The 71,347-nt window shown below is 38.9% G+C and overlaps 5 protein-coding genes and 2 long non-coding RNA genes across 21 annotated transcripts; 3 read left to right on the top strand and 4 right to left on the bottom strand.

The window, feature by feature from the left end:
• Positions 1-9,198: 9,198 nt before the first annotated feature.
• Positions 9,199-21,925, bottom strand: LOC143864065 (uncharacterized). The gene is made up of 2 exons (XR_013241067.1): positions 14,468-21,925; positions 9,199-10,010 (listed from the first exon to the last, which is right to left on the bottom strand). It is a non-coding gene; the product is annotated as an uncharacterized LOC143864065 (long non-coding RNA).
• On the top strand, positions 12,120-13,878 carry LOC143864007 (protein LURP-one-related 11-like). The gene is made up of 3 exons (XM_077374822.1): positions 12,120-12,368; positions 12,483-12,710; positions 13,726-13,878. Exons 1-3 carry the CDS (start codon positions 12,120-12,122, stop codon positions 13,876-13,878), a joined length of 630 nt encoding a protein of 209 aa, XP_077230937.1.
• On the top strand, positions 15,278-16,178 carry LOC143864064 (uncharacterized). Its single transcript, XM_077374884.1, has 2 exons — positions 15,278-15,888; positions 15,974-16,178. Exons 1-2 carry the CDS (start codon positions 15,315-15,317, stop codon positions 16,051-16,053), a joined length of 654 nt encoding a protein of 217 aa, XP_077230999.1. The 5' UTR covers positions 15,278-15,314; the 3' UTR covers positions 16,054-16,178.
• Positions 20,032-22,120, top strand: LOC143864063 (uncharacterized). Its single transcript, XM_077374883.1, has 2 exons — positions 20,032-21,535; positions 21,621-22,120. The coding sequence occupies exons 1-2, from the start codon at positions 20,962-20,964 to the stop codon at positions 21,698-21,700; spliced, it is 654 nt and encodes a 217-aa protein (XP_077230998.1). The 5' UTR covers positions 20,032-20,961; the 3' UTR covers positions 21,701-22,120.
• Positions 22,121-23,402: 1,282 nt separating this feature from the next.
• LOC143864009 (uncharacterized protein At1g01500-like) lies at positions 23,403-26,487 on the bottom strand. The gene is made up of 2 exons (XM_077374825.1): positions 25,697-26,487; positions 23,403-23,876 (listed from the first exon to the last, which is right to left on the bottom strand). Exons 1-2 carry the CDS (start codon positions 26,294-26,296, stop codon positions 23,688-23,690), a joined length of 789 nt encoding a protein of 262 aa, XP_077230940.1. The 5' UTR covers positions 26,297-26,487; the 3' UTR covers positions 23,403-23,687.
• A 3,326-nt stretch (positions 26,488-29,813) lies between these two features.
• LOC143863854 (protein LURP-one-related 11-like) lies at positions 29,814-30,677 on the bottom strand. Its single transcript, XM_077374635.1, has 3 exons — positions 30,429-30,677; positions 30,084-30,314; positions 29,814-29,948 (listed from the first exon to the last, which is right to left on the bottom strand). The coding sequence occupies exons 1-3, from the start codon at positions 30,675-30,677 to the stop codon at positions 29,814-29,816; spliced, it is 615 nt and encodes a 204-aa protein (XP_077230750.1).
• Positions 30,678-53,628: 22,951 nt separating this feature from the next.
• Positions 53,629-70,318, bottom strand: LOC143863843 (uncharacterized). Of its 15 annotated transcripts, XR_013241008.1 has the most exons (8): positions 70,096-70,276; positions 68,835-68,903; positions 67,307-67,433; positions 67,129-67,195; positions 66,913-67,020; positions 58,880-59,055; positions 56,814-56,858; positions 53,629-54,232 (listed from the first exon to the last, which is right to left on the bottom strand). It is a non-coding gene; the product is annotated as an uncharacterized LOC143863843 (long non-coding RNA). The 15 variants fall into 15 exon arrangements; XR_013241009.1 differs by lacking the exon at positions 56,814-56,858 and having other exon boundaries at positions 53,632-54,232; positions 70,096-70,275; XR_013241012.1 differs by lacking the exons at positions 53,629-54,232; positions 56,814-56,858; positions 58,880-59,055 and adding exons at positions 66,635-66,723; positions 67,588-67,740 and having other exon boundaries at positions 67,307-67,501; positions 70,096-70,286.
• Positions 70,319-71,347: the final 1,029 nt, after the last annotated feature.

Here is a 71,347-nt window from a genome sequence, read left to right as displayed (position 1 = left end):
GCTTCGCTACCTCAAACAAACACCCGTAAAGGACATCTTACTATCTTCCTCTAGCTCTCTCCAATTTTCTGCCTTATGCGACTCAGATTGGGCTAGGTGCATTGAGTCTCGTAGTTCAATTACAGGCTATTGTGTCATGATGGGTGCTTCTCCTATTTCCTAGAAGTCCAAAAAGCAGTCTACTATTTCACGCTCATCTGCTGAAGTCGAATATAGAGCAATGGATAGTACTTGTTGCGAGATCACATGGTTGCTCTATTTATTACGAGATCTTCAAATCTCCCACTCACAACCAGTTGTGTTAATTTGTGATGAGAAAGCAGTCATACACATTATTTTGTGATAATAAAGCAGCCATACACATAGCCTCCAATCCCCTTTTTCATGAATGGACGAAACACATCGAAATCGACTGCCACATTATTCGTGAGAAAATCCAACAAGGATTAATCCCTATGGCCTACATTTCCACTGATCAACAACCTGCGGATGTATTTACAAAGCCCCTTGGTGCATCACAATTTCATTACCTCAGTGTGCTCATTGTATTCCCAACTTAGAATGCAGATCTTGCATAATAGGAAAGTTTGCTCATTAAAAAAAGGGCGGCCCAGTGGACGAGGCTTCCGCCATTGCGGGGTCTAGGGAGGGCTAGATGTACACAGCCTTACCCTTGCTTTGCAAAGAGGCTATTTCCGTGACTCGAACCCGTGGCCACCAGGTCACAATGGAGCAACCTTACGGTTGCGCCAAGGCTCGCCCTCTGAAAGTGTGCTCATTGTATTGTAAAAATGTGGTCAATGTGTTGTCATTTTTTATATTCTATTTATTTGTAAACATGTTGTACCTATATAAGTAACTTATGATGTCAATAGAAAATACACATTAAAGGAATTCCGATTCATTTTTTTTGTCAGATTCTACCCAAATCTTTTCTATCCCCATATTTCGAGCTAATTGGATCCCTGTATGAATAGCTTTTAATTCTAGTTTGAAGATCACTTCCTTGTCAACATCGATTGAGAAGAGTCAATGAACAGCCTCCTGGCCGTCCCTCATAATGTCACGCCCCGACCCAAAATCCACGGCCGGGCCCAAGCGACAACCGCCGCATACTCATGGGTGACCCCACAAGCAGGCAAGACATTCATTCTTAGTCCAATTGCATTCACATAAAATAACGTGTACAGAGCATTCTAATAAATACCGAATTAAATAACCTAATTAGATCAACCTAAATCAAACCAATGGTTCATGACCAATAAATCCAAGTTCACAAATAATCACCTCAATAAACTAAACAAGTCCTAAAATAACTGAAGTAATGGAGTAACGAATGCAATGTCTAAGAAGAGGTCCGCAGCCACTGATCGCCGCGCTCCAAAAACTCCGATCAACCAATCTACTGTCCTTGAACATCTGAAAAAAAAATGTCAAGGAACCACGTGTGACCAAAGCTCCCTGCAGGTAATCCCATTATCCATGCAAGCTAATACAAAATAATATATAATGTTAACCAAAGTAATTTGTGCAACAAATAGAAATCAAATCCACCATGGGAGTAAACATGCCTTTGAGTTCACTTTGATCATAGCGAAACATGTAATAGAAATAGTGGGAATCAAATCTAAATCTGATAAAAATAGTTTACAAGTAATGTCAAATTCATAGAGAATATTTTGGTCTCAATATATGGTTTTGTAACGGTATCATCAGTAACAATCCCTCAACACTCAGTCTTCACTGTGGCCAATTACTCTCCCAATTGGCAGGCCTGTACCCCCAAGCGAACCATACGTCTGCCGAACTCGTAAATGCAAAAATAAGTGTGCCAAGTATATACACACTCGCCAGAACTCACTTCTCTGGCGGCCAGAACTAACATCTCTGGCAATCAATCCATATCCCCTTTAGAGCACACCTTACTAGGGGACCCGAACTCACCTCTCGGACAGATCCTCCAAAGTTCCATGCTAGATCTCACCTTTCTAGAGGACAGTTGGGTACAAAAGTTTGACGCTAGATCTCACCTTTCTAGCGGGCATCCTTTTATGCCGAGATTGGGAGTTCAAGGTTCTTGAAACACGAGTGAAAATACATAGTGTTTATCAATCACAGATACGCATAAATGGTATTGCAGGGACATGCCAAAACCAGTCTAAAAATCAATTTAAAATCCCAACCTTGGGAAAACATCATCACGTAGGTCCATAGACATGATTCTAATATAATAAGCGACTGGTTTTTAAGTTATCAATTTTAGTAATCAAATCGACTCATGCCAGAAAGACAATTGAAATCAACTAACCATGTGCAAATTCCCAATTGTATAGAGTATAGGTTACTCAGATAATCGTGCATGTGTCTATGATAATAGATAAATACGTATGTGTGTATAGGTGGTCAAAACCCAAATGAATCTACATGGGAAGCATGAGATGTCTTTCTTTCCCAACTTTTCTTCGTAATATCTCATTAAGATTCATGTCTCATTTCCATTCACAAGTCTTTGACAAAAGTAATGCAAATATGTAGTTTCTATCAATACTAACATAAAGCATGGTTGTAGGGGTGTCAATGGACCCAACGGTCCGATGCGATCCAAATAATTAGAACATTAATAGTTAGAATTTGAGTATAACAGTTGGATCTTAACATGTCCATTGGATCCGTATCCCTAGGTTTGAGATTATCTCACATCAAAATGTAATGGGGATTCCTAGATTAGAATTTATAAATTAAAAATTGTACTCAAATAACAACAATGGGTCGTGTATTTTCCATTTTGATGACTATGCTCTTCTTACTTTAGGAAAACTCTTACACTTCGATGGGTAGTCTGGTCCGAAATAAATCGTAACCCGGACTCGAATATCAAGATTTGAAGAAAAACCCAAAAAGGATTTATAGCAAGAGTAGGATCGATCGCTTTCTTATATGCCCTAGGTGGTTGAGCTTGGTTCCTGAGGTTTAGATGAGCTTGGTTCCTGAGGTTTACCAGAGGTCCCTCATACACTCGTTTTCTGATCACTGTCCTATTCTATTGGATCCGAAATTGGAATCTTGGGCCCCCCACCATTTCAATTTGAGATTGCTTGGCTTCAGATCCCTCATATGGAAGAGAGATTGGGTGAATGGTTGGTATCTCATAAATCTGTGGGTCCCGCAAATGTGGTGATTGGGCTGAAACTTAGATATGTAAAGAAGAAGCTTAAGGAATGGGTGAAGGAAAGGAGTTTGGTAGTATTGAGTCGAATGAATTGGTTGGAAAAAAGGTTGAAGAGTTAAATGTTATGGAAGATTCAGGGGTGGGAAATGTTAACTCTAGGGAGGAGTTAGGGAGATTAAAGGAAGAACATAAAGGTATGCTGCTCCATGAGGAAATATCTTGGAGGCAGAAGTTGAGGGTGAAATGGATGAAAGAAGGAGATAAAAATATGGCCTATTTCCATGCTATTGCTAGTGCGAGGAGAAGGAGAAATAGGATTGAATCTTTGGTGGAAAAAGGGGTTAGTGTGCATGGAAAAGATAAGATCACAAGTATTATTGTAAATTTCTATGTGTCATTATTCTCGTCTAAAGGTGTTACTAGACCATTTCCAGAGGATCTGGAGTTTAGTGAATTGAGTTTGAACCAAAGTATGGAATTGGAAAAGTCGTTTGAGGAGGGGGAGATCGAGAGAGGTGTTTTCTCCATTTGCAGAGATAAAGCCCCTGGGCCTGATGGTTTTTGTATCACATTTTTCAATCCTGTTGGTCGTATGTAAAAGGGGAATGGGATTTTTTAAAGAATTTTACAAGGGAATGGAGTTGGATAAAGGTATTGGGGCTACTTTCATTGCACTTATTCCGAAAGTTGAAGGAGCATCTAAGATAACTGAGTATCGTCCCATAAGTCTTGTGGGATGTCTATATAAAATTCTGGCCAAAGTTTTAGCCGAACGTCTGAAGAGGGTATTTCCAGTTGTTATTTCGGATTGCCAATGCGCTTTTGTAGCACAGAGGCAGATATTAGACTATTCCTTAATTGCGAATGAGGCCATTGATTCATATCGTAAAATGGGGTTTGGGAGTTTATGGAGCAAATGGATTAGGGCTTGTGTCTCTTCTGCTTGGTTTTCTATCCTGATTAATGGGTCCCCTAAAGGTTTCTTTAACACTTCTCGTGATCTTAGGCAAGGGGATCCTTTATCCCCGTTTTTGTTTGTCATTGTAGCTGAAACTCTTAGTAGATTGATGGCGACAGGGAGGGGGTTGGGGTTGTTCAAGGGGTTTTGTATTGGATGTGACAATGTTGAGGTCTCTCACCTCCAATTTGCTGATGATATTCTCCTTTTCTGCGAAGCGGAAAGAAATCAAGTGTGAAACCTGAGAGCTGTTCTGAGATGTTATGAACTTATTACTGGGCAGAGGTCCAACTTTCACAAGTCTAGGTTGTTCGGTTTAAATATTCCGTTAGAAGAGGCGTTGGAGGTGGCTAAGATTTTCGAGTGCAAGCTAGATCAATTACATTCTTCGTATTTGGGTCTTCCCTTGGGGGTTGGAAGCCCCAAGAAATCCTTATGGGATCCTCTTGTTGATAGAATTGAAAGGAGGTTGGAGACATGGAAAAGAAATCTGGTTTCTAGAGGAGGAAGACTTGTGTTGGTTGAGGCGGTGTTGGCCAATATTCCAATATATTTTCTGTCATTGTTCAAATGCCTTGTTAGTGTTGCATTGCGTATAGAACAAATCCAACATAGATTTGTGTGTGTGTGTGTGTGTGTGTGTGGGGGGGGGGGGGGGGGGGGGTTAATGTAGAGAAGAAAGGTATTCCCCTGGTGAGCTGGAAGAATGTATGTCTACCTATGAAGAATGGTGGTTTGGGTATTGGGAGAGTGAGGGAGTTCAATCGTGCTCTATTGGGTAAATGGTTGTGGAGATTTGGAGAAGAGAATTCTCATTTGTGGGTGAGGGTTATTGGTAGCAAATATGGTCGTCTACTTGGGTGGTGGTCGTCTACTTGGGTGTGGGTATCTAATGATCATTTAAAGAAAAAAGGATTGACTTTGTGGAGAGACATCTTGAAAATGTCGTTCTTTTTTAACTTAAATATTAAGTTTAGGGTCTATGTGGGAGACAAGATCAAATTTTGGAGTGATGTGTCGTGTGCGGAGGAGTTGCTTTAAGTATTTGTTCCTGAATCTTTATAGGGTTGCTTCTAATAATGAGGCTTTTGTTTTTTGAGTGCTTTGATCGTAGAAGGGGAGTTAGAGTTTGGAGCCCGGCTTTCAGGAGGAACTTCTTTGATTGGGAGTTAGAATCGACATCTCGCCTTTGTCTTCTTCTCTAGTGGTGCTATATCAAGAGTAGTAGTGTGGATAAAAGAATACGGATTGCGGAACCTTCTGGTATCTTCTCTGTCAAATCATTCTATGAAAGCCTGATACCTTGTACTGTAGCTTCATATGCTGCCAAGGTTTGAAAATTTCATTGCCCGCCTCGGGTTTGTATCTTTGGATGGGCAGTTTGTCGTGATCGAATTCAAACGATTAACTTTTTGAGAAAGCATGGCATGTTGCTTATTAACCATTGTCCCTATGCTTAGAGGATGGGGAATCTGTGGATCATCTCTTTATGCATTGCTCATTCACCGGGATTATATGGAGCTTAATATTCATGAGGTTTGGTATTACTTGGATTTTTCCTTTATCTATTCCGATGTTGCTACACCAATTGAGTTTTGTGCTTTGCAGAAAGAAAGGAAAAGTCTTGTGGAATATGTGTTTGCTTGCCACTTGGTGGGTTGTTTGGAAAGAGAGGAATTCGAGTGTCTTTGAGGGGTCGGCCAAATCACCGCATTGGCTTTATATGACAGTTATTGCATGAGTTATTTCTTGGGCGAGATGACATCCATTGTTCCGCTTTGTTTCGGCTTTTGACCTTCTAGATGGTTGGAGGGTTGTGTGCTCTAGTAGCGTGAGGAGGTCTCAGGTCTTGCAGAGGTGGGTGCCTCCTCCCTATGGGATGGTAAAAATGAACTTTGATGGTGCATGCTTTGGCAACCCGGGCCCGGCCGGGGTGTGGGCGGCTTATGTCGTAATGAGAGTGGCGAAGTTCAGTGGGTTGGTCCATTGGGGTTTGTGATGCCTCGGAGGCGGAAGTTAAGGCTGTTTTTTTTTTTTTTTTTGTATTAAAAGATTTAGTAGAGAGATTTTGAAACATACAATTGTGGAGGGTGATTCTCTAATTCAATGGCTAAAGGGTGGGGTGCCTCCTCCATGGAGATTTTTAGCTATGTTTTATGAAATTGATGAGCTAATTTCGGGTTCGTCTATTGTGATTGAGCATGTAAGGAGATTGGCAAATGGGGAGGCAAATTTGTTGGCTAAGCAGGGTGTGAGTGGCGGGGTGCTGGAATGGTTTGAGTTCCTCCCGTTTTGAGTTGTGTTTTGTTTTTGTTTTTTCTTTCCTTTTCTTTTATTTTTCCGCTTCTTGTATTCTTGGGGTGGTCCATCTCAGGCTCCCTTTCTTTCTTTCTTATAATATCTATTTACCATTTCAAAAAAAAAAAAAAAAAGGATTTGACCCAATGGATCAAGACCAGGCCATGAGTGGATCCTATCCGAAATGGATCCGTTGACGCCCATACGTGGTTGTCTTAAAAACAATCAACATGGAAGGGCTGAATTTATATATAATTACTCATCGGAAAAAAAAACCTAATATACCGATATTGGGAAAATGGGTACGTACCACTTGTGTGTACAAAATACCCAAATCTTTCTTTGCAAGGTCAAGACCCAAGAAAGGAAGAAGATTGTTTAGAGGCTGAATAGTTATGGTGCAGTGCGATGGTTTGTGGTTGTCTAAATTCTCGAAAACAGGAGGAAAGCAACCTCTGACTTAAGCTTTTCCAACAACAAGATGGTCAGCTTCCTAGCCCGGAAACCCGAACAGTGATGGAGCAACTTCTGCCTTCTCGAGATGTTCCAAACCAAAAGCTCAAAAGTTTTTAGCAACGTTCAACTACAAGAATCAGCAAGTAGAACACCCAGACCATATTAATTAAAGCTCCAAAATACTGTTACTGCCCTAGAGAATGAACAGACACTCCAAGGCTAGCTTCTCAACCTCCACTTGTATTCCACGCTTCTAATGCCTAGAAAAGGAGAGACCGAGTGATGTTTTGCTTGATATCATTGTCTTTTTGTAGGCTCCAATACTATATTGATCGAAGGGTATATTTAGAAGAGAGCCCCATCATAAAACTAGAATATGGGCAGGACAAAATAACAAAAAGGAAACCCATTGGACATCATCAACCCTTCACAAAATTTGGGAAAATTTTGGTTCTGCTATAGAAGGTCTCGGTTGTAATTCAAAGGTGAAGACTAGTGTCCAATTTGTTTGATTGCCATCTTACCATTGAAGGATAATTAATTCCACGGCAACTTGGCTTCTTCAAATTAGCATCTACCACTTATATTAGGACACTTGTAATTGACAATAATAATAAAAGGGAAGGAAAGAATGCTGTCCCACTCACCCATCCAAATTCCTTCATATTTCTAAATTACTCAAGACTAACCAAATCTATTCCTTGGCAAAACATCCTTCTATGGCTGAACCGCCCACCTTATTTAATAAGCATACAAAACTTAACAACCCAAGAATCGTCATGATCTTTAGAATTAAAACACTTTCTATTGATAAAAATAAAATCTTGTTTGTCAAGCACTCTTGTAGTAGAATTTCCATTCTAATGATAGTATATAAAATGGTAGTCTAGTACTATGGGACAGTGTTCAAGGAAAGGATTTCTTTAGATTGAATCTTAGAAGATTAATTGGTGGATCTCGTTTCTTACCCAAAATCAGTGTTATATGGGGTGTGGCTCTTCGGCATAAGTCTCGGGTTTGCTCCCTGGAAACGTGTGATCGAATCCCACCCGGGCTTACCCGATGCGCGTGGTTTACGGGCTATTGCGCGCATCCGTAGGGAATTGTCCTACTTCCAAAGGGGGTGGGGACACCCTACGTCACCCAAAAAAAAAAAAAAAAAAACCATCAATCTTTGGTTTTGATAACTACACCCATTTCAAGGAAGATCAACATTAGTTCCATTTTGATAACTACACCCATTTCAAGGAATGATCCTAGTTAAATTTTGGTAATGACACCCATTAGAAGAAAAAAAAGTAGCCATAAGCTCCATTTGATAATGACAGCCATATTTAAAAAAAAAAAAAATCACATGGGGCCTTGTATTACAGATAATACCTCCGATGCCGGCACCTTCGTCAACTACTGAAGCGTCTGTGTTTAATTTGTATTCGCCAGCAATTGGTTTTGTCCATAGAGCATTCCTTAGTGATGCTCTGTTTTTTGGTGTTGCTTGTAGTCAATGATTCAATCAATGGATATTAATTGCTGAATTAAGAACAAAGAATGCAAACACTATCAAGAATTTCAGTTAATAATACAGGAAATACAATTTGTAAAAATTAAATATTTTCCATTCAAGCTACGAAACAATCTTTTCCCAACTCGTCCCCCACTGTCATGCTCTTCAAGAAACTTCCCAATATGAAACATTTCACAATTCCCCATCTTCTTTGACGAAAAATGATCTATAGAAGAGCCAACCTGTAAGCGAGTGCATGAGGCTATGAGCACCATAAGTGGCATTTTAATATTCAGAACAAGTGAAATGTCTCTAGTAATAAGAAATTCTTGGACAAAACGAAAAACTGAACCCCAGTGCATGAGGCTATGACCACCATAAGTAACATTTTAATATTCAGAACAAGTGAAATGTCTTTAGCAATAAGAAATTCTTGGACAAAACGAAAAACTGATTTTTATTCCAATACACATTGGGGGTAGTGAGCATCTATCTTTGCAACCTCCATCTTTAGATGATCCATTTCCTAAAGAAGATACAAGGTAAGAAAATGAAGCCTGTGAGCAACAGTCAGCTCACATAAAAAAAAACAGTAAGCATGGACATAACCTTTGCAATAGAGCGTCAGAACTAGAAAGGAGATTCATGATGTTGCTATTCAAGAGCTCAACCGAGGATTAGAAAATGGAGATTACATATTTTTTATGCCATATGCCTGTGTGCCACATTTTTCTTACAAACAGCTCCTTTAACCACCACACGGAGCAAAAACGATGCCAAAGCCTTCATCAGTGGAAGTTACATGCAAAAGCATCAAGAATGAATTCTGTTATATTCAGGTAAGATATCTGCACATATGTTTGTATATAATGCGAAGTAAAATGCATAAGCCTTGTTTGAAGTTACGTTTTTCAAACAATCAAGAATTTTCAGCTCAAAACATCTCTCTCATTAACAAGTAAGCAGAATTGTACAACACCATGAGCAAAGCCCAAGTGCAGAATTTGGAACATGAACATTCAATCAGTAAATCTTAACTCTCACTCCAATGCCCATGAGGTATCTGCAAATACCCGCCAGGATCCATCCCTCCTCCCTTGCTTGTGTCCGGCTTAAGGAGGATTGCTGCCTCCCATGACAGATTTTATTATATCCAACCAACCCTCCCTGTCATCCTCTTCACCCAGCGGAAGATTCTCAACTTGCAAAAGTTTAGCTACCAAAGCCCTGCAGTGTCCAACAACCACATTTTTCATGGCCCTTCTATGCTCTTCACTTGATCTGTCCCTACTCCGGTACTCACAGCGGCCAAATCTACTTGAAGATTATAATCAAGTAGAACAGCTTCTCTCTCGACCTCATCTTCTAGATTGGGAGGGAGGCAAAGCGGTCCATTATTCTCAAAATCCACAATAAAGTAGCATCACAGTCATCAAGATTATAATTACCTTCTAACTCTCCCCCAAGATTCTGAACCCCTAACAAAACTTTTGAGTGTACACTTTGGTCTCTTGGAGAGCCACATATTTAGCATCAGTGTTTTATTCAGAAGGATGCACCTTATGCAATCTATAGCCATGAAATCTAAATGATGTACGCCATATTCATGACCGTCATCACCACTCCTGTGACCAAAGAACAAAACATTCACCAGGTGATTGATGTCAATCTTTAAGCATAACAACTAACCATGACAGGTTGTTATTGAACATGGACAGTATGCCAGGTAAGGCACCCGCAAGAAGCACAACACGATTAAATTTTCTTGCATACACATTATTAAATTTTGAGATAATAAGATAATAAGAAAACATTACCTTACACATGCTCGAATGTATCCAAATATAAGAACTAGGTAAACACGAGGAAGAAAGTAACAGCGAGGCTAGAATGCCAGAGGTATCAGGGACCCAAATCCTGGGATCCTGACATGCCGGAGAGCAATACTGAGACTCAAGGCGAGACAAGAGCAGGGTTAGAGTGAGTATCTTTTTGTTTTGGTGGTTAAGTTGGGGTTAGGCAAGACCCCTACCAGTCCATTAATAAAGAAAGATATTACATTCTCGTATATGGGACTCCCTTAAGAGTCGTTACAAACACTATCAGAAAGGTGGAGAGGATGATATAAGGGTACAATGTCTCTCCTTTGATGGGGCAGTTAGTCTTAGAGAAAAAATCGGAAGCCATGTTAGCTTCCCTCCATGTCCGAGTTATTTGCCAATCTTTAAATCTCGACAAAAGATCATGGATCTTCAATAGAGTGGGTTTTTTTTTTTTTGCACCATAGGCATTGACAGGAGCTCTTGATTACATTTACAGCCATCATCGAGTCTGATTCAATTCACACTTTCCCATCTGGATTGATCTTTGCAGCGAGAAGGATACCTTTGTGAATGGCTTCCAATTACAGTTCATGAATTTCTTCTGACGATTATTGATGGAAAAGAGTGCTAGAATTTTGCCGTTCGTGTCCCTAATGAGTCCTCCAATTGCTGCTTCCTGGCCATTTAAAGATTAAGCTGGAACTTTCTCTCCCTTTCCAATGTAAGATATTACAATCCACCCTCCTTAGGGCCCAGCATCCTCGCAAAGTCCTCGCTGGCACACCGTACTGCGGGAGGTTCAGCTTTGATACCATTCTGTCACGATCAACCCCACTGTGTAAATATTGTCTGCTTTTGGGTTTTCTACCCGACCCACTCCACAGGGACCGGACCCTTGGAGATGCTGAAAACACGTCAATACAAGGAGAAGGAGAGTTCACTATATGGCCCAAGAACTTTTTTACAGATGATCTCATGATCCCAACTGTCTAATCTACAGTTTTTTAAAATTGTCTAATCTACAATTTAAAGAGTGGTTAGGCTCTAACAAGGGGCCCTCAAATGAAGGATCCAGATCACTTAGCTATCATGAGGGGCTGCCACATGGGTGATTTCCAAGCAAAGAAAAAGCAATAATAAATTCCATGCTAGTTTCAGATTTTATAACATTGTCTGTGTCCGTTATATTTTGAAGCTTGATTACAGAAAGTTCCCTCACACGAGCCGACACGTTGTGCTATATATGTAGGCATAGTGGTGGGTGCTAATACGATACGCCTAATGAAAAAGTCTTAACCACAGATGAAGAAGGACTATATATGTGATTGTCTCTATACATGTAACCAGATGCTTGAGGTGTGACTATTTCTTCTGCTGCCATCACCTATTCTATTAGTTAAATAGCCAAATAATATCATAGTGTGGAATTGTTGAAGAGATAAGGCTTCATGAATTAGATAATTTTATTACTAATACATTTCCTATTTGAATAATCCAATGATAACAGCATGCTCTAAATAGTTTAATTGAGATATGAGAACAACAAAGGAGCTTCCCATCTGTTTTGGGTGTAGTTATCTAAAATAGTAAGGAAGAAGTAAGGTCAAACAAATAGGGAAAAAAAGGTTCCTAACAAGAAGCAGAACTTTCATGTGCCACTTTGTAAAATATACTATACATAATAGCCAAAACCAATGACTTAAACGTGAATTAATCAAACAAGGCCAAGGTATAAATTATCGGAAATGTTCATCCCGGTTTTGAATTATAATGAAAAGGAGGCTTGACCTCATCTGCCAAAATATAAAATAATGCATGATTATTATAGTATACATGATTAAGCTGCCTTGCCTTAACCGAGCATATAAAACTATGAGAGGACCCCTTCACAAACAACCCACTTTTTTTCTGATGGCAAAAATTCATCCTCAGGCTTTCCTTTCTTCGGCTTCGTCTTCATCCTTTTCTAACTACATTGCTCCAACAAAAGAAATTTTTACTATATGGATGAAATCACTTATTTCCAATAGCAATGGCTGCACTGTACTTGATTCCAATGGTAAGATTATTTACCGTATCGATAACTATGAGCAGAAGTACAGTGACGAAGTTTATCTCATGGATCTTAGAGGCGATGTTCTGTTCACTATACTCAGAAAGGTGAGGAAATTTAAGTTTGTGAGAGTTTTTACACTTGTACATAATACCTATGTAAAACAAACAACTAATATGGATTGGGGTCTTCTAATTCTTCTTCTAAATTTACTTGTGCAGAAGCTTAGACTGTTTGGACGTTGGGAAGGCTACAAATCCAATGGTTCCAAGATGGAACAAGTTTCTTGGTTTAAAGTTAGAAAACCTTGCAGGATTCTTAAGGGAGACTCACCTTGTCAAGTGACAGTGGGTTGGAATAAAGACCGCCCCGATTGCTATAGGATAGAAGGATTGGCAGGAAAGTCAGCATGTAAGAGAGTAGACAAGGCAGGAAGACTTGTTGCAGAGGTGAGTTTGGCATCCTCACAAAGACGCCAGACGTTCCTAACTACTTCCTCCAGAACCAACGGAAACACACACACACACACCCTTTCCGCCTAATACCGTTTCCTTTTGTTTTGGATTTTCACAACTCAGTACAACAACAACAACAACAACGGTGCATTGTCAATAAATAGCATAAAGATACAACCATCCATCCGTTTCATCCACCTCATCTTTCTCATACCTCCATTTCCATTGCAACCCTCACATTCCCTATCTTCTTCTCTCCCACTACCTCCATCATCTCTACCATCACATTACTCACTTTATATTTCTCCACCATACCATCACTCTCCTTACCTATTACGATCACTCTCTGCAATTCCTTGTCAATTCCAATTGATTCCCAACAGCCCAACAATCAAACCCATCTCATTTCACTCTCAAACCCTATTATCACTCCTTACCCTCCAAAACCCAATCACCATTGTGATCCCTTGCCACCCTATACCCATTACATTCCCTCATTCCTTCTCACCATAAGATCCGGTCACCCATCTCTTCTATTCATCTCCAATCTCCTTCTTATCTCTCTTTTCCCTCACCCACCTCATTCCATAAAAGGAGTAACAACAAAACAATACAGGTGGTCGAGATGCAAAATGAAATCATCATTTTTTTTTCATTTTGCATTTCTGAGCAAGGATGATATGTTGCTATTATAAATTATTATTCTTTTGGGGCAGTGACTAACTTATCATTCTTAATTTGGATGGAAAGTTCAACAAGTCGACTCCGGACTAAACTAAGTCAACTTGTTTCTATACTCTACCAAGTCAAAATATGATAGAGTAGACAACGTACAAAAGATGCCTCGACTCATCACAAAGAGAATGCTTTCTTTCTAAGCAGGGACACACGCGCGCGCGCACAGAGAGAGAGAGAGAGAGAGAGAGAGATTTTGCTCAAAGTTTTTCTTTTCTAGCTTTTCATTGTTTGCTACCAAGCTGCACTTTTTAATTATCTCATTTCTTGATAGATAAGCTTCTCAAAGGCGTTGCTCCTCGAGGTCAAGCTTGGAATACAATGCATTGAGGAATTTGAGATTCAACATGGTCCCCATCGAGGACAATTTTTGAGCTTACAAGTACAACACATCTTACATGGATGCATTCAGCATAACTATCGCTGACTACTTTGATGATGACAATGACATAGCATATTGTGAGAATAGCATATTTCATTTTCTAAATATCTTTAAGTTTGGGGGAATTTTAAAAGAGGTCGCAGAGCCTTATTTTGTTAAGAGAATTTGTGAGGGGTGAAGTATGTGTGTGTCAGTGTGTCGAGTTGAGGTTAACACTCCAAAAAAAAAAAAAGAGAGATGGAAGAAAGAAGAAGAAGAGAGCATTTCTGTCATATGATCCAGTGGCAATAATGTAAATTATTAAGGTTGTATTGACAATGACAAAACACAAGTCTTTTGATGACCTCATCTTCCTCTTGGTGGAGTTAAGGTAAACTGAAGCATAGGATCCGTTACTTCCTTTCGAAAATTTTTGAAAATGAAAATGGAAATCAGATTCACTAGGAAAACAAATACCTTAGATGCAAATCTCCAAGTAAAATAGAGGTAAACCCAGTTTCAAAACTGCAATCAATGGGCAATAGCAAAGAAATTGCACTCACAGATCATGTAGAAGAAGAATGAGAAAATCAGAAAGAGGATAGAAACAAATGTAAAGCAAGAAATTAGAGGAAATAGGTTAGGAAATTGTTACCTGCCTCCTCTGCGAGTATCCCTCTTTCGGCTCAAACCGAGGAGATTTTCTTCTATAAACCCAAGCCCTAAAATTAACTCATTCTTTCTCTATTTTTCTTTCTTTCTACAAATGAGGTGGGTGACGGAAAATTGAGATAAGAAGGAGATTGGAGATGAATAGAAGAGATGGGTGACCGGATCTTATGGTGAGAAGGAATGAGGGAATGTAATGGGTATAGGGTGGCAAGGGATCACAATGGTGATTGGGTTTTGGAGGGTAAGGAGTGATAATAGGGTTTGAGAGTGAAATGAGATGGGTTTGATTGTTGGGCTGTTGGGAATCAATTGGAATTGACAAGGAATTGCAGAGAGTGATCGTAATAGGTAAGGAGAGTGATGGTATGGTGGAGAAATATAAAGTGAGTAATGTGATGGTAGAGATGATGGAGGTAGTGGGAGAGAAGAAGATAGGGAATGTGAGGGTTGCAATGGAAATGGAGGTATGAGAAAGATGAGGTGGATGAAACGGATGGATGGTTGTATCTTTATGCTATTTATTGACAATGCACCGTTGTTGTTGTTGTTGTTGTACTGAGTTGTGAAAATCCAAAACAAAAGGAAACGGCATTAGGCGGAAAGGGTGTGTGTGTGTGTGTTTCTGTTGGTTCTGGAGGAAGTAGTTAGGAACGTCTGGTGTCTTTGTGAGGACGCCAAACTGACCGTATCCACCGCTTTCGCTCTGTATTAAATAGTAATAAATGAATCAAGGGGAGTGAGTGAAGGAATAGGAAAGAGACAGGCCCGGCATTCCCTCCCTCCCTCCCTCCCCAAACTCCACACAGACGGCTGGCCCACCGGCCGTCTTAATGCGCTCTTTCCTCCTAGGGAGAAGCAGAATCAGGGAGAGGATGAAGAACGTCAAAGTGAGAGAGCCCTCTTCTTCTTCGAATGCCGCTGAGGATGAGTCTTCACCGGACGCGTTGCGACGCCCGGTATTGGCACCATCAAAGAACCGGAAGGTTCTGTCGAAGCAGCTATCGATGAGGGAGACGTCGCGAGATGCCGCATGGGAGAAGCAGCGGAGGCATCAGATCCTGAGGAAGCATTCCAAGAGCACGGGGTTGAGGAGCCTCACGGATGAGGACCTCCACGAGCTCAAGGGCAGCATTGAATTAGGCTTTGGATTCAATGAGGAGGACGGCCAGCGCCTCTGTCGTACTTTGCCCGCCCTCGACCTTTATTTCGCTGTCAATCGCCAACTCTCTGACTCTAAGCTCCGATTTTCTCCGAGCCCGGTCTCTACCCCGATACTAGGAGGAGCTAGTACTGCTACAAGTGGTGGAGCCTCCTTTTCCTCCTCCTCCTCCTCCTCCTTTGTGGACCAGTTGGATAGCCCCAACAGCCCTCATCAGACAGAATCCTGGAAAATCTGCTGCCCAGGTAACATAACTAAATCCTCATAAAAGTAGAGTCAAATGAGGTTTTATGTGATGCTCACGATTGGTTTGGGTTTGAATGTCCACAGGAGATAATCCTCAGCATGTGAAGACGAGATTAAAGCATTGGGCACAAGCAGTTGCTTGCTCTGTGAGGCTAAGTTGTTGAAGGGAATGGATGTACATACTTGGTCCACTCATGCTTAATGCCAAATCTTGCTACCAGGATAGCATGGCAACATGATGTAACGTCAATTACGTATGAAAAATATTGAGACATCAACACACAACAGAGAGAGAGAGACAGAAACAGACACAGACACAGAGAGATGTAAACATCATCCTAGCCATGCATATATAAGGCAAAATGGGTACCATTTTTTAGGATTTAAACCAATGAACACAATATTTAACACTATTTAACACTTCATTCCCTTTAAAATTTGATGATGACTAGCTTATATGTGCTCTCTTCACTTTCTTCTATTGCGCCATTCCTGTCTTTCTCACTCTCTTGTGCTTATATGCTAACGAATGTGTATGTCATTTATTTTATTTTTGTAAAATTATCACAGGAAATGCATTAGCCTTTTATGGAATGACCAATGCCAATTAATTACCATAGTTGATACCAAAATTTACGCCATGATTTGATTGCAGGATTTTTCTTGAAAAGTTCGGAAAGGAGAAATATTTCTAAAATTTCCTACTTGTTCTGCACAAGAAAAAGATAAGCGGAATGAACCCTAATCAATTTAAATTTAGAGGGACCTTAAATTTAGGGATTTTTGCTGATTAGTCCCTACGTGGCAAAATAATTGCTTATTAGTCCTTAAGAAAATCATATTATCCTAGCAGTCCTACTTTTAGAAAATATTTGTTAAAAGGTCCCTAGAACTCACCTACATCAATTTTCTCCGTTAGAAATTCTAAAATGGCAAATTTACCCACCCAACCCTATTAATTCGTTTTAGCGTATTTTGATTTCTCTTCCAATATTTTCTGTCAAAAATCTTGTAAAATCCTTCAAAGTTGTTAACATTTTAGCGTATTTTGGTTTGCTACTAGTGTTGATCTTTATGTTGGTGTTGTTGCTCACGCTCCCTGCATCACATACCGTCTTCATCCCCGCTTCTGGCCTGTCCCTGCTTCCAGGGACCATGACATAGAGACAAATGCAAATAATCATGAACTTATTCGACACAAAACGATAGTAAAGGCATTTCTCCGAGTAATTTGTTAGAAACCCAAAGCTCTTTACTACTTTGTCAAATTTCTGATGTCACAATTTAGGTGCTTGATTAAGACCATAATAAACTTTGTATAATCACATGCAAATATCTACTTACAGCCCATAGTCCTAGCCCCTTTTGGCAAATTGACTAGCTGTCAAGTTAGATTTTCTAACAGAGAGCTCATTTCATCATGAATGGCTTCTGCCCACAATATAGAGTCCCTAGATCTCATCACGTCCTGATAGGATGATAGATCATTCTCCAATTGGCAGGTCACAAAGTCCTCACCAAATTTTTGGGTACTCTATCACATGGAGGAGCATATAGAGATTTAGGATGTAATTTGCAGTCAAAGCTGCCTCTCCCCAAATGCAACTAGGCATGCCAGCTGACATTAACATGGAGTTTAACATTGAAGTTAACGTCCTGTTCTTACACTCAGCTATGCCAATTGATTGAGGCGAGAGAGGAGCAGTAGTTTCAAGGATTACGCCCTGAGAGGCACAGAATTCCTTGAACCCTGTCAATGTGTATCTTCTCCTTCTCTATCACCCCTAGCTCTCACACTTGTCAAATGTAATTGACATATATAATGGTATCTTATGAGTATTAGTAAGTTAGACCATTTTCTGATAGTGCACATGTCTCAATCGGTTGTGTAACAACTTAGGAGCAATTCGCGGTGAACTAGCCTAACTAACAGTCTCATTATCTAAACTCAAATCAAACATACCATCTATCAAATATGCACAATCAAAATAGTATGAGTTAACAATCAAAGTTACTCTACCACACATAAATGAAGTACATATGCCAGTATAGTTTAAAAACATAGTCTAAAAGACTAATAGAACTTAAATTCTTTTGAAGAGCAAGAACTACTTTAACAATTTTTAAAGTTAGTATTTGTCCTGAAGAAAGGACTAAGTTCGCAGTACCAGCGTGAGGCACCTCTACCTCTGCTCCACTGGCCACTCTAACGGTCTCTTTCGCGGCAACAACATCAACTAGTAGTTTTTTGGAGTTGCAAACATGACAAGTGGCTCCTGTATCTAACCATCAATCTGAAGAAGTACTGGCCTTACTGTTACCCAACATAGCAACAAAACTCTTAGGCTCAGTCTTACCCACCATCATATGAGCTTCCTTTTGTGGTGTGTCAGATTTAGCCTTCTTAGGGTGTTTACACTCTGCAGCAAAGTGATCACATTTCCCACAGTTGTGGTACTTGCCCTTCTTTTTCTGAAAGATAGGCTTTTTGGCCTCCAACTTGGGATGTTCACTTTTAGGTGACTTGGATTTCCAAGGAAATTTCTTGGGATATATTACCGCGTTAGCAGCAGACTTTTGATGTCTAACCATCTCCAAGTTATTCCTAGCTCGATTCTCATCTTCGATTCAAATGAATCGTTTGAGATCATCCAGTCCCACTTGCACATTTTTCGATACATTTCAGTTTTAAAAGAGTGTCATGCAAATGGTAACGTATATATAATTGCACCCACAAGAAATGAGCCGTTTTTTTTTCATTATGCAACTTAGATCTCAAATTCTCTAGATCAGTTACTTGAGGAGTGATTTCCTTGTCCTCTTGAAACTTGAAATCCATGAATTTGTCCACAAGATGGGTCTCGGACAATTCCTCCTTCTTCTTGAATTGAGCATCTAAGTTGTCACATATGTCTTTAGCAGTGTTATATTTACTATAGGTTTCTGCAAGACGGTCTGAAAGACAATTTAACAAGTAGTCTTTGTAGAAATCCTCATCTTTAAGCCATTGAGATTCATCAACTTCTTCATCCATCTCAGCAAAGGTACTTAAAACGGTGTAAAAATAATTCATATATTTTAGACAGAATTGAGTCTTTCGCTTCCATGGAATTAAACTCAGATCCACCAAAGGATTGAAGTTGGACAATCTCAAAGGGAACTGCAGTCTGTTCCATTTTAGTCTAATTTACCAAAATAAAATATGGAAAGAGTGCACCTGATTTGCGAAACGCGGTAACTAGATAAGAATAACTAAGTCGCGAACCAAATCCAAACGCAAATCCGAGATATCCAAGATGGGACCCAACAGCAAGAGATAACCACCAAGGGAATATTCGAGGCAAGGACAAACCAGCCAAAACGAATACCCAAACCCATTGATAATTAGGATTTACAGGGGGTGAACCATTAACAAAGAACCAAATCCCGAAAGCCGAATTGCGAAAAACCAATCCAAGTCGAATTCGACGAGCTCCAAGAACCGAATCAAAGAGAGTCGGCAATACCGTTCTGCCCAAGAGGGTTTCAACAAAAATTTCGATCCAAAGCCACGGATGAAATTCGACTAAAAACCCCACACAAAGTTCCACCCAGCGTCACCGGATTGGGGTTAGAAATTACGCCCTAAAAACGAAGTTTGGAGGAAGAAATCCCACTGTCAAATTGGTTCGTGTGTGGGAAGAAACCCACGTCCAAACTGCCACGCGCAAAACAATTGAAGAAACCCACAGCTGACGATGGAATAAACCCACGGCCAAAAAAATCTCCTTGTTCGATTGAGCGAAACCCTCACCCAAAGGAATTTCTGTGGGAGAATAAACCCACTTTCACAAATAGCTTCTTGGCTTTCTTCTATTGATTTCCACAAATAAAACTGCCCGAGTTAGACTCTCCTCAACAAAGAATTGTTGACCCAAAAATCAAATTTCTCAATGGACATTGTCCAAATTGTAATCGACCAAAAGAGAGGCAAACAGAAATTCAAAAGAATCAAATCAACTTCTGTGGGAAAGGAACCCATTCCCATTCGAGTTCTGTGGGAGTGAAACCCACTTCCAAATTGTTTCTGAGTAGGAATAAATCCAAGCCCAAATTTGAAGAACAACCACCAAGAAGGATTCGTTTCCTTCAAGAATTCCAACGGGGAGAGAGATATCAACCCCAAAACGATTTGTTTAAGTGAGTCAAAACCCACGCCTAAATATATTTGTGTCGGAATAAACCCACGGCCATATAGGAATTTGATCAGTTCCTTATTTCACTGCTTGATTCCAACGGTGGATGGAGTTCCAAAAACCTTGAGTTGCAACAGAACCTAGAAGAACGACGATATTGGATTCTTCTTTGCACAATGGCCACAAAATTAACGATGGAGAGACAATTTCGATGGAAACAGACCCACGCCCAAACCAGTTTTTATGTTGATCCCATCCAGACGAAAATCGAAATTTAGAGAAAGAGGCAGACGAGATTGTGGGTATACGAGTTGGGTTAGAGAGAAAACCCTAGCTAGAAAACCAAAGAAAGAGAGAGGCTAGGTTCCAATTGGGGTTTTCCTGATTAGCATGGTGGAGAAATATAAAGTAATCGGAACAGGTAAGGAGAGTGATGGTACGGTACGGTGGAGAAATATAAAGTGAGTAATGTGATGGTAGAGATGATAGAGGTAGTGGGAGAGAAGAAGATAGGGAATGTGAGGGTTGCAATGGAAATGGAGGAATGAGAAAGATGAGGTGGATGAAACGGATGGATGGTTGTATCTTTATGCTATTTATTGACAATGCACCGTTGTTGTTGTTGTACTGAGTTGTTAAAATCCAAAACAAAAGGAAACGGCATTAGGCGGAAAGGGTGTGTGTGTTTCCGTTGGTTCTGGAGGAAGTAGTTAGGAACGTCTGGTGTCTCTGTGAGGATGCCAAACTGACCGTATCCACCGCTTTCGCTCTGTATTAAATAGTAATAAATGAATCAAGGGGAGTGAGTGAAGGAAAAGGAAAGAGACAGGCCCGGCATTCCCCTCCCTCCCTCCCTCCCCAAACTCCACACAGACGGCTGGTCCACCGGCCGTCTTAATGCGCTCTTTCCTCCTAGGGAGAAGCAGAATCAGGGAGAGGATGAAGAACGTCAAAGTGAGAGAGCCCTCTTCTTCTTCGAATGCCGCTGAGGATGAGTCTTCACCGGACGAGTTGCGACGCCTGGTATTGGCACCATCAAAGAACCGGAAGGTTCTGTCGAAGCAGCTATCGATGAGGGAGACGTCGCGAGATGCCGCATGGGAGAAGCAGCGGAGGCATCAGATCCTGAGGAAGCATTCCAAGAGCACGGGGTTGAGGAGCCTCACGGATGAGGACCTCCACGAGCTCAAGGGCAGCATTGAATTAGGCTTTGGATTCAATGAGGAGGACGGCCAGCGCCTCTGTCGTACTTTGCCCGCCCTCGACCTTTATTTCGCTGTCAATCGCCAACTCTCTGACTCTAAGCTCCGATTTTCTCCGAGCCCGGTCTCTACCCCGATACTAGGAGGAGCTAGTACTGCTACAAGTGGTGGAGCCTCCTTTTCCTCCTCCTCCTCCTCCTCCTTTGTGGACCAGTTGGATAGCCCCAACAGCCCTCATCAGACAGAATCCTGGAAAATCTGCTGCCCAGGTAACATAACTAAATCCTCATAAAAGTAGAGTCAAATGAGGTTTTAAGTGATGCTCACGATTGGTTTGGGTTTGAATGTCCACAGGAGATAATCCTCAGCATGTGAAGACGAGATTAAAGCATTGGGCACAAGCAGTTGCTTGCTCTGTGAGGCTAAGTTGTTGAAGGGAATGGATGTACATACTTGGTCCACTCATGCTTAATGCCAAATCTTGCCACCAGGATAGCATGGCAACATGATGTAACGTCAATTACGTATGAAAAATATTGAGACATCAACACACAACAGAGAGAGAGACAGACACAGACACAGACACAGAGAGATGTAAACATCATCCTAGCCATGCATATATAAGGCAAAATGGGTTCCATTTTTTAGGATTTAAACCAATGAACACAATATTTAACACTTCATTCCCTTTAAAATTTGATGATGACTAGCTTATATGTGCTCTCTTCACTTTCTTCTATTGCGCCATTCCTGTCTTTCTCACTCTCTTGTGCTTATATATGCTAACGAATGTGTATGTCATTTATTTTATTTTTGTAAAATTATCACAGGAAATGCATTAGCCTTTTATGGAATGACCAATGCCAATTAATTACCATAGTTGATACCAAAATTTACGCCATGTTTTGATTGCAGGATTTTCTTGAAAAGTTTGGAAAGGAGAAATATTTCTAAAATTTCCTACTTGTTCTGCACAAGAAAAAGATAAGCGGAATGAACCCTAATCAATTTAAATTTAGAGGGACCTTAAATTTAGGGATTTTTGCTGATTAGTCCCTATGTGGCAAAATAATTGCTTATTAGTCCTTAAGAAAATCATATTATCCTAGCAGTCCTACTTTTAGAAAATATTTGTTAAAAGGTCCCTAGAACTCACCTACATCAATTTTCTCTGTTAGAAATTCTAAAATGGCAAATTTACTCACCCAACCCTATTAATTCGTTTTAGCGTATTTTGATTTCTCTTCCAATATTTTCTGTCAAAAATCTTGTAAAATCCTTCAAAGTTGTTAACATTTTAGCGTATTTTGGTTTGCTACTAGTGTTGATCTTTATGTTGGTGTTGTTGCTCACGCTCCCTGCATCACATACCGTCTTCATCCCCGCTTCTGGCCTGTCCCTGCTTCCAGGGACCATGACATAGAGACAAAATGCACTCCTATTTAATTAAAATTTCCTTTTTCACGTGGGCCATATTATGGTCGTGCATTTTACTTAGGGAAGTGATATATTCGCCCCCTTTTCTTTCCCGGGCCACCTCACTCTATTGTATTTAGACTGCTCTTTTTAGTTTTTTGCGAGCAACTCATTTTACAAAGATAATTGCGAATAGCCAACAAGAGAAGTTTAATAAATGGAGTTCTGATATCAAACCAAGGGGCTACGAATAATAGCAAGATGTTCTCGTAGATTATAAATCAGTACTTCTGTGCATGGTTTTAAATTTCGACCGAAAATTTCGGATTTCGGTCCGAAACTGAAACGTTCGAATACCGAAATAGCCGAAATTTACAAAATTTCGTAAATTTCAGTTATTTCGGTGAAATTTGTTATAAAATATTAATTTTTTTACTCCTTTACAGAGTTTCAATTGAAATCACCGAAATTTTGAACCAAAAATCCTCCATTTTGAGGGCTTGTACCAAATTTTGGCTGAAATTTCGGCTTCGGATAAGTCCTAAATTTTAGCCGAACCCGAAATTTAAAACCATGCTTCTGTGTTATAGCATGAGAACCATTGTGATTGAGCATACCCTTATGGCATCAACCAGTCATCCAAAGGCTGCCCTCAAGCTATTGCAAGATTCACGTCATGGAGAAACAATAAATAACCTTAGCCTCAAGAAGTTGTTTAGATTCATGGAGAAACACTTTCCTACGTAAGAGTAGTTTTTTATGCATATCCTATTTATAAGGCCATTCCCCAATTTCTAAGCTCTCCCCCATCGAACTAGAAACTTATCAACCAAACTAATCAGAAAGTTTAGGCAATATTTCTCTTATTTCACTACAAATATTCGCAATCTCCGATCTATTTCAATCAGAAAGTTTATGTTATGGCACGAGATGGGCAGGTGCATGGGAGTTAGAGAAACATCCTAAAAGCTCTTCTAGTGGCTTGATAAGTTCTGATAACTAACCCTAATCTAATCCCAATCCAACTCCCAGGCACATCCCTAGACCTAGACCCATTCCTACTCTAACCCCTGCATTGAACCATGGCAGCTCTCCTTCATCCTCTTCAACAGACATCTCTTCATGTCCTTTATATTGGACATTATTACATCCATCTTCAAACTCTTTCATCAGTTTCTCTTCTGTTTCTAATCCCTGCATACGTTAAGAAAAAGAAAAGGTTTAATATTTGGCAAATACCTTGCAATTTGATGTGGTTGAATGTGTTACTGAATTTAAAACCATGAGCAATTATTGTGAGCTAATCAAATGACACCGCATATTTTTATTATGTTAGAACGGGCGACATTATAATAAACTTCAATTTTCTACAGGGAACTTGTCAGGCACCCATAAAATTAGGCAATTCTACTATTCTAGGCATGGAATTGGTCCTAAAAGAGGGAAAAAAATGAAAATACATATAAAATTGGACAAATTTGACATGTTGGAAAGTGCCTATATTACGAGTGGCATACATGTCAAACAAGAGTAGAAAGAATTAGCTCGCAAATTAACAACACTACAACGAAGCTTCTCATTTTTCCTGACATCAACAATTTCTCATGATATGAAGTAGGGATTTTTGCTGATTAATCACTACATGGCAAAATAATTGCTTAATAATCCCTAAGAAAAGCATATTATCCAAGCAGTCATACTTCTAGAAAATAATTGCTAAAATGTCCCTAAAACTAACACACGTCAGTTTTCTCCGTTAAAAATTTTAAAATGGCAAATTTACCCTAACCCCATTAATCGGTTTTAGCCTATTTTGATTTCCCTTCCAACATTTTTTGGAAATAAATTAGGAAATCGGCAAAGATAGGATCTCTTCCAATATTTTCGACAAAAATCCGTCAACAAAAAATTAATTGGCATATGTTAGTTGGAATTATCTTTTTTTGGTGTAAAAAAAGTAAAAAATTTTAGGAATATTTTTTCCTTTCAAACATTTCTAGATAATTCCTATCTTGGTTGTAGGAATTTTTTTTCATTAATGATTTAAGAGGGGAATTATGTCTGGTTAATTTAGAGGGATAACATCATAAACCCTAAGGTAAAGTAACAATTCGCTAAAACATTAACAACTTCGTATGATTTTACAAGATTTTTGTCGTAAATATTGGAAGAGATATTATTTTCTCCTACTTCCTAATTTATTTCCAAAAATATGGGAAAGAAAGTCAAAATAGGCTAAAACCGATTAAAAGAGTTGGGGTAAAACTGCCATTTAAAAATTTTAAATGGAGAAAATTGGCATATGTTAGTTTTAGGGACCTTTTAGCAATTATTTTTCAAACGATAGGACTGCTCGGAAAATATGCTTTTCTTAGGGATCATTAAGCAATTATTTTGCCATGTAGGGACTAATCAGCAAAAATGCCTATGAAGTATGAGACACTTATCTTACATATTTCATAGCTATTTCTATGATTAGAATGGAAGTAAACAGCAATATCGTAAGCTACAATTTTTGTAAGAATTTCATGAAAATGGCAAAGTATCAAGAAATAGCTTATGGGTATTGGAAATTTTTGCTCAAAATGGAGTGCTGGGGTTCATATGGTATAGTTTCCTGAAGTAGAAGAAACAGTCTGTGGGAATTGGAAATAAACCGAGAAATGAAAACTCTGTTACACAAATAGAAAAATAAGAGAAAGAAAATGCCAAAATTAAGCCGACAAAATAGAAACCCCGGAATAAGAAAATAAGTTTGATGGCATCAAACAGCTTACTGAACCAAGGAAAAGGGGGCCTTGAAATCTTCAAAATAAAACTATCATCTAACCTTAGATTATGTTATTCCACTAGCAAATTGTTGGAGAATATGAAAATAGCCACAAAATAAAAATCTAAAAACAGGAAAAAGAAAACATGCAAATGTTCACATGGATAGATTCAGAAATGACAAATGCTAAAAAAAAAAAAAAAAAAGTCCATAAAACTACATAAAGCAAAGATAATCTTCTGACCTTGGAATTATAGTTGATTATTTCATCTCCTTCAGGAATGCAACCCAACCCTTTCCTTCTCTTCTTCAATTCAACCACTCCATTCAAAATAACAGGCTTTCCTGAATTGCCAGCAAAATAAACATCCACTAGTCCTCCGCCTTTAATCTCTGTCATCTCACCTTCCTCGCATTCCATCAACCACATACAGCCATCAGCAGAACCATTAAACATATCCCCCTTTCTAATTAAAGCCCCTGTAACAAGAACAGAGGATCCCTGGATATGAATCTCAAAAGGAAGAAGTGGGCCACTGAACTTGATCATATCTGTGTTCACATATATAGATTCAGAAATCAATCCATCTGCTCTGTGCCTGTTTAAAGTTCTTGAGATTTTCATAGATGGGTCGATCTTCAAACCGTTAATCTGTAAACAGGTCTTGAGATCCCTTGACGGGAAGACGATCTTCATGCTGTTCTGCATATCTGAGGTGCTGACAATTCTTAGGTATGTGACCCTGATTTCAAACTCATCTACGGACATTTTATGAGACTTGTAATGACCCATGAAATTGTAGTTGAATTTTAAAGGGTCTGAGATTTGATTGGCAACTTCCATTGCTAGTATTTCAAAGATTCAAGCACAGCAACTCCAAGACAAGTTTAGAAAATACGTACTCTAAAACAAAGATTGTTTAGACAGGTAAGGTCTAGACTATGAAGAAAAAAAAAAAAGAGGAAGGTGAGGGCCTAGAGCAAGGGTTAGCAGGATCACTAAAATATACTAAAAATAGAAGGCTTGATATGTAAACAGAGGTTATGTTTTTCGAAATGGCATTTGGAGTGGGGCGAGGCCACCTAAAAATCCCACTCCTTTTTTTTTTGGGGGGGGGGGAGAGGATTTTTTCACCCCGCTGTAGGATGGATTCACCCCCCTGGTACGTGATTTTGACGTCAAAAAGCGTTAAAGTCTGCCCAGAATTTACCTACAAGGGAGTGTACCATCCTACAGGGGTGAAAAAAATCACATTCCTTTTTTTGGCCTTTTTCTTTTCCCACTACTATCCGTTACAAAAGCACGAAAGCACGAGGTACGCCGGGTAGAGCCAAGACAAATAGACTGTCCACCCAAGAAGATCCAAAACGTATAATTATAAAGTTATTTAAAAAAAAACTATTGTTAGGGGTAAAATCGGTACATCCGGCACCGAACCTCAAACCCCTTCTCCATTACTCAACTTGGTCGACACAATCCTTACAACAACGCTCGGTAATGAACTTTGATTAGACCTCCTTGATACTTCTCCCTTGGACGGTACCGAGCTACACAGGGAGCTAAACGCAATCGCGGAGATCTCGCCCCCTAAACGGGAAATTCGGACTGCCGATACGCGTAAGGCGCGACTTTCGAATTTGAAACATCCCGCCTAAATCTCCATCCTTGATATTCGCTCGTAACCATCGGAAACCGCATCTCCACGTGTTTATTCGCCAGCTATCAAAGATATGATTGATGTTTCCATATGTCTCCACGATCTGATTCTCCCACCATCACGCCTCACGTAGGCGAAATCAAAGGCACGATTGATATCTCCAAGATCGTGGATCTCCATCCCTATAAAAAGGAGACTTCGCACTCAAGCAAGGGGATCGAAAAAGCGACTCGACCTCTCTTCTTCTCGGGTCTGGTAACCTGATTAAGCTCTCTCCCATTCCCCGTCCATCGTCTGTGATTGCCCGTTTCTGACTTGAATGTCGAAGTGGCCGTCCGGAGCCACAACTTCGGACCCGCTAACGCTTTTTCTGTGATCACAGGATTATAATTTCTGCGAAGCTAGTTCGTGCAGTCAGATTTTGAGCGTCATCAACTATCATAATTTTTTAGAGTAATGCAAACCCAAGAAAACCAATAGGAAGTTGCAAAGCTGTAATACACCACAATATTACAATTAACAACCAACAAATAATTTCTCTAATGCTTAAACCGGTCTGAACTCCGGCCATCCATGTGGGGCCACTTGATTGGCTAGATCTTATTGTCCCCAAATGTAAACTGCACGAAAATCTGTTTGGCCACCCCTCTAGAGTTCATAAATATGACTAGTGTTTTTACACTACAAGTGGGGTGGCTCCGGGAAGAAAAGGGGAGTTCCCAATTTAAAAAAGGAAAAGAGAAACATAAGGATATCCGGATTGTTGGGAAAAGGAGAATCCTCGGTATTTGAAATCTGCAGACTCCATCCTCATGGCCTCATCTATATCTCATCATGGTGGTTCCCCAGTTGAGCACAAATACAAAAGAGAAAAGTACAGAATGCAGGTGCAACTTTCGAGAAATTACAGATTTTGCGTACTTTTTAAAACAAGCATCAAACACAGGTGATTCTTTAAAAATGGGTGGTAAAAAGACCCCAATACCCTTCTGACATCAACATAAACGTCCTTCAGCTTCCTTTTTCATTACTGCCCATTAAATTGGCGCGTTTCACAAGGCTTCTTTTGGTTTGTCTGAATGTGTATTTGAACCGACATAACCTTAGGTTCATTTCTATCTTGGCCGTCGGAAATAACTAGAGACGAATGAATGCCTTACACGTGTTAAAAAAATTTTGGAACGCTGGCACCTCTGTACATAGCTTGTTTGGTTTGGATTTGAAATTTTACTTTGAACCCAGAGTCCCTTGGATTCGTTTAAATCTTGGTCGTCGCCAATATGCATAGACGGTCGGATCCACGACATGTAGACATCAATATGGAACGGTGGCGTCTTCTAACAATACCGCCATGAATGTAGAAAAGCCCCTTTACTGCCCTAAGTTTAATCTTCCACAGATTTCTTACTATGGCTTTCCATCACCTTAGAAACCATTTCAACCAAGTCCCTCATCGATGCTTCTAATTTTTCTATTCTTTCTTCCATCTTCGATTTGTCCTGAGTCCTTTTTGTCATACCAAGATCGAACTTCGCTCTGATACCAAATGATAGGTACCTAGAAGTAGAAAAGATAGAGAAGAGAAGTGGTTCGTTTGGGAGAACCAGTCCCTCGTACAAGAGCACGAAAATAGCAACTAAAACCTTCTATTATTTAATAAAAGTTGGAGGATATGTAAGAATACAAAGACCACAATAGCCAGGACTCTGCTAGCACAGCATAAAAGATAAATATGATAACACTAAATAAGCAACAAACCTAATAATCAGGACTCCTAATCAAAACTACCTGACTTTATTCGGAATTCCTAAAGAGAGCTATCAAACCACTAAAAATCAGGAACTTAACAGATCATGTACAGTGTACACTTGGGCAAAAAAGTGGGCTCCAATAAGTATCTTATAGGAAGGAGCCTAGAAGTGATTTTCTTAAAAAAAATGACAAACAAATGACGACATTACTACATCGCCTTCTCCCATTTGTGGAAGTTATGGGACTGACAGGACTGAAAGGACCCCAAATTTCGAGGTATGATGTGAAACATGGCGGGCCCTGTTCATTTTGGTTTTTGAGAATTGATTTTGAGTCCAAATTTGAGTCTAAGAATCAGTTTTGGACTTGATCGATACTTGAAAACCAAAAGGAGCAGGGCCAAAACCAGCCCTCCAATGTAAAGTACACATAAATGACTTGGCTTTGATATAAACTGCAATTTGCTACATGCTTTTGAGGTGAAAGTAATTTAGATCATTAATGGCATTAGTTCCAATGGACTTGTTGTTTCTAATCAATGACAAAAATATTGAGAAGATAATCTCTGTTTGATTAATTACAAGTAAGCAAAAGAATACATATTCTGTAACTTAAAAAATTAGCTACTGTTTTTAACATTCAGTCAGTCCTATAGCTAGGAATTTACATGCCATACATGTTATTCCTTCATGCCTCAGCAACCTAACCAACCATGTTCAGGAATAGGAAAGCTTGAAACATGATCTCTGTGTTAATTGAAATTGGGTAGTTAGTATTCTCTTCTTCTTTTCTCTATTCATTGATGGGAAGCTATAAATATTCTAGGGCCACAAACACGTCTCTTGCTTAGCAAATAAAAGAATAAGAAGAATTGTAGCCCCCCTTTAACAAATTTGGAAGGCCTTAGGAGAGGATCCCATATACAGTAGTTTTTTCCATGAAAAAGACGCTTCACAAGGTATGATTGATTAGACCATGCACAACCACGAGCCCCATTATTAGTGAATGATCTGTATTAGGCTCCACCACCAAACTCAAAACATCATCTCCTAACACAACTCCTGAGGATGAATGTTTTTGTTTCACCTGGGCCAATTGAAAAATTGCAAAGATCAATACCAAATCACAAGACTTCAAATGCTATTTGCGCAAGATGCCTCATTTTGATTCAAATCCAGCAAAAATAGAACTTAGAAAAAGGCAATAGATATGAAATCTCACCTCTGCAACAAGTCTTCCTGCCTTGTCTACTATCTTACATGCTGACTTTCCTGCCAATCCTTCTATCCTATAGCAATCGGGGCGGTCTTTATTCCAACCCACTGTCACTTGACAAGGTGGGTCTCCCTTAAGAATCCTGCAAGGTTTTCTAACTTTAAACCAGGGCTTTTCTTGTTCCATCTTGGAACCATTGGATTTGTAGCCTTCCCAACGTCCAAACAGTCTAAGCTTCTGCACAAGTAAATTTAGAAGAAGAATTAGAAGACCCCAATCCACATTAGTTCTTTGTTTTACAAAGGTATTATGTACAAGTGTAAAAACTCCCACAAACTTAAATTTCCTCACCTTTCTGAGTATAGTGAACAGAACATCGCCTCTAAGATCCATGAGATAAACTTCGTCACTGTACTTCTGCTCATAGTTATCGATACGGTAAATAATCTTACCATTGGAATCAAATACAGTGCAGCCCTTGCTATTGGAAATAAGTGATTTCATCCATATAGTAAAAATTTCTTTTGTTGGAGCAATGTAGTTAGAAAAGGATGACGACGAAGCCGAAGAAAGGAAAGCCTGAGGATGAATTTTTGCCATCAGAAAAAAGTGGGTTGTTTGTGAAGGGGTCCTCTCATAGTTTTATATGCTCGGTTGAGGCAAGGCAGCTTAATCATGTATACTATAATAATCATGCATTATTTTATATTTTGGCAGATGAGGTGAAGCCTCCTTTTCATCATAATTCAAAACCGGGATGAACATGTCCGATAATTTATACCTTGGCCTTGTTTGATTAATTCACGTTTAAGTCATTGGTTTTGGCTATTATGTATAGTATATTTTACAAAGTGGCACATGAAAGTTCTGCTTCTTGTTAGGAACCTTTTTTCCCTATTTGTTTGACCTTACTTCTTCCTTACTATTTTAGATAACTACACCCAAAACAGATGGGAAGCTCCTTTGTTGTTCTCATATCTCAATTAAACTATTTAGAGCATGCTGTTATCATTGGATTATTCAAATAGGAAATGTATTAGTAATAAAATTATCTAATTCATGAAGCCTTATCTCTTCAACAATTCCACACTATGATATTATTTGGCTATTTAACTAATAGAATAGGTGATGGCAGCAGAAGAAATAGTCACACCTCAAGCATCTGGTTACATGTATAGAGACAATCACATATATAGTCCTTCTTCATCTGTGGTTAAGACTTTTTCATTAGGCGTATCGTATTAGCACCCACCACTATGCCTACATATATAGCACAACGTGTCGGCTCGTGTGAGGGAACTTTCTGTAATCAAGCTTCAAAATATAACGGACACAGACAATGTTATAAAATCTGAAACTAGCATGGAATTTATTATTGCTTTTTCTTTGCTTGGAAATCACCCATGTGGCAGCCCCTCATGATAGCTAAGTGATCTGGATCCTTCATTTGAGGGCCCCTTGTTAGAGCCTAACCACTCTTTAAATTGTAGATTAGACAATTTTAAAAAACTGTAGATTAGACAGTTGGGATCATGAGATCATCTGTAAAAAAGTTCTTGGGCCATATAGTGAACTCTCCTTCTCCTTGTATTGACGTGTTTTCAGCATCTCCAAGGGTCCGGTCCCTGTGGAGTGGGTCGGGAGAGAACCCAAAAGCAGACAATATTTACACAGTGGGGTTGACCGTGACAGAATGGTATCAAAGCTGAACCTCCCGCAGTACGGTGTGCCAGCGAGGACTTTGCGAGGATGCTGGGCCCTAAGGAGGGTGGATTGTAATATCCCATATTGGAAAGGGAGAGAAAGTTCCAGCTTAATCTTTAAATGGCCAGGAAGCAGCAATTGGAGGACTCATTAGGGACACGAACGGCAAAATTCTAGCACTCTTTTCCATCAATAATCGCCAGAAGAAATTCATGAACTGTAATTGGAAGCCATTCACAAAGGTATCCTTCTCGCTGCAAAGATCAATCCAGATGGGAAATTGTGAATTGAATCAGACTCGATGATGGCTGTAAATGTAATCAAGAGCTCCTTTCAATGACCCAGAAATGGTTATTCGAAAACAGAATGAGTTAGTCGGACCCGAAATAAGTTATTCGAACCCATAATGAGTTATTGAGACCCACAATGAGTTATTCGGACAGAGAATGAGTTACTCGGACCCAGAATGAGTTATTCGGACCCAGACTGGGTTATTCGGACCTAGAATGAGTTAGTCGGACCCACAAGGAGTTAGACTGACCCGGAAAGAGTTATTCAGACCCACAATGAGTTATTCGGACCTAAAAGGAGTTAGTCGGACCCAGAATGAATTATTCGGACCCAAAATGACTTATTTCGACACAGAATGAGTTATTCGGACCCACAATGAGTTAGCAGGACCCAGAATTATTTAGTCAAACCCAGAATGAGTTAGTCAGTCCGTGAATCAGTAATTCGGACCCAGGATGAGTTAGTCGGTCCCAGATTGAGTTATTCAAACCCTGAATGAATTAGTCGGACCGAGAATGAATTATTCGGACCGAGAATGAGTTATTTGGACCCAGAATGAGTTATTCGGACCTAGAAAGAGTTAGTCGGACCTAGAAAGATTTAGCTGGACCTAGAATAAGTTAGTCGGACCTAAAATGAGTTAATTCGGACCTAGAATGAGTTACTCGGACCAAGAATGAGTTATTCGGACCCATAATGAGTTATTCGGAACAAGAATGAGTTAGTCTGACCTAAAATGAGCTAGTAAGACCCAGAATGAGTTAGTCAGACCCAGAATGAGTTATTCGGACCCAAAATGAGTTATTAAGACCTATAATGAGTTAGACGGACCCAAAATGAGTTAATTCAGACCAAAAATCAGTTAGTCGGACCAAAAATGAATTATTCGGACCCAGAATGAGTTAGTCGAACCTATAATTAATTATTCGGAGCCAGAATGAGTTATTCGGACCCACAATGAGTTATTCGGACCCATAAATGACTTACTCGGACCGAGAATGAGTTACTCGGACCCACAATGAGTTATTGGGACCCAAGATGAGTTATTCGGACATGGAAATGGTTAGTCGGACCCGGAATGAGTTATTCGGACCCACAATGAGTTATTCGGACCCAAAATGAGTTAGTCAAACGCACAATGAGTTAGTCGGACCGAGAATGAGTTAGTCGGACCGAGAATGAGTTAGTCGGACCCAAAATTAGTTGTTCAAACTAAGAATGAGTTAGTCGGACCTAGAATGAGTTAGTCGGGCCCAAAATGAGATGCTCGAAACCCAGAATAAGTTAGTCGGACCCAAAATGAGTTATTCAGACCCACAATGAGTTATTCAGACCCAGAATGCGTTATTCGGACCCAGAATGAATTATTCGGATCCAGAATGAGTTATTCGGACCAAGAATGAGTATGTCGGAGGTAGAAAGAGTTTGTCGAACCCAGAATGAATTATTCGAACCCAAAATGACTTATTCAGACCCAGAATGAGTTAGTCGAACCCAGAATGAGCTAGTCGAACCTAGAATGAGTTATTCGGACCCTGAATGAGTTATTCAGACTCTGAATGAGTTAGTCGGACTCAGAACGGGTTATTCAGACCTGCAATGAGTTATTCGGCCCCACAATGAGTTAGTCGGACCCAGAATGAGTTAGTCGGGCCCAAAATGAGTTGTTCGGACCCAGAATGGGTTAGTCGGACCCAGATTGAGTTATTCGGACCTAGAATGAGTTATTCGGACCTACAATGAGTTATTCGAACCCAAAATGAGTTAGTCGGACCCAGAATGAGTTATTCGGACCTTGAATGAGTTATTCGGACCCTGAATGAGTTAGCTGGACTCAGAATGGGTTATTCAGACCCACGAGTTATTTGGCCCCACAATGAGTTAGTCGGACCCAGAATGAGTTAGTCGGGCCCAAACTGAGTTGTTCGGACCCAAATTGAGTTATTTGGACCGACAATGCGTTATTCGAACCTAGAATGAGTTATTCAAACCCAGAATGAGTTATTCGGTCCCAGAATGAATTATTCGGACCCAAAACGAGTTAGTCTGTCTCAGAATTATTTCTTTGGACCCAGAATAACTTATTCGGAACCAGAACGAGTTAGTCTGACCTAAAACGACCTAGTCAGACCCAGAATGAGTTAGTCGGACCCAGAATGAATTATTTGGACCCAAAATGAGTTATTTAGATCTAGAATGAGTTAGTCGGACCCAAAATGAGTTAATTCGGACCTAAAATCAGTTACTCGGACCAAGAACGAATTATTCGGACCCAGAATGAGTTATTCGGACCTAGAATGAGTTAGTTGAACCCAGAATGACTTATTCGGACCCGAAGTGAGTTGTTCGAACCCACAATGAGTTATTCGGACCCAAAATGAGTTATTCAGACCCAAATTGAGTTAGTCGGACCCAAAATGAGTTAGTCGGACCAAGAATGAGTTAGTCTGACCAAGAATGTGTTAGTCGGACCCAGAAAGAGTTAGTCGGACCCAAAATGAGTTATTCCGACCTAAAGGGCTGATTTTCTTATAGTAGAGAGTGTGTGGGAGATCCAAGGGTCTGTGGGAGTGATGGCGTCGGAATCCGGGTCTGCGATCGCGCGGCGGGTAGAGAGCCTCTGGGGGGTCTGCAATCATAAACAGAGGGGTCAGGGGGGTCTGAGGTGGGTCTCGGATGACTACTTCAACACCCAAGTCAGATTCTGGACCAACAATATAAAGAACAGCAAGAAAAGGCGGAAGTTTGATCAGGTTTACCAAGGCCAAGGTGCAGGTTCTTCTTTTAGCATGTGGGTGGATGGGTCGGAGGGGATGAACAGGGAGAGTGGGACCAAGCTCTCGGCCTCCTCTGTTGTTGCCTCACCTCTCTCTTTAGAGGGTTGTCTCGAGGGAGATAAGATAAGATTTTTCTTCTCCCCTTCTCCTCCTTTTAAGGTGTCTTTATTACATCAGTTCAATTTTTTATTTGTGCGTGTGAATTTGTGCTTAACTAAAATGGTGAATGGCTGGGGTTGTCCATGATAAGGAGGATTTTATGATTTTATACGTTGTTCCTTTGCGTGTTCCTATGGATTGGGTTTTCACATTAGTGACATTTGAAATGCTGACCAAATTATACTTGGCTACAAACATGGCTACTCTTTACTCAAGGACAACCATAAGTGGCATACCAAGGTTAATATGACTCAAACCAAACAATATAAATTAGGGTCTGCAAAGAATAGAAAAAGAGGCGAAGATCTAAAGAGGAATGGGAAATAATTGATTCAAATCGATCAAATTCCCAGAGCAAAAGCTCAATTCTCTTCTAGGAGGTGCAATTGGTGCGTTGGTTACCTCAGCCACTTCAGACAAATTGGCCAGCTGTACTTATTACTAAGCCACGAGGGCATACTCTGGTGTTCAATAGAATTCTTGAATGCCAAACAAATTAGTAAGACTTCTCAATATTCCTAAATTAACCCTGACCTGCTTTGGATCTCCACCATCCATCATAGGCTAATATCATTCCTTAAACAGGACCCTAGAAGACTTTCCTAATAATTTATGACTTCCAAATTATAGACGTAGGCAACCTCAAACACCAAAATTCATCTCACGGTTTTTTTTTTCATATTTTTCATTTTAAATACAATGTAGAAATTTATTAAAGGAATGAAATGATACAATGAGGCAGAACTTACTCTAGTTGCTCCTCATTTCTCATGGCCACCCACCATGTTGATAGCTATCCTAGGGCCATGAAAAAGCAAACACCCATGCCTCTAACAATATCAACAATCTCACTAACAAAGCGAGCTAATGTCCAGGGACCAACATTATTCCTTGCAACCCATCTCATACCATTTTCTGAATTTCCTTGCTCCCAACTCCCTTTTTTAAAAATCTAATTCTCATTAATAGCGCTTTAGCCTCGGGCTTGTTTGAGTTAATTATGCCGTTCAGACAAGAGGATGCCCAAAGAATTTTGTTTGAGTTAAATATGCCATTTTGGTCGTCTTGCGTGTCAAAATTGGTAAGTAACCTTGGCCTGCCACTGATGATTGTCCTCTCTCATAGCAGTCACTAGGTCTCTCTTTAATCTTTGTGTGTTCTTGTTATGTTCCTGTACGCCTTTTTTTTCTTTTTTTTTGCTTATTGGAGTTTTATATTTTGGAGTTTTTTTATACTTGTTTTATGTTTGTTTTTGGATAGGATTGATAGATCTTGGATGGACCTTAAATTTCGGTTTCGGCACCAATTTCGGTCGAAACCGAGATTTCGGCAGAAATCCTAAAATTTTGTCCGAAATCCGTACACCAAAAAATTGACTGTATGACTCACACCATAGGATGATTCAAACCATCAATTTGATGGGCCACAATGTAAATCAAGAGGTAGTGGTAGCCCCACAGATGGAGTCCTCTTGAACCTGGTAAGGTGAAACTAAATTTTGACGGGTCTAGTTTGGGCAACCAGGCCCAACCGGTATCAGGGGCCTTATTTGAGACGAGAATGGTGATACTAAGGCGGCCTCTGATCTTTGGTTGATCTAAGATGATCGGCGTTCGGAAGGTATTCTTCAATTATTGGTATGACCTTGATTAACAATCTAAATTTCAAGATTGTTAATTTGAGGGTCCCAGACAGTCTGATTAAGTGTATGTTACTATGGGCCGTCGATTTGAGCAATCTAGATGGAAGCACATGCATCAGCTACAGACCTCAGATTATCAAGATCATCAACCAACTAACTAGCCTATCTGTTCCACCTTCAGTGACAAAACTGCAAGAAGGGGAGAGGGTCCATAGAGGATTCAAAAATTTTCAAATAGAGTCTACATAGAAAGCCACATCAAATTCCAGTTTCTGTACTTTTTTATGGGCAAATTCCTGTTTCTTCTCTTCCTTGTGTTAGTGAATGTTGGTATCCATTCATTCTCTTCACATACATTAAATATGGTTTATATTCGTTCATATCTCTCTTTCCTATTTATAGTAAGTATTAATGGAAAATTTCCAGAGCTGATTGTGCTCTAACCCAAGCTGGCTTTTCTATTTATAAGCAGCATCCATGCATATCTTTCTTAATGCATCCCCCGCTTTCTAAATAATGTCATCATAAAACACTAATCTCATTATGAGAGACCTTCTTCTCATCCCTTTTTAATCCTTTGAATTTACCCTCCTCTCTGAACCCACTGTAACGTCTTAAAAATGAGTCATATCTCATAAGATTCCACACAAATTAAATAAACAACGAAAACTCCCTATAAGACCCTCTCATCCCAACGCCATGTAAAACACATATCCATCTCCTTCTCTACATTAACTTTGTGCTTCCTTACTATCAGTCTCCTCTTTTCTCATTCGTTCCTTCATTTCTTCACCATGCAGAACCATGGAAACGCCGGTTCGAGCTCTAGTTCAAACCACTACAGACCTTACCGCTATGGGCCGAACCGCTTAATACCAGAGAACCACCCTGAGAGGTGGTTAACATTAGGAACAACACCTCAACCAAAGGAAGAGTTGATCTATGCATGCTCATATTGCCCTAAAACCTTCTTGAGCTGGAATCGCTTAGCAGGTCACCAAAATGCACATCGAATTGAAAAACAAGTTCTGAGAAAAGAATATGAAGTGTATCAAAATTCTAACAAAAATTTCCCCACTTCTGCTCCGGATTCAAAGGACCCACTTAAGATCCAACAGGGACCCACAACCGGTTCCGGACTCAAGATCAGGCCCGACAAAGCACCAGAGTTTGACCTTGTTTTTCGGCTTGGATCTGGAAGAGATGATTCAGCAAAAGTGGAGAGTAAAGATGACTCGGAAGCGACTGTGACATGTTCAGAGCTGAGGTGGCTGCGTTGCAATGTAAGTGGAGATGGTTATGAGAGTGGTGGTGAGGAGGTAAGTTCTTATGAGTTGGACTTGACTTTGAAGCTTTGAGGCTTTTATTAGTGTTTCTTCCTGATGTTTTAATGGTGAGATCTCTTCAGGATTTTCATCTTATTATGGAATGTATTGCAAGTGTGGGATGAGGCAATACATAGTACATCAATAGAATATAGAAAATAAGAATCAGAGTCTGCTTTTTACCATTTTTTTCTTGCTATGTTGAAGAGATTTGTATTGAGGCCATAGAGATGGTTATCATGTTGGCGTCCAATTAGCTACTAGTAATCATCTTATTCTTTATAATTCTTAGAATGATGTACATGAATGGCTGATACTTTTGGGGGGGGGGGGAACAAGAAGAAAAAAGGGTGTTGCAGCTTAATGTTGCCATCTCTAATCAACCTCTTCTTGCGCCAAAGTTCTAACCATTTCCAAAGCAACTGGGCTACATCTCTTTTCAATATCTATTCAAGAGTTGGCTGATTAGGGTTTTTTATGTGGTGTGCCACCGCATGGATGTGCCATATCATGAGAATTGTAACGGTGAAACGATCGTAATAGGTCGATCGATCCGCGTACCTCAATTATGCTAAATAAGGGAAAAAGTGAGCAAGTGCCTACATTCAACAGATAAAAGTCACACCGTTTATACCGTTGGGATCGAACAATCACGGATTTTTCGGTTCGGTTCATCGAACCATTCGATGAACCAATAATGGATCCTAGCTGTCATGGCTTAAAATAGAAAGCATACCGGATAAATGATCATTAATGTGGCTTTACAAATGACACCTTAATAAGGAAATTGGTATTTGGTCAACCTTTTTTTATTGATAGATCCCTTTTTAAACTAGATTTTTTTCATTGCCAAGAAAGCTTAAAATAGCCAAAAAAGAAAATGGCCTACCATTCAGAAAAAAGAGCTAAAGTAGAAGTTTAAAGTAAGGGGCTCAATATCGAACAGCCCTCATCAATTGCTTTAAGGTACGTCGAGAAGAGACAATCCTAATCTACCATATCTAACCTAATTGACAAATCCACCCACCTAACGATCCAACAGTTAGATCTTATCAGATCGGATATATTTTAACATGTCCCCACAAATGTATATGGATTGGAAATCAGCATTTGTTTTATTACAATAGAATTTCCTGGTTAAGAAGTACAAATAAAATCTTCAAATTTAATGCATACTGTCAAATTTGGTGATGAATATCTGCAGATGATGATAACTGATGCCTCTTGCTGAATATTAGCTGATGATAGTGAATAATGCCAGTTTCTCATAAATGAGCAACGAAGAGAAAAAAAACCTCCTCTTGCAGTGACTTGAAAACAGGAAAAAGAAATTCTTATGGTGAAATAAAATATGGAATTTAAATTAAAACGATCACGTTCGTGCTAAAAAAACCCAAGAGTACTAAATGTTGGCAATTAGACATTGACTATTAAAGTTGTTAAATGTTGTCGTAATCTCGAGTTCATAAACAAGTCTAGTTTAACTAGGTTAAGATGACATAAGGGATTGAGCCTCTAGCTAATGGTCAGTCCCTGTTCTTCGACCTGGAGGTTGAGGTTCAATCCCAGCTTACCTACTAAAGAACAAATGTTAAATCGACATTAATCTGAATTTGGTTGCCAAGGTGATTAATTTATCCTAATTACGATATAAAGTTGAAGTTTAGAATAGATTTTGATATGCTACATGTATGAATGCATAATTTAGTTTTGGAGACTGATGAAGTCAAAGGTTTTGGCATTTTTGGCTATTTTAGAAGATTCAAAAACATGTTGACTGAAATACAGAAAACCCATTTAGTATTGCATGGCTCCAAATCCGAGACTTTTGATAAACAGAAACTGATATTTAGGGAAGGATATAGAACAATCTGAACTGTGCATTTTACTCTGAAGATCATTAGAATGACAATGTGGAAGTAATGGTGTGCTTTCTATTCATGAATGTGATGATGATAATGGCAATATACTTTTTTGTGAGCTTTCCTGAAATTTCGCTCTTAGTTTCTGGTTTATACCTTGTGTTAAACAATGTGTTATTCTTCCATATAAATGGCTTTGATACAATGAAACACATAAGCTACTCTAAAGGCCAAAATAGACATACTAAAGAAATGTACAAAAACAATTCTTTTTTATTACATAACTTTGGTTTTCCTTCTAGTCCCTTAATAAAAATGTTGATGAACCAAACAGCTTAACTTCGATAGAACTACGCCCACAAGTTTTCTCTATCCTTTTATATCGCATTAACTCTCTGGCCATCTTCCTACCCTTGCATATATGTTGGAAAGAAGTACATAAATTCCACTTCCTTGAGGATTCAACTTTGTAATTCTATTCCCTACTAGTTCAGCTATGTTGACATTGCCATGGATCTCTCAGTCGTTTAAAGGAGCGGCCCAGATTGTGCTACTCGGTTGAATCTCTCAGCCTCTACCCGGTCCCCGTTTGTGAAGCCACAACCGGTGCAACACTATACAAACCCATCACAACATCAACGGTTGGTGGGCCCAACAATTAATTGATTTAAATCCTTGAGCAAGGTAGGCCCCTCCTGTTGGAATGAAACCAACGAGGTTGGAGGGAGAATATGAGTTTCAAGAGAAGAAGATTGTTTTCTTGATGTCAAACACACAAAGAAAGTAACCCAAGTTGTTGTACTACTCAAAACCCTTCAAATTTCACTAAAAATACTTACAGATGAAGAAGATACATGGTCCAAAATATGGCCTACATTCCAAATCCGGGATTAATTTTTCCTAATTACTATTAGTTTTAACACACTATGACATGAAAAATAAAAGCATTACATAATTCCAAAGTGGTCAAGACTTATCTTCCAAGCTTCCAAGAAAGTAACTCAAGTCCCAAGAAAGTAAGTAACTTAAGTCCCAAGAAAGTCAAGTTGATAGATGATCAAGATCCAGTGGTCAAGATTAATTTTCAACAGCCCCCCTTAGGCTAGACCACTACCATGCTGAGTTTTGTCTTCATCATGATGAACGTGTCGGTCTTCAAAGCCTTTGTAAAAATATCTGCAACTTGATCTTTAGTTTTGCAGAAGTGAACATTGACAACTCTATCATTTACCAAGTCTCGAATGAAATGATACTTGATCCATATGTGCTTGCTTTTGCCATGAAAAACTGGATTCTTTGTAAGTGAGATCGCCGAACTATTATCAAAAACTAAACTTGTACCACGATCTTGCGGATGTTTGAGTTCTTCTAATATCCATCGTAGCCAAAGAGCTTGACAACCCACTGAAGATAATGAAATGTACTCTGCTTCTGCCGTAGAAAGAGCAACAACCGATTGCTTCTTTGATGCCCATGAAATTGCACCCGAACCAATGTTAAAAACATAGCCAGAAGTGCTATTGCTATCATCAACACTTCTGCCCCAATCACTATCACAATAACCAACTAAACTTGAATCTTAAACTATTCCATAGCGTATCCCATGATCAACCGTTCCACTTACATACCTTAGAATTCTTTTACCGGCTTCCCAATGACTTCTTTTTTTGTGATTCCATAAATCTACTAATCATACTCACCGCAAACATAAGATCCGGTCTTGTGGCCGTCAAGTACATGAGACTACAAACAAGACTTCTATAAAGAGTTGTATCAACTCCTTTCTCATCCTCATTCTTGCGAAGTTTCAAGCCAACTTCCATAGGTGTGCTAATATGTGTAGTACCTTCCATTCTAAACATCTTTAGCAAATCCTTTGGTTGACCTCAATACCAAGGAAGAAATGGAGAAGACCCATATCAGTCATCTCAAATTCTCGCATCATATTTCTTTTGAATTCTTCACACATGCTTGAACAATTACCGGTAAAAATCAAATCATCAACATATAAGCAAACAACCAAAAACTCACCTTCGGTGTTCTGTTTGATGTAGAGGGTGTGTTCATAAGGACACATTTTGAAACCGTTATTCATGAAAAATCCGTCAATGCGACTATACCATGCCCTTGATGCTTGCTTCAAGCCATATAAAGCTTTCTTCAATCGGCACAATTTGCCTTTCTTCACCTTTCTTCACATAACTGGGAGGTTGATCAACATACACTTCCTCTTCAAGAAACCCATTCAAGAATGCCTATTTGACATCCATTTGATAAACTTTACAACTATTTTGTGTTGCCAAAGCTAGAACCATACAAATTGTCTCAAGATGAGCAGCGGGAGCAAACACTTCTTTGTAATCAATGTCATACCCTTGCTTGCAGCCTTTTACTACTAAGCGAGCTTTATACTTTTCAACTTCACCACTTGCATTCAACTTTCTCTTGTATATCCACTTCACACTAATAGTCTTTTGCCCATTTGGAAGCTCCGTTAGCTCCCATGTATTGTTCTTTTAGATTGAACACATTTCTTGATCCATTACTTGCTTCCACTTTCTTCTCGACATGCCTCTTCAAAACTAATTGGATCGGCATAGGCAAACAAAGCAAAATTTGCCAACTCTTCATCTGTTATTCTTCTAGACTTTTCATAGATTTCTCTTATGCTTTTTGTCTTCCTTGGGGGAGAGTCGGGGCTTGTTGAAGACGATGAAGATGATGAAGCCTAAGAATATGGAGTGATAGGAGGAGCCATATCCTCTTCATTTTCTTCAATTACACCATCATGAGTATCTTTGCTTTCATTCATATCTACCAAAACTTCTTTTTTCTTCTCACTTTGATTCCAATTCCAAGACTCTTCTTCATTGAACTTCACAGCTCTACTTATGACAATTTTCTTAGTCATAGGATTGAACAACTTGTACGCTTTTGAACTTTCACTATACCTAACAAGGATGCATTTTTTAGATTTATCATCCAACTTTCTTCGTGTTTCATCCGGCAAGTGAGAGTAGGCAATACTACTAAAAATTCTCAAGTAAGAAACGCAAGGCTTCTGACCACTCCGAGCTTCTTGAGGAGTCATACCTTAAACACTTTCGATGATGCCCCGATTCAAGAGATAGATGGCACATGCAACGGCTTCCGCCCAAAACATATTAGGCATCCCTTTTGCTTTCAACATACTTCTAGACAATTCCATAATCGTCCGATTCTTCCTTTCGGCAACCCCATTTTGATGAGGTGTGTACCGAGTGCTAAGTTGATGTCGAATCCCATTCTCTTTCAAGAAATCTCAAACTCATGAGAAACATATCACCACCTCTATCGAAACGCAAAGTTTTCAACATGAAACCACTTTGCTTTTCAACCAAGCTCTTGAAAATTTTAAAGCATCCAAAGACTTCCAATTTTTCTTTAAGAAAATAAACCCATGTCTTTCTACTATAATCATCAATGAAGGTGAGAAAATATCGATTACCTCCAATTGATGTTGTTTGCATAGGCCCGCATAAATCCAAATGCACTAGCTCAAGAGGATTTGATGCCCTCCAAGCCTTTTCAACGGAAAAAGATTCTCTTTGATGCTTTCCAAGTGTACATCCTTCACATACTTGATCTTGGCAGTCGATGTTCGGCATGCCTCTCACCATATGCTTCTTGTTCATGAGAGATAAAGTGCTAAAGCTCAAGTGACCATAGCGAAGATGCTATAGCCATGACATATCTTTGACAATGGTGTTGAAACAAGGAAGACCTTCACTTTGAAACTTTAGAGGAAACATCTTCTTTTGAGTCATTCTCACCTTGGCTATGAGAACATGATTCTTGTCTTTGATTTGATGCTTTCCAAGTGCACATCCTTCACATACTTGATCTTGGCGGTCGATGTTCGACATGCCTCTCACCATATGCTTCTTGTTCATAATAGATAAAGTACTAAAGCTCAAGTGACCATAGCGAAGATGCCATAGCTATGACATATCTTTGACAATGGTGTTGAAACAAGGAAGACCTTCACTTTGAAACTTTTGAGGAAACATCTTGTTTTGAGTCATTCTCACCTTGGCTATGAGAACATGATTATTGTCTTTGATTTCACATACATCTTCCTTGAAATTAACATCGTGCCCTTTCATTAGAAGTTGCCCAACACTCAAGAGATTGTGCTTTAGGCCATGAACATAGAAAACATTGGAGATGCGCTTGACGCCTTTCTTTGTTTGAACGAGAATATCACCACTTCCCCTTACGGAAAGCCGCTTGTCATCACCCGTTCAAACTTCACTTTGGAGAGATTCATCCAACTTTACAAACACGCCTTTGTTGCCGGTCATGTGGTTACTACAACCACTATCAAGATACCATGTCTCATCAAAGGCCACTTCTTGCACATTACAAGCAAGCAAAAGTGTGTCATCTTCTTTACTTTCATCCTTCTCATGCATAAAACTAGATTCTTCCGCCAACTTCTTTTTACAATACTTCATGGTATAACCATATTTCTTGCAATGATAACATTGAATCTGTGATAGAGGTCTTCATCTCCCTCTTTCTCTTGTAGAATGACCACTTTCATCTTTTTCATTTTCTTGACTTCTTCCTCCACCATTTCTCCCTCTTCCTCGAAAAGAATTCCTTCCTCTTCTTCTTCCTCTTCCTCTAGAGTCACCCCTAAAAGAGACTTGAGTTTGAAAAGCTTGTTCTAGAGGAGAAAAATCAAATTCCTTCATTCGTAGTTCATGGGATTGGAGCAATCCCAACAAACTTTCTAAGGATAAAGTAGCTAAATCCTTTGGTAAAAATCTTCAACCAATTCTGAATCCTTCATCCTTAATGCATCAAATTCACATCTAAGGGTTTGAAATCTTACCAACTTTACTTTGTCTTCTCCTTTGTATGATGTATGGAGTGTATCCCATGCTTCTTTTGCCGAAGTCACCGATGAAATTCGTTCAAAGATGACTTCATCCACCGCTTGATAGATAAAGAATAAAGCCTTTTTGTCCTTCTTTCGATTGTCTTTCAACTCATTGAGTTGTTGTGGAGTGAGAGCCGCTTGATCCTCCGGTTCTTCAACGCCATTCTCAACAATATCCCATAGATCTTGAGATCCCTACAAAACCTTCATTTGAATGCTCCATTGGTTGTAGTTCTTTCCATTGAATCGAGGAAGTTGAGGTTGCAACATATTGGAAGCCATGATCAACCTTCAACCTATGCTCTGATACCACTTTGTTGGAATGAAACCAGCAAGGTTGAAGGGAGAAGATGAGTTTCAAGAGAAGAATTGATGTCAAACACACAAAGAAAGTAACCCAAGTTGTTGTACTACTCAAAACCCATCAAATTTCACTAAAAACACTTACATATGAAGAAGATACATGGTCTAAAATATGGCCTCCATTCCAAACCCGAAATTAATTTTTCTTAATTACTATTAGCTTTCCTAAGCACAACTAACACACTATGACATGAAAAATAAAAGCATTACATAATTCCAAAGTGGTCAAGACTTATCTTCCAAGCTTCCAAGAAAGTAAGTAACTTAAGTCCGAAGAAAGTAAGTAACTTAAGTCCCAAGAAAGTCAAGTTGATAGATGATCAAGATCTAGTGGTCAAGATTAATTTCCAACACCTCCCATGTTTTTTAAAACGAATTGTATGACCCACACCATAGGATGATCCAAACTGTCCATTTGATGCGCCACAACGTAAATTAGGTTGTGTCCCAAAAAATTATTTCATAGGATAATCATAGCCCTCCGATCTAAAGAGAAACCGTATATTATGGAAACCTCTATAGATCTGAGGGTTGCGATCATCCTATGGAAATGATTTTGGGGGCACAACCTATTTACGTTGGGGCCCATCAAATGGACAGCTGGGATCATCCTATGATTTGTATCATACACTTCATTTTGAAAAATATGGGTGGGGCCTACAATTGGGTCTTAATGTACTAGGCCCCCAAAATCAGCTCCATCGGATGGTCCTAACCCTTTGATCTCTAGATTAACTAAAAGAGTTAGGATCATCGAATGAGACGATTTTCATGGTACAACACATTTACGTTGGGACCTACCAATTGAATGGTTTATATATTTGAACAAGTTGTACCCCATTTTATTTTTAAAAGAATACGTGCACTTCCCTATATATTCCAATATAGAGATGATTTTCAGGGAAAGGCCTTCATCAAATGAAAGAATTAGGGTCCCAAACTCCACCATAGGCTAGCTTAGGACCCCATTTAGGTCCCTGCAAAATTTCGCCAAGATCCGAGCACGTTTGCCTAGTAAACGAGCTAAGACAGTGTCGTGGTGCAAGTTCAGAAGGGGAGTGAATGTATCCTGAAAGGGGGATGAATTTATCCTGAAAAGGTCGTGGCCTGGGGCAGAAAAGACACGATGGAGTCGTGCGCCCATCATCTTTTCGGCGCAAACCGCGCGCCTTATCAAAAGTAGTGCCAATATCAGTACCTCATATTTTCTATAAATATGAGTTTACGCCATTTTCTTCGGGGGATCTAGGTTTTGTTTTCCTAATCAAGAGAGAGAAAGAGCGAGAGAAATTCGTTCAAAGCTCTAGCTTTTCCTTCTCCGATCATCTTCTTCGGCAAGCTCGCCGGAGTTCCGATCAAAAACTCCGTCCTCATTTTTCTTCCCTTGCAAGCTGTTCCTCCACGTAATTGTTGTCTTTTGCCTCCGTCAATGCTTAGATTTATAAATCCCCAAATTGAAACCCTAATTCCCCCTCATTCTTCTCCGGTTGATTCTTCTGGCGATTTCACTGGAATTCCGGCCAAAATTCTGTGCTTCTTTCCTTTGCAGACATTACTATTAATGTTTTCTTTCTTTGTTCAAGTTTCATCAATTCATTTTGCTTTCTAACCCTAACTCATCTTGAAACCTTAGATTTGTCATTTTTCTGCTTCAGAACTATAGATTTATTTTATAAACCCTTGGATTTTATACGATCTTTGTTTTCATCTTCAATTCCTTCAGATCTGTTGTTTTCTACTCACAAACCCTCATTAGACTCTCAAAAGCTTGTATTTGGTCTTCAAACCCTAATCTGAATGTTAAAATCTTAGTTCTAAAGTGTAAAGCTTCAGATCAGAAAGAGGAAGAAGAATCAGGGAGATGAGGGAGCTGAGCATTACTTGTTTTGAATGAAGAGAATAAGCTCAAAGGTTGAAGAGGATCTGAAGAAGAATCAGAGGAATACGAATTTCAGCACATCTAATAGGTTCTTTGTTTTTGAGATTTTGATTGACATTTTATAAATCTAGATTTCTAAATGGCCTATGTGATAATGACTTGTTTGCATGCGAATAAGCTTCAAGTAGATCCAAACGGTTCAGTTCAGTTCTAATCAATGCTGAATTTTGGTTTAAATTCTGATTTTGCTGTTGCTTCGATTGGAATGGTTATGTAGTAAACCTGGTTCAATTCTGAAAATATTTTGGTAGAAGCTTATATGCCTTTCAGTTCTTTCAATTGATGTTCTTAGTTTTCTATATTTGAGTCTGTTGTATGTTTTTTTTTTTCATATGTTCATAATTTAGTTAAGTCACCTCCTTATTACTTGTTTAGAATATTACTGCCAGTCATGTTAGGCAATTTTGTAAGAGTTAGTTGATGAAGAATGATTTTATCATGTTCTGAATTTGTGATCTGTCAGAATTCATGCTTACCATTTAGCTTTATAAGTGTCAGAACAATTCATTTGATTTTCTTTAGTCTAATAGCTAAACGTTCAAGGAATGGAAGATGTATTTGTACATAACTTACTTGATGAGAAGTTAAGTGTTTGTTTCTTTTAGTTAGATACTTCAATGTATGAGTTGCTTTGTTGGATTGTACATGTATAGCTCAGTGAACACATGTTTAAGTCTTTAGTTCAGTTCCATGTATATTTTGTAACTCATCCCCTATATGTTGAGTAGCCATCAGTTCATGAATATTTGTAGTCTTGCTTATGCATGTATGTTTAAATTGCCATATCTCATGAGCCTTCATAGGAAGACCAGCAACTAAAGGAATCAGTACCACCATGGGAGCAAAGTTGTTATGATATCACTCTCTTAAAGACCAAGAAAGTTACTTTGCTAGTTCACTCCTTTTTAGTTTGACTCTTTATGACTACTTTGAAACCTAACAGCCAATGGAAGGGGAGTATAGTCGAGCTGATGTTGCCATTATTAAAGCGCTGTAAGGTAAGCATCAAGTAACAGTTCTTGAATCCTACACCGAAACTGAACCATCCCATTCACTTCACTTTGATATGAATCGGCCTCTATTTTACACAGGTTCAGGCCATGAATCAGCCCATGATACAACCCCAGTTTTGTACATGAAATAGGTCCATAGTTCTGCCCCGGTTTTGCACAAGATTCAATCCATGTTGCAGCCATGTTTTACACACAATTCAGTCCATGTTTCTGCCCTAGTTTTGCACACAATCCAGCCCATGTTGCTGCCCCAGTTTTGCACACAAATTCTGTCCATAATTCAGCCCAGTTTTAATACAAATTATGTCCACAATTCAGCCTGGTTTTGGCACAGAATTTGTTTTAGTACAAATTCTGTCCATAATTCAGCCCAGTTTTAATACAAATTCTGTCCACAATTCAGCCCAGTTTTGGCACAGAACTCTGTCCATAATTCAGCCCTTTGTTTTGGTACAGATTCTGTCCACAATTTAGCCCCGTTTTGGCACAAATTCTGTCCACAATTCAATTTTAGTTTTGACACAAAATTCTGTCCATAATTCAATCCTTATTTTGGCAATTCTGCCCATGGTTTAGCCTCAATTTCTTCCCATGGTTTGGTCATTTGAGAACACATGAATAGGGGGTGATAATGTCTAAGTGTGAATAGAGGTAGAGTCATTACCAGTTCTCTATCACCTCCTACTATATAATGATGATGAAATTGAAATGTTGATAAGATGAATGAGGAACTTACAGTGGTATGATTGTGTCAATATCATGATGTTAAAATAGCTTGTGTAAGGGAATGGTAATAATGAGGTTGTTCAAATGGTTTATTCACTCAATTGTTTAAGGTAGACAGCTAAAGAATTTCTAAAGATGATCAAGTGATGCTTTTCTTTAATGTTCAATTGATGCTTTTCTGTAAAGATGATTTTCTTTAATGTTCAATTGATGCTCTTCTTTAATGTTCAAAAGATGATCAATTGTTTAAGGGAATGGTGATGATGATGTTGTTCAAATGGTTTATTCACTATTTCTTTAATGTTCAATTGATGCTTTTCTTGCAAATGCCACATTTAATGACATTCCTTAATGATTCATCTTGAGGCCAGTTAGTTCAATTTTTTTTTTAGTTAACACTGTGTTGCACAAGTTTAATTTTTCTTTTTCATAATTAGCATTGCATGTTTTTAGTAGTTGCATAGGTTTTTATTCTAAAATGGAGTCTCTGGTTTTAAAATTCATTCTTAAGTCATTTTGGTTCCATAGCTTATGCCAAAGAAGAGGGCGATGAAGGCGCTAGCCCAAGCCCATCATTAGGGGACTTGCTCAGTCCAAGTAGCACTCATCTCTTTTGTTTAAAAGACTTGCCTAGTCTTTTAGATGTATATTTCTTAAAGTTTAGGTCCCTATCATTGCAAGGGCAATGAGAAGTTGTCTAGAGCCCTTTTAGGAAGACAAGCTATGTCTCAGCATGAATGTCTTACCCTATTAGAAGACAAGCTATGTCTCATGCAGAAACGTCTTACCCTGTTAGGAGACATGCTTTGTCTCATAAAAAGTCGCACCATTTTAGAGAAACATGCTTTGTCTCGTAGAAAAGCTTATCCTCAGGGAGACAGGCTATATCTCATGCAGAGAAAATTATATCCTTTAGAGACAAGCTTTGTCTCATTAGTGAGTCCATTCCTAGGAGACATGCGATGTCTCATTAGCACCTCTCTTAGAGTCTTTTCCATTAGCATAGGAGTCTGTCCTTAGCTACAGAGTCAGTCCTTCTTTCAAAAGTCTGTCCTATCATCATAGGGGTTAGGATTCTGTCCAACCTCTCGTCAAGTCATGTGATTTTTTATCCGCTCCTGTAAGGTATAGGATGCTGTTCAACCCTTACAGAGATGTGATTCCATCCAGCCCTCCCCGCAAAGTATAGTATGATGTCCAACCTTTGCGGGATATCAGAAGTCTATCATACCCTTATGATGATAGGATTCTGTCCTCTTGTGTCAAAAATTCAAAAAACATCTAAAAACCAAAAATCTCAAAAATCAAGAGTCATTAAGAGTGTAGTTAGAAAAGTCTGTTCTGAACTACGTTAGCTTGATCCCTTTCCACAGGGTACGTAGTGCAACTTGGGATCCACATCCCAGGTCCAGCCAAAACTTTAAAAATAAACATTTCAAACCTTCCAAAAATATAAAAATTCTTCAAAACCTTTTCAAAAAGATCTTCCCCTAGAGTTAGGAGTCTATCTTAGATGTTTGGGATATTTTAGAGTTAGGAGGCTATCCTGTTTGTGTTGATATGCTGTTTCTTGTCGTATGAGTGTCCCTAGAGTTATGAGGCCTCGAGTCCTGGTCGGTTAGACACTTAGTCGAACCGATGGCTAGACTAGGAAGCATATAGTCAGCCCGTGGTTTTCTTTAGGATGCACAGCCTAGTTACACATAGGATGTAGGTCTCACCTGCATTAGCTTAAGGCTAATCAACTTGCATTAGTTATGGCATATAAAGAGTCCTAAAAATTACAATTCACATGAACTCAAGCAATTATACAAAAAGCTTTAAAAATCGATCGAGTCTAGTGGATCGAGTCTATGATAGCTGTTCTAGATGGTTAGGCATTGTAGTTTAGAATATGTCATCGAACTACGTTGATTCTGATTCTTCCCGAGGCCGGGATACGTAGAGCAGCCAGGGTGGATGGCCATTCTGGTCCGAGTCAAGTATTGCATTAGAGTTTTAGGATTTGTCTTGTCGAGTCGTGTATAAAATTGAATTGGGTTGTGTGTTTTGCTGTGTTTTCTTACTTTCATGTACAGATCTTATACCTTTATCTGTAACATGCATGTGTTCGCACACCAGAACTTAGACATCATTTAGGCTTATCACTCAGAATCTAGCTACTCTTAAGTGACACTTCTTTCATTTATTTTGTGTGTGTTTATTATTCATCTCTGAGACATGCATGTTAGGTAAACGTCTTTTCAGAGATATATGTTCCCATTTCACATGACTTTCGCCCAAAACTCTTCAAAATCAATAAGTAAATGGCATAAGAGACCAGGTGTTTGCACTTGGGCGGATGAGGTGCTCTTCGGACCTTCCAAATTCGTAACTAGGCACGAACCTTCTTTTATATCTCTGGTTATCCGTTGCAACAGAGCATAGTATGAGATCCAAAGCCCACTTCCTTGGATGGCGACTCTTCTTTGTTTAAGGTACGCCTCGAATCTTGGATAGTCCCAGAATCGAAAGGTATCTCACCTTACATCGCCACTCATGCTGTAATGGGCACTTCTTTCAAGAGTTCCTTGGTAGAGCTCTCCATTCACGTGGATGATCCTGAGACTAGTGGGGGCTCGTCCCCCCGCCTCTCTCGGATCGGGGTCCACAGGGCCATACAGTTCATTTTGGAAAACATGGGTGGGGCATACCTTGCTCACGGATTTAAATAAATTAATTGTTGGGCTACCAACCGTTTATGTTGGAGAGAGAGACTGGTTTGTATAGTGTTGTAGCGGTTGTAGCTTGGGGCATATCACTGCCCGTTATTTTTCGTGATCTCTTGTAGTTTGTAGGGAAAGAGGTATTAGAGACCGTTGGTAATGAGAATCGCATAGACCGCACACACTGATCTTCAGTGTATGTGCAGAGCATAGCCCTTCTAAGTGGAACAACTGCTTAAAATTTAATCAGATTATGCTCCATGATTGTGAGGATGATCCAATGTGAGAATCTGATTTCCATTGTGTTTGCGAAATTATCTAGAAATGACAATTTGACTCAAATTTATACTTAGGCTCTGTTTGTTTGTTTGGGATTTTGTGAACCGATTATGAGTCCAAAACCTATTATTGGACTCAAAATTAAACAGGACCTTAATTTTGGGTCCAATAACCAGTTTTGGACTCCCAATCGATTCTCAAAATCCAAAGTTTGAAAAAGAAATTCAAAATCATCAACTAGCTAACTAGCCTATCTGTTTTACTCTCAGTGAGGTCACTGAGAGAAGGGGAGACGGTCGATGGAGGATTCAAAAAATTTCAAATAGAGTTCGACTATGCAATAATTCACACCAAATTCCAGTTTCTTATGTTTTATTTTTATGAGCAAATTTTAATTTCTTCTTCCTTGGGTTAGGGGATGTGGGTACATATGCATTCATTCTATTTGACATATAATTCCTCTCTCTCTTTACTATTTATAAGAAGTGTTCATGGAAAATTTGTAGAGGTGAGTGTGCTCTAATCCAAGCTGGCTTTTCTATTTATAAGCAGTATCCATGCATATCTATCTTAATGCAGGTCCCGCTTCTTAAATAATGTCATCATAAAACACTTAGTAACATTTAAACTAGGCCATCTAATGATGAGAGACCTTCTTCGCCACCCTCATCTCATCCCTTTTTTCTAAGAAATGAGTCATATCTACTAAGATTCCAGACAAATAAAACAATGAAAACAACCATTAACACCCTATAAGATCCCCTAATCCCAAGGCCATGTAAACCATCTCCATCTCCTTCTCTGCATTAGCTTTGAGCTTCCTTTTTATCAGTCTCCTCTTTTCTCATTAGTCCCTTCATTTATTCGTCATGCATAACCTTGGATCCACCGGTTTGTGCTCCTGTTCAGACCGCTACAGACCTTACCGCTATGGGCTGAACCGCTTAATACCAGAGAACCACCCTCAGTTGTGGTTAACCTTAGGAACCAATCCTCAACCAAAGGAAGAGTTGATCTATGGATGCTCATATTGCTCTAAAACCTTCTCAACCTGGCATGCCAGGGTCACCAAAATGCTCATCGGTTTGAAAAAGAAGTTTTGAGAAAGGAATATGGAGTTTATCAAAATACTAACAAAAATATCCACACTTCAGCCCCGGATTCAAAGGGCCCACTTAAGATCCGATAGGAAATCACAACCAGCCCGGACCCAAGTTCAGGCCAACAATGGAGATAATGGCCGAAAGAATATGATTTCGGGCTCGGTGGAAGGGGAAAAGTGGCCGGGGAAGGTGTCGAGGATAACAATAACAACAATAACTGACCGGAAGAGACTGTGACATGTTCAGAGCTGAAGTGGTTGCGTTGCAATGTATGTGAGAGGGGTGGTGAGGAGGTAATTTTATGAGTTGGACTTAACTTTGAAGCTTTGAGGCTTTTATTAGTGTTTCTTCTTGATGTTTTATGGGTGAGATCTTTCTGGGATTTTCATCTTATTATGGAATGTATTGCAAGTATGGGATGAGGTAACATCTATTACATCAATAAAATATACAAAATAAGGATCGGAATATGCTTTTTTACCATTTTTTCTTGCTGTTGGAGGGATTTGTATTGTGTCCATAGAGATGGTTATCATTTTGGCCTCTTATTAGCTACTTCTAATCATATTATTCTTTATTATTAGTTGAATGATGTACATGAATGGCTAACACTTTTAAGGGAAAAAATGAAAATAAATTGGGAGATCCCTGCCCCGCGGTGCGCAGGGCGGATCCCAGTTTTTCACGGGTGAAATTGCCCGGCCTAAATTTTTCTCAAAACTCATCTCATACAAAAAGTTGCCAAATGGGGGACACATCAAAATAAGAGAATTGCCAACGGGGGTATGGACTTTTGAAAAATTGTTAAAGAGGGTTGATAACTCCCTTTTGAGAGTTTGATAACCCCTTTTAGAGACTTGATAACCCCCATTTCGTCTCTCTCTAACAATGAAATGAAAGAAGAGAAGATTTTTACAACAACAAAGGAGACTTTATTTTGGAGAGTCACGGTTCCTCTCGAATTGAGCCGCTAGAGGTCCGGTTGCCTCGAATCAACCTCCCTCCCCCTCTTTTGTCTATTTTGCCTGTTAGGCAGGTAAGAGAGTGCCATTCAATCATCCAACTTTTATGGCCGGATCTTATCATATCTGATATACAACACTTTAAAATGTCCCCTCAAACGTATGTGGATTGGAAATCGGCATTTGTTTTATTAGTATATAATTCCCTAATTAAGAAGTTTGAATATTTTTTTTAAAATTAATGCATACTATCAAAGCTGATGATGAATATTGACAGATGATGGTGAACGCTGAATATCAGTTGATGATGGTGACTGATGCCGGTTGCCTAAGAAGGTGCCGCTCATAAGATGAGTAATGAAGAGAAACAAGCTACTCCTACAATGTATTGAAAAGCAGAAAAAGAAATTCTTGTGGTCAAATAAAATATCGAATTTAGAATAAAACAATCACTGTCGTGCTAAATAAACATAAGAGAAAGAGTACTAAATGTTGGGAGATTAAACATTGAGTGTTAGAAATCGTTAAACCCGCTGTCGCAATCTCACGATGATAAAAAAAAAGGCTAGTTTAAGTAGGTTAAGTGAAATCATTCAATAAAAAAGGTAGGTTAAGTGGCCATAATCTGAATTTGCATGCTAAGGTGATTAATTTCTGCTAATTAAGATTTAAAGTTGAAGTTTAGAACAGAATATGATATGTGTGTGTCACATATATGAATGCATAATCTAGTTTTGATGAGTGATGGAATAATGAATGAAAGAAAGACATAGATCGCGAAACAAAAGAAGAAATACATGGGTGAAATTTGTGCAGACAACGATTAGTTGGGTTTGTTCACAGAAAACTGTACTAAAAATTCTAAATACAGCAAAATGTACTAATAATTCTAAATACAGTAAAACAATATTACTAAATCTACTCTGCACTACAAAAGAAAAAAAATGAGGCAATTTTAGATTTTTTCTTGAGTACATTAAAAAAATCAGTTACTAAGGCTACTTTAGAAGCAATTAACAAAGATAGATATCCTATGGCGCACTGATATCCTCACTATCATATTTTGATTATGGCACCACTCATTTTTTTTCACCCAGGATAAATAGCAGTAATTTTCCATGCTCTATTATCAGTATCAATCATCTGCTTGGAGTTTGTTGCCTAAATTGCAAAACCAAAATGTTTGGAGCAGTGCTCTGTTGCCGTGAAAGATGTGGCATTTTCGGCAATTTTATTAGTTTCAGAAAACTATAGACAGAAATAAAGACAACCCATTTAGTCTTCCATATCTCCAAATCTGAGATTTCTGGATAAACCGAAACTGATATTTAGGGGATGGATATAGAACAATCTGGATTGTATATTTCACTAAGAAAATCATTAGAATGACAATGTTGTAGTTGTAATGGTACTTGGTGTGCTTTATATTCATGAATGTGATGATGATAATGGCAATACACTTTTCTGTGAGCTTTCCTAAAATTTCACTCTTAGTTTATGGTGTATACCTTTTGTTAAACAATGGGTTATTCTTCCGTATAATTGGTTTTGATACAGTGATAGACATAAGCTACTCTAATGGCCATAATAGCCATACTAAAGTAATGGACAAAAACATTCTGTTTGATTACATAACTTTGGTTTTCCATTTAGTCCTTATGAAAAAGTTGAAGAACTAAACAGCTTTACTTCAATAAAACTATACCCACAAGTTTTCTCTATCCCTTTATATCTCATTAACTCTCGGGCCAGCTTGACCCCTTGCCATCTTCCTACCCTTGCATATATGTTGGAAAGAAGCACATAAATTCCACTTCCTTGAGGATTCAACTCTGTAATTCTATTCCCTACTCGTTCTGCTATACCGACATTGCCTTGGATCTCGCAGCCATTTAAGAGAGCACCCCAGATTGTGCTACTCGGGCGAATTGGCATTGATTCCACAAATCTCTCAGCCTCTACGAGGTCCCGGCTCGACTTCGAAGGTCGACCATGCCCCCATAGTGTTCAATTGTGGGCGTGATTCCGTGCACACTTCTCATGGAGTTGAAATTTTCATGGCCTTGTTCAATCAACCCTGAGTGACTACAAGCAAATAGAACTCCAATGTATGTGATATGATCAGGAATTACACCATCCCTTTGCATTTTTCTGAACAGACCTAGTGCTTCCTCCCCACTCCCATTCATGGCCAACCCTATAATCATACTAGTCCAAGCCATCACATCTTTCCTTTGTACTCAACTCAACTCAACAAAGCCTTTGTCCCAAACTAGTTGGGGTCGACTAAATAAATCCTTTAGAACAATTTCATGAAGAAGGTGAAAGGAATCTATCCGGCTCTAATCATGGCTCTAGTTGGGTTCGTCTATGTGGATCATTTTCTTCCATTCTATCCTATCCATGGTCATGTTCTCTGTTATGAAAACACATGCCACGGTTTGGAGAAAAACTCCAATATAATTAACCACGTGAAAGAAGCGAAGCTCCTTCACTGACGTGAAAGAGCCAATGCTCTCTTCACAAGTGATATCCCAAAAATAAACTTTTTCCAATCTATCTTTCTTCATATCATTATATTATATAGAAGGCCAAAACCAAAAAATAGAAATCCTAAATACTTGCCTAACCATTATTCTCAATCTTCAAACTAAAGCAACATAAATAAAAAGTAGAAACATGACTAAAATATTCCTAAAATAGTAATCCCGTAATATTCCTATACTATATCCGTAAAATGCCTATAACTTAGCCAAATCAAGTCCAAATCGCGTAGTCTTGGGCTCTTTAGATAGGTAATCTAAAAACCTTTCTAAAAACACCAACATATGCCAAAAGAACAAGATTTGATGCCTCAAAAAAAATACTACAAATAAAATGACGAAAATAAAAAATAAAAAATAAAAGACTTGTTCAACACTACAAATAAAATGACGAAAATAGAAAATAAAAGACTTACTCAACGCCATACGTTCTTCATCACAACCGCTTCATTTGGTGGGGTCTATAATGGAGATGACATGATAAAAAAGTTGTATTAGACCGGATCATCACAATTGTTCAAACTGTGGTTTGCAAACCTACATCATTGGGGTGCAACTTGGGTCGGGTTCAACCCGAACCCGACGGGTTGAACCTGAATTTGGGTTGGGTTGGGTCGGGTTAAGTTTTTTTTAAAATCGGGTTGGGTTGGGAAAAATCAACCCGAATTGGAAATCGGGTTGGGTCGGGTTGGGGTGTTGAGCAACCCGAACCGACCCGAAACCCGATTTCCAATTCCGGTATGTATAAAAATTTTACTTCTATGTTTGTTTTGTCATTGTATAACTCAAATTTAAAAAGAAATAAAAAAACTTGGTGCAAGTTGTCCTAATTAACCCTCTTGTTGGGGAACATCTAATGACTAGGATGAGATGGAAATACAAAAATAAAATGGAGAAATCAAACAAATGGTGAAATTGGGTTGGGTCGGGTTGAGGAAATTACAAATCGGGTTGGGTCAGGTTGGCCTCAACCCGACCCGAGTTGCACCCCTACTATCTGGTTAATAAGATAGACAATGCTAAATGGAGGTCTCATTTGTCATTAAGTTCAAGATGTGTAAAAATTAACTGCTTAAAGACATTTCAAACTTCAAAGGGTGTCTTTCTCATCATGCTTGAGTGGAGGTCTAGAATCATCCAATGAGGGTGGGACCAAGGGCAATAGGCCAGACTTGTGGTGGCCAACAACGAACCCATTTGCTGCACATATGGCAGTGGCTCCACGCCATACCTAGCTGTTTAGCTAATTAAAAACAGTGCACATCTTAAAAGATATTTCAAAAGACAAATGGCATATTCTTGCGTAAATCATCACCAGAAATTTCTTCAATCTGTGAGGGAAGAAGATTTCAGTAACAAGATTGAGAGATGCAAAGAATCCAAGGCTTAAAGTGGTGAGAGAGGCGTAGGGAGAAGGAGAGAGAATTGAGAGGGCACGGGTGAGAAGTGGCTAAAATCAGGATCCTATTTTGAGCATAGTTTTTTGTTTCCTGATTTGTAGCCACCTCTCACACCAAACGTGTCCTTAATGTCCTTAATGTGCATCCAGTCACGGTGGGCCATTTTCATTAAGATCATCCATGAAGGGCATTTCGGTCACAACGAGGGAGCTTTTAGTCTTTGGGCGAAGGCCTAGGAGCGAGGTTTCTGTAATTTACACGGCACCCACAAAAGTTCTCTCTCGCCTCTTACAATCTATAAAAGCCTAACTCTGACCCTCAATTTTTAGGGTTTCAATTTTTGCTTATGCGCTTATTTTTAGGGTTTCATGGTTTGTAAAGAAAGGCTCTGTAGGCATATCATTTGTTGTTTGCAATCTTTTAGACATTTCTTGTTTGCTTTGTCCTATATCATTTGTCCTTGATTTGCAACATATGCTCTCCTCCTCACTTGGTAGAACCCTTGTGTTTTGGGATATGCAAAGAAGGTGCTATGATGGTTTTCTCGTTAATCCGACCCCTTTTATGGGTATATGAGGACACTACAAATCCTTTCACATGAGACTGAGCACCTTCTTCCCCCATTTTTTATACCAATTTTTCTTTTGTTTACATTTACTTTGTATACATGCTTTCTTTCTTTTTTATCTTACTAGTAAAAGATGCACGTGCATTAACCAAGATATTTTACAAGATGGTTTAGTATAGCTGCGAAATTTCTCGTTTCTATGTTTAAAATGAAGTTGAAGTAGCTTTGGACCTGTTTTATGTCAACCAAAGCAGGAATTCTCTGTGAAATTTCTCCCCATAAGTGTATCATTTGAAAAAACAGGTAATTCAGCAAGGCGAGAGAGTTACATGCTGTATGTTTGTGCATCTAAAATTTCACTCTAAAACCATTGGCAAATGTAAGATCAACCCATGTTGTGTTGATCACCTAGAAATCAAAGTGAAAGAATGGGCATAAAATTAATTTGTTTTACGCTTATTTTACGTCAAAAGAAACAAAGCCTATGAGAAATTTAGAGGGAACAAGATTTTACCCAAGAGACAAGGCATGGAGGCAAGGCCTTTGTAATTTTGAGACCAAGAGTGAGAGGTGGCTGTGATAACTCGATGGAGTCTTGGCCAATAACAGTGACAAAGCCATTTGCTTTGTTCCTCCATACACCTCATCACCTAATAGAGGAATCCCCATAAACTTTGCATGTACACAGATCTAGTTCAGAATAGTAGACAGGCAATGTGAGTAGAACATTTTTCGCAAACCACATTCACTACCACATACAACACTACTAAAAATAGGGAATCTTAGAATTTGCCATCAATGCAGGAAGCAGGCAAGATCATTAAAACAACATAATGTTAAAAACTAATGAAAACTTAAAAATGAAAGCTATATGAAGATATTGCAGCATGATCTCCATAGGAGCACCCCGAAGCAAATAACCAAGAGCTTAAGCAATATCATCCAATCAAATAATGGATAATGATACTAACATAAGTTGTTGCGGGGAGAAACATTTTAGAAACTACAGTCAAGCCCACTCACTCGTTGTCAAGATGATCCAGAAATATCTCCCACTTGTTTGTCATGTACAGTATAGCTTTCCAAATGTACAGTATAGCAAATCACCAAAAAAAAAATGTACAGTATAACTTTCCAGTTTTGTCAATACATTCCATAATTAACTTCCTAGTTTTGAAAAAACCATATTCATCCGATTCTCCAATTCTCAAAGGACTTCCATAATATGTATTTCAGACTACTATCACTATACAGATCACTCACTAAGAGAAATTCAGAAAAGTCCAAACTACAGCCAAGGTGATCTTGTGGGTTTTCCATCTTTCTTTTTTCTGAAGGTCATGAACAGACATTTCTTGTTTTCAGATATTGGAACACAAGCTGCATCTGTATAACATTTCAAAAAACAAAACCCACTTTTCTCAGGCTAGTCTGCTTTCATCGCTACAAAACCAAACGGTCCCAAGTTAGTTTTGTAGTTGACTTTCAAGGTATTTATAAGGCAATCTCACAAATGAAATCCATTGGAAGGGGCATGACATAATGATTATTTTTAATATGAGACATTAAGATTGAATTTTGTAGTGAAAAATCATGATTTTTTAATGAATTAGAGGATAAATTCAGCAATTAAAATTGTATATGGTCTATGAAAACTTTTCCTTCCATAATTGGCAAGTAATGAATCATAGATGTATAATTAAAATACCCCAATTTAACTTCGGGTCATGTCCAGGAAAAATTGGGTTGAGTCGAATCTTTCCTGATACCATCCGGCATTTTCCGACACGACTTGAAATTTTTTGACACGACCCCAACTTTAACAGAGTCAAACCCAAATTTCACCATTAATTTTTACATCGGATCAACCACTTCGACCAGATTTTAAATTTATCATTGATTCAGTTCATTTCTCGAAAGATTTTGGAAAATGAATGGTGTGACTTACTGTTTAAGTGGTCAGTGGTTGTTGATTTTGCTATCTCGACGAATGTTGCCTGTATGAATGGAATGGTGTGGACCCCGATCCTGAGAGGACGGTGAGGAGGGACGCGAGATCCCTCCTGCGATCCTCTAAGATCTCCACAATGTGAAGGAGAGCTCTGCCAAGGAACTCTCGAAACTGTTGCCACCCTCACAGCATAGCATGAGTGGCGATATAAAAGGAAAGAGATACATCCTGATCCGGAGCCAGGGCTCGAAACCAAGATATATCCGAAAATAACTCAGAGTCGCCATCCATGGACAAGCCATGGAACCAAAACAAATGCTCTGTTTGCAATGGATAACCAGAGATACAAAAGGTCCGTGCCTGGTTACGAATGGGGAAGGGGTTAGGCGCCCCCAATTCGCCCGAGTGCGAACACTTGGTCTCTTATGCCATTTATTATTAACTCCAAAGAAGTTTGGGTAAAAATCATATGAAATGGGAACAATCATCAGGAATCGTCTACCTAAGCATGCATTTCCTGATGATAATATAATAAGCGCATAAAATGAAATGAAAGATGTGTCACCTAAGCATAGCTAGGTTATGAGTGACATGCCTAATGGGTGTCTAAATTCTGATGTGCAAACACATGCAAGCTATAGCTAAAGGTACAGGATCAGTACAAGAAAGTAAGAAAACACATCAAAACATATAATAACCATACAACAAATCCTAAGACTCTAAATTATTAGCCCGAGTCCTCGGATGGTCTGGTATTCATCCAAAGAAGCCTACGTATCCCCGCCTCCACGAGAATCAAGGCAACGTAGTTCTTCGTACCCATTCTAAGCTAGGATGCCTAAGACACCTAGACCTCTATCCTAGACTCGATCTAAAAGACCGGACTAATTATTAAAGCTTCTTGAACGATTATTTAAATTCCAGTGAATTGTAGATTTTAGGACACCCTATATGTCCTAGCTAAATGCAGGTTAGCCCTAAGCTAATGCAGGTGGTTCCTACAACCTATGTGTAGCTAGGCTGTGTGTCCTAAGGAAAACCAAGGGATCGCTAACGTATCCAAGACCTAGTCATCAGTCGGCGATGTGAATCGCCAACTGACCGGACGGAGGCGCTCCTATAACTCTAGGACAGACCCCTAACTCTAAAACAAGCACACAGCAAACAAACAATCAAACAACCTATCAAAAGAAAAACCCTAACTCTAAAACTCTCTATCTAGGACAAACTCCTAACTCTAGAGGAAGATCTTGTTGAAAACAAGGTTTTGAAGAAAAAAAGGTTAAAGCATTTATTTACAAAGTTTGGCTGGACTTGGGATATAAATCCCAAGCTGCACTACGTACCTCATGGGAGAGGATCAAGCCAACGTAGTTCGAAACGAACTCTCAAACTACGCTTCTAAAAAGAAACACTCACACTTCAGATTTAAGGTTTTTTATATTTTCAAATGTTTTTGATATTTTTAAAGTTTTCACATGTTTTTGGATTTTAAAGCTTTTCCAATGCTCGGGACCTTTAGATGAATTCACTCTTAAAGGGAACACGCAAGAACAACCACAAACTAGGGCAAAGCCCTAAAGCAAAAGGAGAAACTCTGAATAAGCAACTAGCGTCTCAAAGAGACAAACCACAACAAGAAAGATAGCGTCCCAAGAAGAGAGAAAACGATCCAAGATCCCAAGCAAGCAAAGCTCTAATAAGACTGAGTTAGTCTCAAACAAGGATGAATGACAACAAATCTAAAGGCGAACTACTAACTAACACACTAAAAAAAAGGAGCACAAATGAGTCAGAAACTCACTAAAAACACTACCAAGAAAGAGGTAAAAATGAGTCAAAGACTCGCCAGGAGGAAGGGTTATTCTAACATGAGGCTAGGTAAGCCTCCTAAAGGGGAAACTCTCTATAGGAGACAAGGCTTGTCTCCGAGACACAAATGACGTAAAAAGGAATAAGAGACCCTGTGCATATTTGGCAAAGGTAAAACACCCAACCGGGCCGGACAGCTACCTAGCCCTAGGGTGCAACAAATGTGCAACCCAATACCCATAAGGGTAGGGGTATGAAGCCAAGCCGAGTAGGATGTTCTCCCAAAACCAACCGGCGCACAAAGAGGAGGTTAAGCAAGAGAATGAGACTGGGCAAGTCTCCTATATACAAAGGAGGGGTATGCTACTTGGACTGAGCAAGTCCCCTAAGGATGGGCTTGGGCTAGCGCCTTCATCGCCCTGATACAAGCATTAGAATCAATATAGGCTCAAAACAATCTAAAAAAAAATAGAAAAGGTAAAATTTCCACCTAACATGTAATTTTCACCAAAAATGGTCAAAAATGCCAAACAAATCATGGGAATGATTCAATATACGATTTGTGACTTGCTAGCAAACTCAAAACATCCCGAACACTCATTAAAATTAAATAGAGCTCATGTTGTCCATGATTTTCAAGAAATAGCACAATTATGACATATAGTGTGAAAAATGCAACTTTGCACCGATTTTTGGACCCCTCAAACATCAGAACCATCAAAAACTCTACCAATCAAAATTGTAGATCTCATCATGAATGACATTCTCTCAGTTGATCAGTTCGTTCGGATCTGGCCAGAAGTGGCCGAAAAATGGCCTCTTCCGATCCATCGCCATTAAAAGACATATTAGTGTTTTAACTGAAAGTTCGGGCTCAGTTTTGACACTTAAAAGATCGCTTCTGGAAAAATTCACTCAAGGATAAAGTATTAGAAAATCTTGTGAAGAACATTTTTTCTTTGTATGGCTTCGGACGAAACAGATCTGGAATAGCCTAAAAATGGCCAGCAAGCTGCTGTTGCAGAAATGACATTGTTTTCAGAAAAACTGAAGCTTGCAAGTCGTTTTTGACATATTAAAAAGCATTTATGGAAACATTTACTCAATAAGACAGTTTTAGGAAACATTATAACAAACACTTTTCCAGTTGACAGTTTTGAACAATTCCGATCAGAAGCAGCCCAAAAATTACTCGACACGATAATTTCTAAAACACTTAGAACAAAAATATCATTATGGACTAAACTTTAAACGAGCATAACTCACGTCTTTTGGCCAAATTTGGGCCGCCATATGTCGAACTGGCCGGCTTGACGAGATCTACAAGATTGATGATGTTTGCTTTTAAAAGTTTTGAGCATTTGAGATCGAAAAATGAAAATTCAAAACTAAAGATCACTATACCTATGAGAACACACACACATTCAAACACATACATCTATTTATAGACATATGTTCACATATATACACAACACACACTCACACACACAGACATACATACATTAGCCACTGAGAAAAACGAATTCCTAAATGCATGCAAAACCATTCCACAATTCTCAATTAAAGGCAAAGCATAGGACCAAAACTCATTTGACAACACCGTGGAAATCACAAAGTGAATCACTCAAGGACAGGCACAATATAAGTTTCTAGATGGACCGACCTTGATTTTGATTTTCAGTTCAAGCACAATGGAAAGGAGATACAGTACTTGTCAGTTTAAGATAATGAAGATGAACGATAACAGTTTTCCTTTCAAACACAATAAAAACGAACTTCCAGTAGGTTAACAAACAGCCCTTACACCAGTGTAGTAAACTAAATATGTAAACGAATGCATTACCAGTGACTTATTCACCCCTTGGACATAAAACTGAATTGGTGGAATAAAATGAGATGAGTTTGGTTGATGGGCTAAATAGTGCTTAAGACAGGGGTTGAAATGTGTTTAGGAATGTGCATAAAACCGAGGCTGAACTATGGGACAGATTTGTGCCAAAACTGGGACAGCAACATGGAATGAATTTATCCCAAAACAAGGGCAGCAACATGGACTGAAGTGGGGACATAATTTGTGCTAAAACAAGGGTGAGTTGTGAACAGATTTTTGTGCTAAACATGGCTGAATATAGGGACAGATTTGTGCCAAAACTGGGACAGCAGCATGGACCGAACTGTGGGCAGAATCGTGCCTCAAATTGGGGCAGAGATGCGCTTAAAAATGGGGTGAATCATGGGTGAAAACTGTGCTGAAACAGGGAGCAGCAGTATGGACAGCATTTATGTTAAAACAAGGGCAGCAATGGGGCTGAAATAGAGGTGAATCTGTGCTGAAACGGAGGTAGCAATAGGGTGCAAACCTGGGGCAGCAACATGGACCGGGTTGTGAAAGAACTGGGACTGATTCGGGAGGGGAACCATGGACAGAATTGTGCTAAAACAGTAGGGCTGAAATGAAGTGAATAAACTGATTTTTATACACAGAAATAGGAGCTGAAATGATGTGCAAACAACTAGTCCTCCCTATAGATCTGCTATACACAGTTCACACGTATGAGAACAAATAATGCACAAGTACCCTACAAACCAATACATGCAGCAGAAATCTGTTATAAACAGTCCATACATATGAGAATAACTCATGCACAAGTACCCTACATACCCCAATATGTGCAGCAGACTAAACGATGAAGTAGTCGCTGTGAATAGAGATTACCAGATGCACGGAGTCTCGCCGGAGTTAGATCGGGTTGTGAATTTTTTGCCGGATTCAATCAGCCCCCTAGTGATGACAAAATGGTGGAGGACCGGAGGTAGGAGTCGGAAGTAGAAGAAGAAGAGGCACGGTTATGGGTTGGGGCAGATTTCCAAATTAGAGGGTAGCTCAGGTGGCTGTTATGGAATAAAGTAGAAGAAGAGGGTTTTGGTGTTAGAGATGAAGGTGGAAGAGATGGTGGTAGAGGGTTTAATGGATATCGGTTGAGATAGTGGGTTTCGGGCTATGCTAAGGAATGGAAGGGAGCCCAGTTAGGCCATATGCAAGTGGGAAGGGGATCAAATTTTTCTAAGGTAGGAGGGAGTGGGAATTCCTTTGTTTTTTTTTTATCTCCTTCCCTCTGTTTTCTCCCTACGAGAATGAGTTCTCTCTCTTTGTTCTATCCCTCTCCTCAATCCTTCAATTAAGGGTAGGTTCAATTAAGAATCAAAGCCTCTTTCCATAAAATATTAGTTGTTCCCTAAATAGTGTATAGAAGATGCCATCCACATTTTGCAAAGCAATTTTTTATTTTAGCAAATGTGATGCAATCATTTTAAAATTGATATTTTAAGCATGCACTCATCATTATACTATTTCTCAAATTGAAAACCGTATGGCTCCATGCAAGGGAAGAAGAAAAATACTACCTTTCCAATCACCATGCTTCTCTTTTCTTTCTTTTCTTTTTTTTAAATTGCTATTTTAAACAACACCACACCCATTCCCATGTTCAAAACCGTGTGCCCTCTTTCAACAAAATTTTTTTTTTATATTTAGCTTTAATTAATAAAATACCCCTCCATGAAGTGTTGTACAAGCAACCCTTTTCTTCTCTTAAATCATTTGCCATATGATCTAGACCGTCCAAGCAATATGCCATTGCCTATATGGATTGCGCCCCCTTAAATCATTCCTCTATGACGATCCAGACCATCCAATTGATGGGTCCCAACCTAGGCAGGTTGTGTCCTCCTAAATTATTTCAATGGGCTGATCTGATCTGTACAATTGATGGGCTGAAATGTAAGTTGGTTGCACCCTCGAAAATCTCTTCTATGGGATGATCTGAAGCATTCAAATAATTGGCTATCAAGTGATAGGCTTGGATCACTCATAATGTGGGCCCCCTGAGTCTCTCCCATTGGATGATCTAAACCATCCATTTGGATGATCCATATTGCAAATTAGTTGTGCCACAAAATTAATTCTAATTAGAATAATTTCAACCATCAATTTGACGATCCACAACTTCAAAAATCATTTTCAAGAATGGTTCGGATCGTTTGGTGGGCCTCAACATGGAATAGATGTGGACCCAAATTATTTCGATAGAATGGTCTGAACTGGTTCATTTGATGCAACATAATGTAGATTGGCTGCGCCCCTCTAAATCATTTCTGTAGGCTTATCTGAATAACTCAACTTGATGATCGTAACAAAATTGGTTGTTAAAACGACTTCTCTGAGATTTTGACCGTTCTCTTGATGGTCATCTTTAGGCGTTGGATCGAAGTAGTTCAAAACTCATTTTTCACTAAAACAATGTGCGGGCCCCCCTGTTTGATCCAAATCTAAACAAATGCTCAAGGCGGGCCCACCAAACGGATCCAAATTCTCTTTTGCTCGGATTCTTATGAATAATCTCTCTCAACACTTAACGGAAAAAATGCGAAACATGGCGGAGATGATTGGATGGGGTTTTGCCCAAGCATAGCGAACTTGGGTCCGATCAAAATGGGGTGTCTACAAATGGCTGGCAGAATGCAATGGATGGTAGATAGATCGTCAGTAGGCGATGGCTAGAGAGGAATCAATGTGACAGTAGGAAAGCGACAACCTGAAAGGAGCAAACGCAGTGGTAGATCGTGTCATGTTCTCGGTGTGTGAATTGTAACTGGGTAAACATTTGTTCAAATCCTAAACATAAGTGATTGATTTTCATGTAGTTAGTTGAATTAAAATGAACTTTTAAGTTATAAAAAGAAGACTCATTTTTTACGATTAAAAATGATCAATTCCATTCCACCTTCATCCCTCCACATGCCAAGATCGGCAATAAATGATTATGATTTGGAGGACTTTCTTCACCATCCATTCGTTGTGCATCCATCCGGTTTTTGAAGAAATTCAAAACCTACAAAGAAGATAATTGTTCAAATCTGCTCCGTTCTCATGGATAAGATAATCTTGGGGGGTTTAAAATAATTCAAGGGAACTAATCACCTAAAACATAAAAGCATACCTTCTAAATGTTTTCGAGGAGCTCATTAAAGCGAGACCTTCTTTCGGTGAATTATTGCATATACAACCTGCACTACTCATAAAATAAGGTAGTAAACTCACGAATAAGATAATCTAGGAGGAGGGTTTAAAACAATTCATAAGAACTAATCACCTAAAATATTAAATAAAAAGCATACCATGTAAATGTTTTCAAGGAACTCAATAAAGCGCAGGGGATTCTTGCAAGGCATGAAAGACCTGTCGGTAGAACTCTGAATCCCTTTTCCCCTTCCAATATTGCTTTGTTGGACTGCATCCACAGCTCTACCTCGAAGCAAGAATAGCATTGCACTAAGGTCCTTGAACATTCAAATAAATAAGTAGATCTAAAGCTGCATAAAGATATGATCACTTTATTCAACTTTTTTCTTCGATAACAAAAGAGAAATGCTGCTCAAGTAAACACTGCTGGATTTACATTGAAAGGGAGGGTGGTAAGAAACACCAACATTGGATCAAAACCTTATCATCATTGGGCCTGCTTCCCATCACTGCTTAAAAAATCAAACAACATGCCACTGCAGGTTGCCAATCCCCATCCCCATCTGACCAAGATTAGATGGTGATGAAACTAGTCACCACAGGACATAAAGGATTGTTAAGAAAATTCGTAGGACAATTCCTTCAAATACTCAAATTTTTAATAGAAAACTAAAAGGTAGCGTATTTAATTCAGGGTTTGGAAGCAATTAGATAGACTGTTTTTGAGCTAAGATTATGACCTTTTTAATGATAGTTGGGGTCATCTTCAGGGGCTGTAACATTGCAACAATTTGACCAATGACCATAAGCAGGGGCATCTAAAACCATGTTTGTGGATAAAGAATCAAACGTTACCTTTAAAAATGATTGAACCCATTTTTTAAAGTGGGTGAGACACTTCTCTTTGAATCCAACAATTTCTTTTAGTAGATACTGGTTTCTAAAACCATGTTTGTGGATAAAGAATCAAATGTGACCTTTAAAAATGATTGCACCATTTTTTAAAATGGGCCAGACACTTCATATTTGAATCCAACAATTTCTTTTAGTAGATACCGGTTTCTGTAAATTATATTTTTTTAGACGGAGTGAGAGATTTATTAAAAAGCAATGAAGAAGCAATACTGATAGGGAAAAGGGATCTCTTAAACTTGAAAACTAAAACAATTTTCACTCTAATGCCTTTTTTCTGTTTCAAAATAATGAAAAATCTATGCGGATAAGTAAAATGAAAAATAATTGGGATCTGAATCGTCAAAGAGTGAGTTTTTGCTGTCTAGTGTACCAAGTTTCAAAATCTATATTGATGTTAGTACTTACGGTGGTTGAAATGTAAACAGAAATGTGAAAGACAATGAATTAGAGATAGAAATGTAAATACAAATGTGAAGAACAATAGAATTATGAATTAGAGACTTTGCCCACGGAGATCAGAAGAAGGCCAAGAAAGACTTAGATGCAAGTGAGGTAAAACAAACATCAATTGAATAAACATCAAATGATAAGCATCACACGTCATACTCCCTCCGAACATATTTGAACTCCCTTGGCCCGACCATTTAACCATGTTCCATGAATAAACTTTTTATTCAACAAAAAGCTTTTGGGAAGAAAAGGCAAAGTAAGATAAACAGAAGATTTGGAATAAATTTTAGGGTGATTATAAACCACCAAAACTATTACCTTCACAAGTTTCCGTTCTTCCAAAAGGAGCAAGCTTGTTCCCTCTCCCATGACAAAGCCATCGCGATCCTAGAAAAGGTAATGATCATCATTTATCAACATAGAACAAAGTTCCAAACCCTGATTCATTGAATTTCGCTATAGAGATTGGCATAATAAGTGAATAACAAAGAGTTTAAAATTTTCTTTACTAATAAAAAAATATACAGTATAAATATGCAACTAAGAAGGTGCTAACCACAACCATTAAAAGGCATAGAATGTGAAATGTAAATTTTTACTAATAAATACTAAGGCTGTATTTATCACTCTTACTTGTTTTGTAGCATAAATATGTCAATCGAAGAAGGCATAAGTTCTATTACTTGATCAAAATAAAAAAAAGGCATACAAACATATAAAATTTCACATAATTTTGAAAGCTATACATGACGTGTTCCAAAAATCCAAGAAACAATTATATCCTAAGGAATGAGTCTGTCTTAATGATCTTCGCTTTTGACAAAATTATTATTGTCAACAGGAAAAAATATATATTTAAAAACGGAAATACAGATCAATCTTAAACCCCAATATTACAGTACGAATCGTAGCAAATATTAGCGGCAGTCATGCCATATAAATCAATGATTAGGAAAAAGATTCGAGAAGGGGAAAAAATGAAAATAAATAATTATTTTGCCAGATTTCATATTAAAACAATGAACAGAAAAATAAATTTAAAGAAAAAAAAAACGTTAGTGTAATTACACCGTCACGGCGTCACTCTCCATATAGCAATTCGATCCAAGCATTATCATAGATCTCGAAAATTACATCTCAGTGACTATACACAGGATTTTTCACATACTCAAAAAGGAAAGAAAAAAAATCAGCACTTCCTCTACATCTATAAGAAACATAAATAGAAAATAAATCCTCCGCATATAAATCAAAAGACCTAATTACTGCATCAAAACAAACCAGAACAAAAGATAAAGATACATAAGGAATTGATCTCAAATACCGTATATAAGAATCTCCATTTAGACAGGGGTAGGCTACCGACAAAAACCCACCCCTCGAAAACCCTCTTCCATTTCGAAGCAAAATAAAAAAGCCCCAACCACAAAACCCTCTTTGGCAGCCATGATTTGAGCCCAAACCCCAAGTTAGACAGGGGTAGGCTACCCAAAAGAAAAAACCCAGGAAAAAAAATTCCCAACCCATCAAAACCCTCTCCCACAAAACCCTATTTTGCAGATATGATGTGAAAAATTACCTTATCCAACAAGAGATTGATTCAAAGGTGGGGAATCCTCTTCTTTAATGGCAGCTCCGTGCGATTTCGCGAGGAATGAGAGCAGGAAGGGTTTTGGAACTATGGGGACGAAAATAAAATAGGGGAAGAAGACAGGACTCTTGCGGATGGAAACGCGTGGCTGATAAAGGAAATGTCAAGATTACATGTGGTGGGATTTTTACACTTGCCTTGAGGGGCGAAATGACAAAAATGCCCAGGAAAATAGGACCGAACAGGAAGATTTACAAAGCAAGGGTATGTAATTTCAAAAAAAGACGTAACAAAAATTCATGCGTTTTCCCTTTTAGTAGTAAAGGATTCTGCTGTTAGTTTTCTTGAATATGAATATTATTATAGTAAGGAATTGAGGAGGGATTTGCTAAATGAGTAAGGTAGCACATGGGTTTCACCCTTTTGAAGCAATAGCTTTCTGAAGATTTGGGTGTGATACAATATCTAGTGTTGGTTCTATCTTGGTTTCCCGTTGGGAGATATATCTGGCAAAATTTTGATTAAATAGATTGAAACTATAGATAAACCTCCATTGGATGTCTTAGAAAATAGAGCTAGAAAGGTCAAGAACTGGTTGGTGCGTTCAATTTTTGGTAGTGAGAGAGTATATGAGACTCTTTAATATGAGAGAGAGAGAGAGAGTAGTTGAGGTCTAACCTAGCCCAACCCTAGAGAGACAGTAGGGGTCCAAGTTGAGGCCAACCCTAGCCCAACCCTAGATAGCATTTCCTCAACCCTAACCCGAGTTGAGGCCTACCCTAGCCCAACCCTAGATCGTATTCGCTCAACCCTAACCCGAGTTGAGGCCAACCCTAGCCCAACCCTAGAGAGCATTCCCGAGCCTCGGGTCGGATAGTCAACCCTAACCCAACCCATTTCTGAATCTCTCTAATGTAATGTAACCCCTCACGTCTAGCCTGTTTTTTTTTTTTTTCCAAGGGTTGGGTTTATATTAGACTAAAGTCAAACAGAGAAAAAAAAAAACATAACCGTGAGAAATCACAATAAAATTAGAGAATAAAGGTTGGGTTCAGTTGGGTTGCCCAAAGGCCCCAACCCTAATTCAACCCGACATTAAATCCGGTAGCCTTGTCCAAACCCAACCCAAGCCAAAATTGGGTTGAGCCCAACCCACAAGTTGCACCCGTCACCAAACATAACCCACGGACTCACCATGCCAAACGACGATTTCATTAACAAGATTGAGACATACAAAGAA

Source organism: Tasmannia lanceolata, unplaced genomic scaffold (assembly GCF_043159265.1).
Source record: "Tasmannia lanceolata isolate RefF3 unplaced genomic scaffold, GAP_Taslan_0.1 ptg000044l, whole genome shotgun sequence".
In the NCBI taxonomy this organism is placed as follows: domain Eukaryota; kingdom Viridiplantae; phylum Streptophyta; class Magnoliopsida; order Canellales; family Winteraceae; genus Tasmannia; species Tasmannia lanceolata.
Note: the sequence above shows the minus strand (reverse complement) of the source record. Positions and strands in the feature narration are given on the sequence as shown.

Coding starts and splice junctions, on each gene's coding strand:
- LOC143863854 (XM_077374635.1), bottom strand. CDS start 30,677: ATGGCAAAAATTCATCCTCAGGCTTTCCTTTCTTCGGCTTCGTCGTCA. Junction 30,315..30,428: donor TGTTCACTATACTCAGAAAG/GTGAGGAAATTT, acceptor TTACTTGTGCAG/AAGCTTAGACTGTTTGGACG. Junction 29,949..30,083: donor CAGGAAGACTTGTTGCAGAG/GTGAGATTTCAT, acceptor CAATTGGCCCAG/GTGAAACAAAAACATTCATC.
- LOC143864064 (XM_077374884.1), top strand. CDS start 15,315: ATGCGCTCTTTCCTCCTAGGGAGAAGCAGAATCAGGGAGAGGATGAAG. Junction 15,889..15,973: donor CTGGAAAATCTGCTGCCCAG/GTAACATAACTA, acceptor GAATGTCCACAG/GAGATAATCCTCAGCATGTG.
- LOC143864007 (XM_077374822.1), top strand. CDS start 12,120: ATGGCAAAAATTCATCCTCAGGCTTTCCTTTCTTCGGCTTCGTCTTCA. Junction 12,369..12,482: donor TGTTCACTATACTCAGAAAG/GTGAGGAAATTT, acceptor TTACTTGTGCAG/AAGCTTAGACTGTTTGGACG. Junction 12,711..13,725: donor CAGGAAGACTTGTTGCAGAG/GTGAGTTTGGCA, acceptor ATTTCTTGATAG/ATAAGCTTCTCAAAGGCGTT.
- LOC143864063 (XM_077374883.1), top strand. CDS start 20,962: ATGCGCTCTTTCCTCCTAGGGAGAAGCAGAATCAGGGAGAGGATGAAG. Junction 21,536..21,620: donor CTGGAAAATCTGCTGCCCAG/GTAACATAACTA, acceptor GAATGTCCACAG/GAGATAATCCTCAGCATGTG.
- LOC143864009 (XM_077374825.1), bottom strand. CDS start 26,296: ATGGAAGTTGCCAATCAAATCTCAGACCCTTTAAAATTCAACTACAAT. Junction 23,877..25,696: donor TAATCAACTATAATTCCAAG/GTCAGAAGATTA, acceptor TAACGTATGCAG/GGATTAGAAACAGAAGAGAA.